Here is a 72,089-nt window from a genome sequence, read left to right on the forward strand (position 1 = left end):
ACCATAGTACTGATCAGAGATGCCTTCCAGATTGTGATTGTGGTCTATAATGTAGTAGCCTCCTCCTGTCCATGTACAGCTCAGTAATGACTGTGGTCCAGTAGACAGGTCCCCTGCCTTTGGAGGAGTGAGTCTTGTAGTTATCTGGGATGCATGATCCATGAGTTCCAGTAGTTGTCCATAGAATGTGCTTGTAAAGTATGTAGTTGTCTGAGCCATAATTAACACTGTCCCAGGGTTATTGAGGGATACCACCTCAGTTTGTACAAGTATGACGTTTGCTCATGAGAAGTATGTCACTGAGATCACATAGGATGTGTGTGTGTATGGGATATGTATGTCTAGCGAGAATAATGTATGTTCCGACCTTAACAAATACAGGTATACCTCTGTTGTGGAACATAGAGTCCCCATGTGTGTGATGATCAGGTACCGCATGTATAACCCCCTGTGGGTGTGGTGACCAGGTCTGCCCTAGCATTTAAGTGTAACAATCTTAGCAACTGTTGTGCGAGGGTGTCACTGCTTGAGTAGTATACCCAGTCAATGTTTGTGCATTTGAAGTCACACAATATAATGGTGTTTGGTGAGACCTTCACATTCCCCAGTGTTCCCAGGAATAACGACTGTTGTGCCCATGTTTGAGACTGTGGTCTGTAACAGTCTACAAACTGAAATGCAGTTTTAACCACTCTCAGTTGCACATGTACATTCCCCAATGCTTTGTGCACTGCTACCAACCTGGAGGTGTGTGTATGAGTGATGTATATGGAATCCCCCCTATTGTTGTTGTCCAGTCCAAGTCTTGTGTCTGAAAACCATGGTATGATGTAAAACATGTTTGTGCTGCTGTGATTTTGTGAGCCTGAACCAGGTGTTTGTTACTGCACATATATCGACAGATTCCATACTGATGTGAGTCCTGAGTGCATGCATTCTGAGGGTTAGACATCAGTTGTTGAGCACCATCACTCTCCGTTTCCTGTACCCTGTAACGTCTATGGCTGTGGTTATGTCATCTGACCCTCGCTTCAAACAGCCACTATGTGTGTGTCAAGAGCCTAAGGCAGTCTGTGAAAGCCTAGGGGTGACAGGTGCATGGCGTCCATAGCGAATGTACATGGCATGTCGAGCATGTAATCCCAGGCTGACAGACACTGGATCCCCTGTTAATGATAACAATATGTTAGGCAACTGTTAAAACTGATCATGTCATCTGTATACTGTGACATAGTACTTGGTGAGGGTAAGATGCTACACAAGGTCAGGGTCATACTGTCCTGGGCTACATGATCAGAGAGCCCCTCTATGTCTGTTGTCATGCAGTCCAGGGTGGAACATCTGAGTGTCTACACACCAGAATGCTCAATGATGGAGCCATATTTGTACATGCAGTGGACTGACAACAGTGCATGTGTCATGTGGCATATCCTGGCACCTGACACACAGCACAAAGTGACTTTCACCTTGTTCAGCCTGGTGAGTGGGATGTCAGTGTGACCAACAATTACACTCACCTAATACAGTTGTATGAGGTGTGTTGTGTAGGCCTAAAGACAGTGACTGTGTGGCAGAATGACTTTGTGAACTATGTGATGATATGTGTGTATGGTTTGTGTTAGCAGTTGTTTGTGTGTCTGCTTTGGATGTCTCAGCTGCTTCGGCACAGTACATTTAGATGCTCCAAGTGTGTCATTGTGTGTCAATGTATATGGTTTGCTGTTGTCATAGGTGCATGTGTGACTGTATTTGTGGTGTGTGTGGTTACCTTCACCACCCGATAGACTGTGCCGGTCATGGCTTGGGAGAGTTCAGCCTCTTGTCCATCTATACAGTTGCACCTCTCACAGATATCTGAGTTTGTTGGTAGGAGGACAGTGTTACCTGTGTACATAAGGCAGTTGTAACAATGCGTCAGAATTCCAATAGGCACCAGCTGGACTGGAGAGTACACACAAAACCGACCTTTGGACATGCCAGGATATGATGATGACATACACTGTCGACTGATCACAAAGGATCAGTAGTGTGTCAAGTGTGTAAAAGTGTATAACAGGGTTTTAGTGTTCAGGTTTGTTGTTGCTGTGGAAAGATAATCTGCAAAGGAGTACAGACAGAAACATTTCACCTCCTTCAGCTATGTCAGAAATATCAATGTACAGTCAAATATGTCCTGAGTCAGGGTCAACTGTACCTGAGTGACAATGTCAACATCCTGTCAGACAGGCCCATACATACATACCCACCTCCCAGTGACAAAAGGCCCTAACATCATACCAGGAGATATCACATGTAGAATGTGTAAACTGGTCCCCACAATGCCAAATGAATCCCATCACGTGGATAACATTGTTTCCCCATATGTGTCATAAGTGAACGACAGGACAGACACTGCACCTGAACAGTCTGTTGAGCCTCACACGCTCTACAGGATCTTACACCGTTGACTGTGTTACAGCAACATGTGGCTCACCCCACAAGTGTTGGTGCACAACACACCATGGGCACTATATTCCTATAAGCCTACGAAGTCTGAAATGCTAATCCAGGGAGCCATCATGATTGCAGTCAGGAACAGAGATATTGTAAACTGACAAATATACAACACAAACGTCTGTGGTATGTTAATGAGCACATCATGTTCCCCAAACCTACTAGATATCTTGCAAGACAGCCACCCAGGACAAACATCACTGACAGGAGCAACACAGGTCCCACATAGACCTTGAATATCCCTTTACCAACATCACAGACACATGTGGTATCCACAAAACCTACAATCCGTGCATGAATATGTATTGTCATATGAAGGAATGGTAATATGTCCACAGATAGGCCACACCAGGTATGAATTGTGTATTCCTGTTCAAGATGTTCACACCTGCTGACCCACAAGGTTCATTCGTGGGATTGCATAACACTACGTGCACACATATGACCATGTCCAGTCTGATGTCAGCAACCTACAAACATAGCATGTGAATCAAAACCACACAGGGAAGCATGTAGTGCGTCGTGTTAATGCATATCTTGCTAGTATCATAACATAACTGGGTAGGGGTTTGAATCCTGCAATTGCTGAGTGTGTGTGAGATTGGCTTTGAGAGAAGTGGAATTTTTGGAGACTGTGGAAACACATATTAAAAGAGGTTCATAGGTTAGTGCTAAGCTAACTGCCCTTGTGAGCCATTTTAAGCCTAGCCAATTATCCCTTGTGAGATTCAAGCCCTGTACCTTGTGTTTGTAAGGCAAACACCTTAACCATTAGGCCACCCTCCCACACCTTAACCATTAGGCCACCCTCCCACCCCCTCTTTTGGAAAGTCTGAAGATGTCAGCATCCTACAAATATTCAAGGAGAACAGAAACCACCCAGTAATGCATATAGCGTTCCGTGTTAATGCAGTGTGGGTTTTGCTTTTACTATGGTATGACATATGTTTAAAACAGTATGTGCATTGCACACATCGTGTATCTGCGTGTCAAATAGATTTGTGTACATGTGACCTCAATCAGTACATATGTGTGAAGCCTGCATACTACAGGAATACATTTGTAACCTTCGACAGATTGTGCCGCTGCTTCTCAGATCATAGGCCACGTATGCATGTCTTCGTCAAGACCGGCCAATGTAGTGACCCATAGCCAAGGACATCCCTGCCACACATACCCATGACACATACTGTAGAGTACTGTGAGTGAGGGTAATTGCTGGGGTATATGTCAGGCATGTTCATACACAACAACGACTGGCAATAATGGACAGTCATGATAGGTGTGCACCAGCCCTGTGGATATGCATGCAGGCCCCTAATGTGTTATGTGAAACACCGAGGGACCCCACAATACCTATGGATTTGTGGATACAAGGGACAGATTACATAACACGTGTTTGTCTGTACACATTGGTACCCAACATACATGTTCAGGGCTACCACCTATGTGGTACTGTCGGGATAGTATGTATAGTAAATGTGGATGACCATGCCATAGATGGCGTACTGCTATACAGCATGTATTGGACAATAGGTATCTGTCTGTATGATACCCTTGTGTAGGATATGCGTCTCATCCAGGGAATGCAGTGTAGACCAATGCATGCATTACCAGATGTGGATGGACATATCCCTAGTATGTTTGCATGTAATGAAGAGGGCTTTATGCCACACAGGTGTGGTGCCAGGAACGTGTGGCGGTCAATACTACTGGTTACTGTTATAGTATAGTACTGGAAGGATCCAGCTGTTACTGAGTTCCCTACAACTGTGAGTCATTTGGCAGGACATCATCTAATGATTGGCTATATTCATGCTGCTGAGGTGGTGTATACTGCCAGACTGCAGATCATTCACAGATATCAATGGTATCACCCACAGCATAGTGCCATCCCATGTCATACACACATGTGTACCCATGTTAGTACATATCTGTAGTAGAATGCATACTGGCCATTGAAAGATACTATGAGATGTTAACAATGTGTAGAACAGGGTATGTCGCACATCCCACGTGTACACTATGCACGTACATGCTGACAGTGCGCACACACCATGTTCACAGATGTACACCTGCTAATTTGTAACGCACACATCACACACATACTGTCCACTCACTATCATATGCTGGCAACACTGTACACTTCAGCCAAGTGGCACATGGGTGGACAATACATACTCAGACCTAACACTGGTGTAAACAAAGCTACAATGACTATCAGAGCTGTGATGCATAATGCCTCCTCAGATATACCTACAAGGATATCAGTACACCTTCCTGTTGGCAATTTGCTACTATTGCTACACTGCTATGATGTCACCCTGTGCATCAGAACCATGTTAGCCTATTACTGCATCAATGTGACAGATGACAGGAGGTGGCACAGGTGTCATCATATGCACAGGGTGTGCTGTAGGTTTGCCAGAGCCTGACATTGACCCATCCAATTGGCATGTGTGTGTGTGTGTGTGTGTGTGTGTGTGTGTGTGTGTGTGTGTGTGTGTGTGTGTGTGTGTGTGTGTGTGTGTGTGTGTGTGTGTGTGTGTGTGTGTGTGTGAGTGTGTGTGAGGGACAACAGTACTGCATGGGCCAATGTTGATGTAATGTGTGTGTGTGTGTGTGAGCCCTAGTTGTATGGTAAATGTGTGTGTGTCTGCATGCACACAACTCCACCATGTGGCTGCCATATACAGGCAGTTGTGGGACAGCCACAGACTGTACTTGCTAGGCTGTACAGATCACTGCCTCTGGCCACTGTACCTGTGCCTAGCAGGGGTGCTATGGGCAGTATCGGGTACCAACCCTGACTGGGTGCTATCATCAGAGGCAGAGGTATGATGACTGGACCCATGTCCCTGCTGGGACTGGCCAGCGCCATGTGAACATGGTCTAGTAGGACGGTCAATGGACAGGCTAGCCCCAGCATTGCTGGGACTGGTACTGCCAATACGGGGGCGGCTGTGATCCGTAGTCCTTCTGTGACAACTGCCAGCTGATGCTGTTGCTTTCATGCATCTGCATTGGCCTCTCATCCTTCCTGCACTGTCTTGGCTCATGGCTAACACATTGTGGAGGACATCTAATGTCTCCCTCCAACGGCTATCAATGACCTCGGTGTAATTCCAGATGGCACTGGCAAGGTCATGAATGCTGTCACAAGGCAAACAGTCACTACACACGTGTCAGCAGGCGGATCATGTGTTGCTCAACACCATGCAGTGCAAGTGTAGACAGCCCTATCTAATGATATTATACATGGCTTTGATGCATGTATGTAGTTGTGCAGTGATTGGCTACACCCTGGAACACAGTGTGTACATGGACACAACATTGCTGTGCAAGTATTATCTGCTCTGCAATGTCATGTGCACCATCACTCAATGGTATACATACCATGGCTGCATGTGTCATCTGTGTGACACATAGATTGACATGTGTGATGACAGTGTCTGTGTCCATATCACATAACAGTGGACACAGGTGTAGCAAATGCATGCAATGTACAGACATGGGATGAGTGGTGCATGTAGATGTGAAGGAATCCCAATGCACGTCATAGACATTGCACAGTGGTTATGGTGTGTGTGGGACATATTGCAGATATGTTGTTGCCAGTCATGACATGGCATGCTACATGACTGCAACATTAAACACCACACATACCCAATGTGTGGCATGTGACCTATACACCCAATAGCATTCCAGGACATATATGTGACTCTTTGTACAGATGGCGGCTGTTGTGCAAAATGTGTATACTAGCATATGTAAGCACACACACAACATGCTATGCATGGTGTGTATAGGTGCATATGTTTGCACACACAGAACAATGAGGTGCACAGCAAAGACTGCTATGTGTAGTACTGTGGTCACTGTAACTGGATGGGGTGTAGTACCATGTGCCATCATCATCATCATCATGCATCTTGTGGTCACTCATGGCTACTACTGTGTGAAAGACCACCACCTAGCATGCTGTACCTGAACTGCAGTGCCGTGAATACGTTCACTATTACACAGACACTTTGTACATGGGTGTATGAGGTGCCCAGTAGGCAGCATTGCCTAACATGACTGTGTTATGTGTTGAAGAGTGTTGCACAGCCCCATGGTAGGCCTCTACTCCTGAGGTACATCATGTGTGTGTGGATGACATTTGGGATACTGACGTGTGATCTTACAGTGGGTGTGTGGTTATGCCATATGTAGCATGACTTTGTGTACTGCATGTGATAAATGTCTTATGTTGTGTACAGGTGTTGCAACTATGCCTATCCAATGTGCAGTACGGGGTTGCCACAACTGTGTGTCATGCTCTGTGTATTGCATGTCATTGAGGAAGCTACTGACATTACAGAGCTGTGCAACATCTCACAGCAAACATGCATGGCATTCATTATGTGTAGGTGTGTTACGTGTACATGGCCTACACCTCACCTATGACATGCATATTTCATTACCAACATTGCAGGTATGACACACTCACCAGCATGGATCGGCTGCCCTGCCGTCACACCAGAGGGACCTACGAGAATATGAGAGGGTTCATCAGTGGCATTGCTACAGTGGGTATGCTAAACTGCAGTACAACAACAGTCAACAGTCACAGGTGTAGGGATATTATACAAACTATCCGTATTGCACAAAAGTAGGCAGCGGAACTGCTAAACACACAGTACACATCTCAAGTACACATAATTTCACAATACAGTTAACTGTAGTCTACAGATAGGGCATATTACCTGCTTGCTCCAGGTGGATGTGCTGGGTGGCTCTGGCCTCCATTACAACACATGTCAGAGGTTGCCGTAGCTGTTGTCCAGGAGCCACCATGCTTAGGAGCAGCTCCTCCGCTCTGATGAGGGGGGATGTATGGCCACCCCACCACCTGTGGCAAACTGCTGTCTTTGGATATCAGACACACACCACTGGACTTGTCTAACTAAATCACTGCAGTGATGGCGTACCTGCTCATATGTCCAGTTATGCATGCCTATGTCATTTACCCGACTAACAAGTTCCTGCCATAGTGCTGTCTGCTCCTGCTGGTGCTGGCTGGTTCTGGAGAACAGCATAGTGTACTTCTGCAAAAGGCTGTTGACTATCACCTCTTCCTCTTCTGCAGAGTAAGCTGGACTATGTTGGTGGGCCATCAGGCTGAAAAAGATATGAACAATATGTGTGAGAGTATCCTGTGGCACACTTTACACCTTTACCCACAGATATCACTTTACTGACATATATACCAATCTATTGTCTGTCAGTGGTTACACACGTTCAGTAACACTTATTGGTTCTCAGGCCACAACTAACTAACACTGCCTGGCAGACTCTATATATCACACATCTATACAACAGTACCCAACACACTGTTTGTGACACATTGCACAACCTCAAGACAGGGGTGTATATCACACCAATGCACAAACAGAGATTTTCATCCATTGCAATGGATGTAAAGTACAGGTACAGTAGTACCAATCAAACACCCTACTCATTGATGCCATAGTCCTGCCTAACAGATGTGTCCAGTTGTTACTATAGGCGGCATACTGCTGTAACAGACTATAGATGTTGCTGGATACACACGTCAACCCTGTTAACACACATATGATTGCAGCCATTGTACAGGCATAATCACATACACATCAGGCAAACATACAACTCCCCACTGTATACCAACACAGATGAGCATTACCTGTGTACCATACTGTGCTGTGTACCACTACTTACACACCCTTATGCCTGCAGTCTGTCCTCTGTGCAGACTACAGGAAACACACATGACAGTGTTTCCAAGCAATGTGAACGCACACCATACTGTGCTGTTTAGCCCTACAGCTTCAGGTAGTACTACAGTTCATATTGTTGATGGATTCACCTGCAGTGCCACTCACTAAGCATACATGTATTGCTTTAGCCTACAATGAGACACCACATTCATCAAGGGAGAACTACGTCACATCATATGCCGTGCTACTATGTCTGCCTAACAGTACATTACACATCAGTTGCTGTCCTCACAGCTAGGTTAGGCACTACTATGTCAGATACAACATCACACTAAGCTATCACACATTTACAGACCTTGCACACATTCAGCGTTACACTCATTCAACCTCACATAGCAGCTATTGCATTAAGTGCATGTGTGAGTGCATAGTGTCATAGGTAGGTAATATGCTATTGGCCCTGGGGCCTATGGCAGCCTTGCCATACACTACCCTGGCCTTTGACACACATGTACTTTGATTTCACTTGCCCCTGCCAACCTGAACCACAGAGGTGTTTCCTGGGGTGTATTACAATCTCCCACACAATCATCAGGGGTATTTATAACAACTACTAAGGAGGAGCCTTGTTTGTTATTGCTATGTGGTCTATTCCGGTGTATGGCATATGTCTGAGATGGGAACCTATCCCTCCAGCATGTGCTGTTTAGTGAGCTGACAAGGTTTAGGGCCCTAGAGCATGTATCCCCAAGGGGTTGTGATATGTTGCCATGCTGGCTGACACCCAGCTATGGGTGTGACATACCTCTGTATGTCCGGCAGAGGTCACCTCTGTGTGGCCAGTATGCAATACAGTGTAGTTGTGGTTTTGTGAGTCAGTCTGCATAGGGTATCTGTTTGCAGACAGTATTACCCTTTGGGAGGTCTGTCTGTGGCCTGTTCACCTGGTGTAGTTGTCATGTGAAGTACATACCACACAGGGCATTGTGATGAGTAGAGGGGAACACTACCCTATACTTCCATAGATGACACACCAGTTGTCATGACGCATACCACACAGACAGATTACAGGTGTAGTGTGGCACTGTCTTCATCACGGTGGAGGCTACTGTTCACCTGTGTCCCATGTTCCCTTATCACACCTTCACTGTTAGGTAGATCTCTGCCTATGTGTTAGTTAATGGGTACACTGTTTTGGGAAGGTGGAATGGCACTGCAGTATCAGCACTCGTCTGCAGTCGATGCCTTGTTCTCCACACATCTGTTGCGGTACATATGACCCAGTGTCTCTGTGTCTCTCTCTCACTCTATATGTATATATATATATATATATATATATATATATATATATATATATATATATATATATGCATATCTATACACATACATGTACACATCCATTGCTGTACACATGGATGTACATATAGGCACATGTACAGTCCACCTTTTATGGTTGGGATCTCACTTATGCGACAGTAGTGGGATGTACAGGTATGTGATCACATTGCACAGTGTTGTGCAGAATGCATGTGGGTGTCCTCAGCCCTTGTAGCATTAGCAGGCCTCACTGTCTGTAACACATCAGATCTGATAAATCTGTCCCACAGCAGTTAACCACCACATGACATATATCAACACTACCATAGCTGGCCTTAGGCATAGGCCTACTGGGCGGCCACCTAGGGGGCGGCTCTAGCAGGGGTGCTTTTCCACTATTTATGTGGACACAAGGATGGGGGCACCAGGAAGTGTGGTAGGGGGCACAGTGGGGCCCTTTTGCCTAGGGCACCAGTTGACCTAAGGCCACTCCAGCGCACTGCATGCTGTCTTCTAGGCCACACACTACAACCTACATGGATATATACACATATCAGCATTCACTGACAGATAGCTGTCCACCCTTCACTAACGGTTGCAGTATGTCCCTTGCCCTATGCACATGTGCAGATACAGATAGATACATACTGCTGCCACACATGGATGATTTGCAGTGTGTAGAGTACTCTTTGGGAACATCTACAACATGCCAACACATACATTTGAGTTACATACCTTACCTTTGTATTTACCTGCTCCTTGTGTTACGGTTTTGTATCTTTTTTTTTGCTGGTTTGATTTGCGTTTTTGCACTCTATTTCACCTTCAGTCTCTGTTTCTGTCTCTCTTTTGTCTCTGTCTTACTCTGTGTGCGTGTCTCTCTCTCTCTCACTCTCTATCTCACGACACCTGCAATGATATAATTGCATGTATGGACTGCAGGTACAGCCTGCTTTTCTAGGTATCTGCACTTGTGATTGTGACAGCCTCTGCACCAATTGCTGCCCACCATTCAGTAATTGCATGCAGCCTGCTGTTTGGTGATTGCATTACTCACTGTGATTGCAGCCCACTGCTATAAAATGTTAGGTTAGGTAGGCATAGCCCTTTCAGATTTCTAAGGTGGGGCCCATTCTTGTTTGCTCTGGACACCGTTATGTCAGTCTGAAGGTTGGTATATGTCTCTTATCTGATGCTAGGGTTGTAGCCAGTTATGTGCATGTTGTACTCATACATGCATGTTGCTGCTTCCAGTACACACATCTCATTGTAGACATGTACGCACCCCTCCAAATGCTAACACAGGATACATGGGAGTATGCACTTTTTTCTCACTTACATAATTAACTGCCATACAAATGTGGTTATTGCACTGTATTCCTGTGGCCAGTGTTTATCCTGGTCTGATACTGTGTGGTGTTTGTAAGGTGCTACTGTAACATTATTCCCTGCTAGAATGGCTGGTTCTCCTTTCACAGTCATGTCATGTCATGCAATTCCACAACCACTGCTGGTAAAGACCCACAGAAAAGGTAAACTGTTTTTGTGTTGATTAACTGTTTTGCACTTTTAAAAAGTTAGTTGTTGCTTAATTTTACCTCTAGGCTAACACACTCAAGCGCTGGCTTAAAAGCATTTATAGCATTTACTGTCTGTTTTTCCTCTGTTTTCTGCAAAAGAAAAAAAAAAAAATCTTGTTTTCCTGCCTTACTGAACTAGAATAGTCCAGTCTTCAGAGTTAGCTGATCTCTGGGCTTTGTCTTGGTTCCTGTGCTATTCCATATCCTTATTTGGATAAAAGGAAGTGTCTTTGTTCACCAGTGGGAGTGGGGAGCACTGAGCCTATTTGTCCCTAGAGGAGTGGTTCCAGCCAGAAACTTGTAGTCTATTGGCCATTTTGGGTCAATTCCTAGCTCTTTTCAGCCCCTGTAATAAAGCCCGCTTTAGCGTTTTTTGTATTCAACTCAGCACAGCTCCTCGTGGTGTACTGCAGAGTTCTACAAGCAGCAGAGAGCAAAAGAGTGACTTTTCCTGATTTAAGTATTTTTCTGGCTTTTTGATTATTTACTGCTTAGCGACTGCTTTTTCGCCTGTTTATACAGTTCTGCATTCTATTTAAACTGTTTTTGTGTTGATTAACTGTTTTGCACTTTTAAAAAGTTATTTGTTGCTTAATTTTACTTGTAGGCTAACACACTCAAGTGCGCTAGCCGTTTAAAAGCATTTATAGCATTTACTGTCTGTTTTTCTTCTGTTTTCTGCAAAAAAAAAAAACAAAAAAAAAAAATCTTGTTTTCCTGCCTTACTGAACTAGAATAGTCCAGTCTTCAGAGTTTGCTGATCTCTGGGCTTTGGCTTGGTTCCTGTGCTATTCCATATCCTTATTTGGATAAAGGGAAGCTTCTTTGTTCACCAGTGGGAGTGGGGAGCACTGAGCAGCCTATTTGTCACTAGAGCAGTGGTTCCAGCCAGAAACTTGTAGTCTATTGGCCATTTTGGGTCAATTCCTAGGTCTTTTCAACCCCTGCTATAAAGCCCACTTTAGCGCTTTTGCGTGATTTAGCGGAGTTGCCCATAGCGCACCATCGGGCAGCGCGGTTAAACAAGGTTAAACTATTTCTGGCTCCGTAAAGTCTGCTCTTCAATTTTCCCTTAGAACTTCTCTACTTGCAATCTAAACAGTCTATTCTCTATCTCAATAGCTCAGCACTTGCTCCTAAAGCATTTTATATAGGTAAAGTACTTGTATACTAAACAAAGTACTACATTAGCCTAGAATCCCTTGAATACCCATTTCCCTATAGGTCCCTTCTGACTCAGTTACACAGCAAACTTTTTCACTTTTTCTAGCATGTGAAGGGTCAGTTGCTAGCGTCCTCTCCTGTTCAGCTGGTGAATCTGGGCATCTTGAGGCAATGTTACAATTGCCTCATGTACACAGACAACCCACTCCTTCTCCCACAAAACACAAATACATGTGAGAGATGCAACTATATAGCCAAACTGGAGGCTGAGCTCTCTCAACTCAGGACTGGCAAGACCAGACAGGAGGAGAAGGAAACCACACACCACAAACCCAGTTTCACATAGAACGATCACAACTGCAAAACAAACACATAAACACACAAAGACATACTGGAGGCACTGATCAAAAATCTACCAAAACTACAGAGGCCTCCAAAGCAGACACCCAAGCAACTGCCACCTCAAGACATAAGACATGCAACACATAGTTCTCAAAGTCAGTGTGCTAAACAGTCACAGCCCTTAAGGCCAAACACAATGCCAGACACACTTGTTATAGGTGACTCCATAGTCAGACACACTGACGTCCCTCACCAGACTGAACAAGGAAAAGATCACAGTTAGCTGCCTGTCAGGCGCTAGAATCCGCCACATAACACAAGCACTCAGGTCACTCCACAGCAAGTACAAGTATGACTCAGTCATTGTCCATGCCAGTGTGAACGACCTGAGACGCACCCTGGACTACATGAAAGAGACATAGAGGAGCTCTCAGATTATGTAGCCCAGGCCGGTATGACCCTGACCCTGAGCAGTATCCTACCCTCACCAAGAATGATGCCACAATACAGAGACAAAATATTCAGCTTTAATAATTGGCTTAATTACTGGTGTCATTCTAAGGGGATCCAATGTCTGTCTGCCTGGGATGACATGCTTGACAAGCCACGCTGCTTCACAAGGGACAGCTTGTACCTGTCACCCCTGGGCTTCGGATATTGGCAAAGGCTGCCACCCCCATAGTGCCTTTTTAGGCAAGGCTCAAATGATAAACCTACCGCCCTAGAAAACAAAATGGAGAAAACTAAGGGTAATACTGCTCAATGCCAGAAGTCTAAACCTCAAGATGCACGCCCTCGCAGCCCTCCTCAGTATGGAGAACATCGATGTTTGTGCTGTGACTGAAACCTGGTTCAAGGCTCCTGAGAGCACCCCAGCACTATCAGGTTATACCTCATATCATGCGTTGCCCCAAAATCCGGACCGAACCACAAAAGGAGGGGGAGTATCCATATTCATAAAGGATACCCACATCTCCAGGTTAGTGGCAACGCACGAAGCATCGGAGACCATCCAGGTGCAATTAACCATAGGTAAAACTGCCCTACAGTTTGTAACATGCTACAGACTACCTTCTCAAACTCAGGAAACCCACACAGCCTTCCTGAAGACACTGGAGAGTATAAATGTCTCTCCAAACACCATCATATTGGGTGACTTCAACTATCCAAACATAGACTGGGAACATTACTCAAGCCCCAACACCCTAGCCCAAAGGTTCCTTGAGTTCATAAACTCAAATGCTATGGAACAGCTAGTCACCATTCCCACAAGAGGAGAAAATATACTAGACCTGATCATCAGAAACATGGGGACAAAATGCTCCACACCGGAAGTATATCCCTCATTGGTGAGATCAGACCATAAATTAATCTCACTGGAGATCAACATCCCGCCCCCACCCCCAGCAAAAAAGACCACACTGAAGAACTTCTCAAAAGCAAACTTCACACTTCTTAAGACTGGAGTGGTATCCTTCAAGGCCCCCGAGCCAGTGGAAACCACAACCCACTGCTGAAACCCTTACAAATGCCTTCTACGAGCACCTCCAGGAATGTATGGATCAAGCAATCCCTAATAAAATCAAGACCCTTTCCACCAAAGGCAGGCGCCCGGTCTGGTGGACTCCAGCTATAAACAAACTCTACAACAAGAGGAGAAAGCTACTACATGACAGAGCAAAATCCTTAAATGGGAAGGCATCTCTGATCAATACTAGCAAAAAACTACGATCACTCATAAAATCATCCAAGGCCAACTTTGAGAGAAAAATCGCTAATGACACAAAAGACAATCATAAAGCCTTCTTTAGCTATGTTAGAAACCTGGGTGTAAACTCCCAGATATGCTCAGAATTAGTCCAAAATGATAAAAAAATCACTGAACCCACAGACATTGGCAACATACTGGCAGACAGGTTCAGTGCAAATTCCCCCCCCCCCCAAAAGGAGAAATATCTATCCCACCAGAGTCTAGCCTCCCAAACATCTCAGATGCCCAGGTGAGAGCTGCTCTCTAAAGCAAAAACACAGCATCAATGGGACGGATGGTGTCCCCGGATGTGTGCTACGAACTCAATGAGGAACTAAACCCACACATAAGGCTGCTGTTTAATCTTAGCCTTACTACAGGATACACCCAAAGAATGGCGACGGCAACTGTGGTCCCACTCCACAAAGGCGGTGCTTCTACGGACCCTGGAAATTACCGCCCATAAGCTTGACGAGCCTTGTCTGCAAAGCTATGGAGAGGATCATAATGGAACTCATAAATAAAGACATTGGGGACCTACAGACACTGGATCCTACCCAATTTGGCTTTGTCAAGGGCAGATCCTGCCTCTTGAACTTGGTCGACTTTTGAAACAGTCACTAAGGCCATTGATGAGGGTAAGGCAGTTCACACAGCCTACCTTGACCTAGCAAAAGCGTTCGACACAATACCCCACTCGGGCATCATAGAAAAGCTCACCAGCTTAGATGTAGACCCATATGTCACAAGATGGGTTGCAAACTGGCTCAAGGACAGAACACACAGGGTTAGAGTTGCTGGTGCCATGTCAGACTCTAAGCCGGTCACGGTGTCCCACAGGGCTCAGTCCTGGGCCCCTCTTGTTCGGCATTTATTTTTCTGAAGTGCAGGCAAACATAGGGGGATTGTGGTTGACAAAATTTGCAGATGACTGCAAACTGGGCACCATAATTGACACTCCATCAGACACAGACATCCTCCAGAAAGGTCTCATAGAAATGGAAAACTGGTGCCAGAGCCATGGCCTTAAGCTAAATGCCAAAAAATGTATAGTCATACCCTTTGGGAAAAACAAGGTAACCCTAATTACCACATAGGTGGTAATCCATTAAACACGGAAGAAGTTATCAGGGACCTGGGGACCCAAGTTTACAGTAACCTCTCTTTTGACACTCACATTGCCAAAGTGGGTAGGAAGACCTTCTACATTGCCCACCTGATCATGAAGGGATTCACATCCAGATCAGGAGAGGTCATTGTACCCCTGTACTCTTCACTTATCAGACCAATGATTGAGTAAAACGCCCCATTCGGAATGTACCTTACCCGACACCTGCAGCAGTTGGAAAGATCCCAAAAGTTCCTCACCAAAAGGATAAAGGGCTCAAACATATGTCATACGATGCCCGACTGAAGAAACTCCAGCTCTATTCAGTCGCATACCGCCTCTGCTCAGAGGTGATCTGTGCCTGACATACAAGGCCATGTCCAACCCGAATTAATGGACATGCTCCACCTCAAAAATCCAAATCCACCAGAGCCACGAGAGCAAGAGACTTAAACCTCAACACGGATATAAATAGGACGTGCTGGAGGGACAGATTCATCACCCAGAGACTCCCTACACTATGGAACAGAATCCCAGTCCATGTGAGGCAGAGCCCCTCACTGACTCTGTTCAAGAGAAATCTTGACGAGTGGATGGGAGATCATAGGTTTACCCCGGGAATCATCTCTGTATCACTGCTGGACAGAGGCACAGCAAATTAATGGGTATAGTATTCTCATCCTAAGGGGTGGTGAAAGCCACACACACTCTGGCTAGGCTTATAAATGCCCTAGGGAAGATAGCCTAGTATGAACCTATGAACCTATGAACCTATGTATGTGTTATACCATTCCTAATTTCCATTTACATTCCGTCATTGTAATGCATGATATATTTATTTCAGAACCAAGTTATTTGTATATCTGCTGGGGCTTAGTGGTAATTCATGCAGTGTATTGTGTCAATGGTCTGGGGTTTGAGAGTGGCAGAGGTTTATTATTTTGCTGCTCAGCAGAACAAGGGCCCTGCCATAGAGTGACTAAGGCACTTTTAAGCAGTAGTAAGTGGGTTTGCGTGGGTTTGCGTGATGCTTAGCTACGCTTAGCTAAGCGCACACATGTGCACACTCACTTAATCCCGCTTACTACTGCTGAAAACTGCTTATTCCTGCTAACCCCCACACTAATTTCTTTGCAAGAAAAGGAAATGGGGAGATAGGAAAGTGGTGAAAAGGGGGACACAGAGAGGAAAAGACAGTAGGAAAACAAGCTCGGGATGTGCAGGACGGGTGTAGGGAAGGTCCATAGCTGCCCATTTCTTTGCCAGCAACAGCTGTGCATATGTTGAAAATTTGGAGTGAAATTTGAAACCTTCCACCTCTGAGAGATGGGTGAGGACAACATAGTTTGTTGTACTGCCAATTAGAATTATCAGTGTACATGTCCAATGGACATGTGTGTGAAATGGAAAGCTATGTATGGGGCGTAATGTTTTTTCGGGTACAGATTGCCCCTTTTTTTCAGGGGAGAGTGGTAAATGAGGTAGAGGAAGTAGGTATATTTGGGGAGGTAGGTTGGGTAGGTAAATAGACAAGACAAACAAGATGCATACAGGGGTGGAGTATGACACATGGGGTGGGTAAACACAATTGACGGGGACGGATGTTTGGAAATTGCAAGCCCATAAGGCCACAGATGGTAACAGTGGGACTGATATCACCACCCATGGGCAGTCACCACTGGACCTTCACATACCCAAGGGTTGCTGTGCTGGGGGCTGCATAGGAGGGGCAGGCTCACCCGTGAGTCGCGCCACTCTCGCCTCAAGCTGGCATAGGGGATCAGCGACTAAACACTGGATCTCCCTACGCACCACAACCTGGACCCTTCAGAGGGTGACAGGAGGCCCTTCTCTGCCCACGCTTGCAGGGGGGGCAAGCCCCATCCCCTGCAGTGCTTCCACCCGAAGGTGGCACAGGACCTATGGAGGGAAGGTGGCCCGGGCTGGGCACCAGACCTGCTGGTGCCAGGTGCAACTGCCAGCTGAGGTGGGACAGGTGGGTCGACTGGGTCCGGCCTTCCCATACGTTCTGTGATTAGGTGTTTTTAATTACAACATAGACCACAGCATTCCAAGTTAGTTGTAACAGCATGCAGTAATTTTCCGATTAACCCAACACACCAGGGTTACAACAGTTGAACAGCAAGCATAACACATGAATGTATTGAACAACAGTGGACATGCCAACAGCATGCAGGGATGACTGGTGGCAACAGGCCACCAAGATTGTGGTGTTTTAACAGGGGACATGCATCAAAGTAGGTGCAGATTTTTTATAACAATAGGACATATGTCCCAACAAATGTTATGAGATTACACATACCCATTGAGGTGTGGAATTGCATTGTTTATGCACATGGAGTAGGGTGTAAAAAGAAACCTCCATTAACATCTTATTAGTACTTTAACTGTACACTACATTCCTATTGACTGCAGGTGTATATCCCCTACATGTATTCTTACACTAAGCAACATGCATTTGATTGCGTTATGGGTTTTGCTACTTCATGATATACCTGGCCTATATCTGACATGGTAACTGTCCAGGATGCAGATGTTACTGCCACATATTTGTATTAAATTTCCTTGTTTATATATGTGCACATCTGGATGTGTTCACATGGCTTTTTCACTTGTTTTCTACACAACCCTACTTTTCAGGTAACACACTTACGTTTCTGGGGAACACCTTGACAGGCTACTCGTGTGCCAGATTTACCTATGCATGTCAGCCATTTCACAACTGTTTAGGACTGTTGCATACTTCACAGCTACTGGCACTTCCTTCATCCACTTTATATGGGACTGCACTACTGGGGGTTGTCAGCACTTACTACAACAGAGTAACATTTCTTCACTGCAAGGGTACAACAACATTTCTGAGTAACTGCCTCATACACACTGCAAGTATTATACCTTTCTTATTTACATTAAAACTTTTTCCTACAGGCTCTCTCCTATATTTGACATTACACTGCATACAGTAGACCTATTCAGGAAATGTTATACCTTTATTGATAGGTTGCAAGACTGTTTTACAGACTCATGCACATTTTATCTATGACAGTGCATGCAGAGATAGTATTCCAGACACGTTTTTGCTTTATTCATGGGTTACTACACTCTATTCCTGTCTATCTGACTTATGATATGTAACAGTACATGCAAATGATTTATTCAGGGAATGAATGTTTTATACTTCACAGCTACTGCCACTTCCTTCATCCACTTCCTATGGGACTGCACAACTGTGGGTTGACAGCTCCTAATACAACAGTACTATTTATTATTGCAAGGGTACAACAACATTTCAAAGTAAGTGACACAGACACACTCCAAGTTTTATACCTTTATTAATTACATTGAACACTCTTTTCTACAGGCTCTCTCCTTTACTTGTTATTACAGTGCATACAGAAGACATATTCAGAACATATTATACCTTTCTTGATGGGTTACAACACTCTTTTTCAGGCCTGCTCACTTATATGTTATGACAATACATGCAGGGATAGTATTCCAGAATTATTTTAGCTTGATTGGTGGGTTAGTACACTCAATTTCTGGCTCACTGACGTTTGTTATATAACAGTACATGCAGAGGATTTAATCAGGACATTTTATTGCTGTATTATTGGGCTTAAACACTTTTATCATGCTCACTCACATATATCCTTTAACAATACATGCAGAATATTTACTAACCTGCCTGGTGGCGCAGCCTTATTAGCCTATCTGCATAGGCTTGCTAATTCATAGCGCGGGCACCTGCAGCTGTGGAGTAAATAAAGGGATATTGAGACATACCTATCCATTATTTAGACTATATTAGCTTATCTTGCATACTGAATTCCATGGCTACCTACTTAGTAGTGTGGCATCTCACATTTGATGGGCCTCCTGGATCCACTGGTTCAGAAGGTCCTGCTTCCACCTCTTCAGGTCTGCATGGTGGTGATGGACCTGCTCACCAGTCCGAGGGTCGCCTGTGGCACTGGTGAGTTCATGAGATAACCGGTTCCAAGCCTCCGCCTTATACTCCATTCCTTGGAACTGGCCCTGCAGGAGTTGAGTCTCATGCCGATGGACTAGGAGCCACACCATATATCTTGACTCCTCGATGCCCCAGCATTGCGCTCAAAAGCGTGTATCCTCTCCAGCACCAGACATTCTAACAGCAGATGGGAGCTACAATCAGTTATGGTGAGTATTCCCACCTATGCGGCTTAAATATGCCGCATTTCCCGCACTTTTCTGTGATTGGCCATTTTTGAATATTCTCGGCTGACTGCAGACATGCTTAGCAATGGTTAAGCAAACAGTTATTACTATATATATGTTAACAGTGGATGTTTTGCCTAATCTGTCGTGGCTTAGTGGTTCAGTACTTTGATTATGGTGCACAGTGTCCTGGGTTCAAACCTTATCATTGTATTTTATTTTACTACTGTCCAGACAAGTTAGGGGGCGTGGCCGTGTGTAAGCAACTTTGCTCTATGTTGCTCCACGTTACCCGATGGGGCGCTGGTTGGCATGGTGCGCACCTCCACACAAATCGATTGCGCTGGGTAAAGCACTATTTAGCTTTGGGCAACTATTTTGCACTGGGTAAAGCATGATTTAGCTATGGGCAACTACATTGCACTGGGTAAAGCGTGAGTTAGCTAGGGGCAACTACATTGTGCTGGGTGAAGCGCTGCTTAACTGCGGGCAATTCTGTATTGGGATCCTTTAAAATATTTATTTTGTTCACTGATACATTGGCCATTTCACTGCTTTTTAGTTGTGTTTAAACATATATATATATATTGGGTATTATTCCATATACTGATTTAAAAAATAAATACGAAAGGGAGTGGTGCAACTCGAATCGTGAATGCCTCTTCTTTGTGCGAACACTCTATCATTACTCCATTGCTATTTGGTGTGATTTGCATAAACATTCTTTCTTATGCTCTTCCATGTGAGAATTGCTAACTGTAGCTAAGCAATGGGCACACCTGCGCACACACGCGCAAATACGAGCAGCTATTTTGGGTATTTAAAAAAATGTTATGGTTATGTGTTTTAGATGTGTGATGGGGGTTTACATTATCGGGCAGTGAGGTGTTGGGTGCAGGGACATTTGAGCGGACTCGCTCTTGTTTATTTCCTTTTTTTTAAACACTTGCAGGGGTGTGGACATTTGGACTGCTTGGCAGTCGGACACGTCCCCTGCTTTCTTACACGGTCCGTATAGGACTTATGGTTGGGTCAGCGTGCCCTCATGCATATTCATGGCACTCTGACGTCATACCATTCAACTGCAGCCTCTGAGTAAGACTTATTAAGTCTTACATGGAGGATTTGTGAATCCGGGGGGTTAACTTTTCTTCCCCACTGCAGGTCTGACACAGCAGAGGTACTGGTTGATTTAAAATTCTATTTCAGAAAATTGAATGTGAAAGTTCTGTACCATGGCAAATCTGATATCACTGAGCAATAAAACTATTGAAGAAACAATAAAAAGACCCAGTAGTTACTTCCCTCCCTTACACCAAACTTTAGCAGCCTTTGAGGTCTAATGTGAAATGGACATCAGGAAAGTAATGCAAAAACCAGCACGGAGAAAGTTCCACAACCTTAACAAAGGTGAGAAAAAAGCATTGTTAGAGATAGGCAGAGATAAGTTTTGACAGGTTATGATGACTGACAAGAGAGGGGGTATTGTTACTGATACCAGCAGCTATAACCATAGGATAGAAGAAATGTTGAGTGACACTAACTATTAAGAATCTTTAATTTTAGAACAGATTAAGGCATCAAACAACAACTGGTTCACAGCCTTCATTGCACTTTATGATGACTTTTTTTTTACAAGGTAACTTGTTTGACTATGTATAGACATCTTTCCCTGCTTGGTTAAATTCTTTGGACTCCGTAAGCTACATAAAAATAAAGAAAACCCTCCTTACAGACCACTGGTTGCAAGCGGGGGAGGGGTCCCTGACCAAAGCTGTTGCCATCTACCTGGATGTTTTGTTACAACCTCTGGCTGAGAAGAACATTTCACACATAAAAGACTCTAATGATATTTTAAGGAAAATAAAAAACATTACAATTGATGCTGACAGCATTTTATTAACAATAGATGTTGAATCATTATATACTGTACTTACACATAATTATTGTATTGAAACAGTGATTGATTCGTACAGGAAAAACAACAATGACACACCAGCACAACATGATAGAAGAGGTAAACTTTAAAATATGCAGCTTAGCTACAATTTTTTTACATTCAATGGAAATTAAACAAAAGACTGGTATATTAATGGGGGCAGCTATGGCCCTTAGCCTTGCAAACATAGTCCTAGGTAAGTGGGAAGAGGATTATGTTTTTAACGATAGAGAATACATGCAACATTTCACAGTATATCTGCACTATATTAATGACATCTTTATTGTATGGAAAGGAAACACTTTTAAATTAGAAGATTTTTCAACTATCTGAATCAAACCACCAGCTTCCTGAATTTCACCTCTTCCCACAGCGTCACATTGGCAGTCTTCATAGATATGCAGATTACTAAAGACTTTGACCAAGGTTAGGTGGATGCAGATCTTTACAGAAAACTACCAGAGAAAATCTCCTGTTACATAATAGGAGTCTCCATCCCACCAGTACAAGGTATAATATTAAGTCCCAAGCGGATCATCTCTTTCCATTTTTCCTATCCTCTGCATCTTGCTCTGTCAAAACCGCCTGGATGTCCTCTCTAAGAACCCATAAACCTTATCTTGGCCTTTCTATTCCTCTTACCTGGCAGCTCCATATAGAATCTTTTCCCAATACCCATCATATGTCCAAACCAAGCATTCTGGGAACCTATAATTGAACTAAAAAGTACAAATTCACCAGCATTTAATAGGCAACAGATCTAAAGACAGTTGTATCTTGACTTTTACTGTTGACTATTACAGCATCATTAATATTATCAGACAGAATTTGGCCATAATTGCTGACAACTTGTATTTAACAGACATCCTTGGAGATGTTTCTTCCTTTGTGTACAGGAAAGCCAGAAACATCATGAGTTGGGTTGAAGGTAGGCCTGGGCAATTGGATACATGCATCAATAAGTGTGGAACCAACTGTAGTTTTTGTCAGCATATACAGGAGAGAGAGATGTTTTTTCTGCCCTTATTTAAAGAAGCTGATTAAAACCAATGCAGGAGGTGATTGTAACTCAATGCAGGTGGTTTACAGGGCAAGCTGCAATGACTGTGAAGCATTTTATGTAGGGAAAATTCTCAACAGACTTAAAAAGGATTTCTGGCCATCTTTCTGAAATTAGAGTGAAGTGCAAGAACAATGCACTGGCTCGGCACCTGCAGCTTCACAAAATAAATACTGCCTTCAAATTTCAAATTATTGATCATGTGGACATTTGGAACTGGAAGGAGACATTCCTAATCTTTTATAAAAATGTGAACTACTGTGGTAGCTGAAAGTTTTAGAAAACTGGGGATTAATTATTATTGCTCCATATAAAGCATCCTATAACTCAGGAAACTTCCCCACTGTTTAAAAGACTATTAAAAGTCTGATATGGGACTGATTAATACTGACATTACACACTAATATTATACATGCTACTATTGTTATAAACAAATATAAAACATTGTAAATATTTTACAATGAAAATAACTAACATTGGTGCTGTTTACTGATACTAACACTCGTTTAAAGTACTTTCTTACACAAATACATACAAATATTTCAAGCACGGGCATTAATGCCCTTCTAGCTTGCAAATATTCCAAAACACTTGTTCCCATAATAGGTGGAGGTGGGGTTACATCAAGGATCAGCTCTGAGCCCTTTCTTATTTGCAATGGTGATGGACAGGTTGACAGACGAGATCAGACAGGAGTCCCCGTGGACTATGATGTTTGCAGATGACATTGTGACCTGTAGTGAGAGTAGGGAACAGGTGGAGGAGACCCTGGAGAGATGGAGATATGCTCTAGAGAGAAGAGGAATGAAGGTCAGCAGGACTAAGACAGAATATATGTGTGTGAATGAGAGGGAGGATAGAGGAATGGTGAGGATGCAAGGAGTAGAGGTGGCGAAGGTGGATGAGTTTAAATACTTGGGGTCAATAGTTCAGAGTAACGGTGAGTGTGTAAGAGAGGTGAAGAAGAGAGTACAGGCAGGATGGAGTGGGTGGAGAAGTGTGTCAGGAGTGATTTGTGATAGACGAGTACCTATAAGAGTGAAAGGGAAGGTCTATAAGAGGGTAGTGAAACCAGCTATGTTATATGGGTTGGAGACAGTGGCATTGTCAAAAAGGCAGGAGTTTGAGCTGGATGTGGCAGAATTAAAGATGTTAAGATTTGCACTGGGTGTAACGAGGATGGACAGGATTAGGAATAAGTATATTAGAGGGTCAGCCCAGGTTGGAAGGTTTGGAGACAAAGCCAGAGAGGCACGATTACATTGGTTTGGACAGGTGCTGAGGAGGAATGCTGAGTATACTGAGAAAAAGATGCTAAGGATGAAGCTACCAGGTAACAGGAAAAGAGGAAGGCCTAAGATAAGGTTTATGGATGTGGTGAGAGAGGACATGCAGGTGGTTGGTGTGACAGAGCAAGATGCAGAGGACAGGAAGAAATGGAAGCAGGTGATCTGCTGTGGCAACCCCTAACGGGAACAGCCAAAAGAAGATGATGATGATGATGATGACTTGTTCCCATAATAAGTGTCCAGGCTGTTCTTAAAAATATCTAAACTGATACTTGCTTTAATGTAATTTGGTAGTCTGCTCAGTGCATTAGCTACTTTGTCAGAGAACCAGTTAGTACACTTCTCATTACTATATAATCTTCTACACAGGTTATCTGATGATTCTCTAGTACTTTTTGATAACCCCAAACATTCCCAGAGGTAGTTGTCTCTAACTGCAATGCCCTATATACCTGAATAAGATATCCTCTTAGATATCTGTAACAGACACTGCACAAGTTCAGATATTTTAGTCTTTCATAATAACTTAAATTTTCAGAACCATGGATGCCCTTGGAATATTTCTGCTGTACTTTTTCCAGTTTACTCATGCTTGTTTTCTTATATGGTTTCCATATTGTTATTCCATAAGCTAGTTTGGGTCTAATGTAACTAACAAACAAGGACCTCGTCATTTTTGATTTCCAAGACTGTATACATTTTTGTATGCAACCTATAGTTCTATAACTATCATCAACCAATTGGTTGATATGATTAGAAAAACTCATAGCTGAATCTACCCGTATACCCAGGTCCTTAAACGAGTCTACAGTTTCAATCACAGTGTGCTGTCTCCCAACTCTCATATGCTTAGTTTTTGATGTATTTATCAGCATATTATTCTCCTGTGCCCAAATGGTGAATTTAGTCAAGTTATTTTGCAGACATGCCTTATCTGTAACACATGTAATCAGTTTACACAATTTCAGATCATCTGCATATAGACTGTAGAACACCTCAGATGAAATAGTTAGGTCTGAAAGATACAATCTAAACAAGTAAGGGCCTAGGACAGAGCCCTGTGGGACACCCTGACTGTAATCAAAGATTTCACCTGTCCAGTTGGTGTATGATGTTTGCCATGTCCTATTCATAGGTTCATAGGTTTGTACTAGATTATCGGCCCTAGAGCCTATACAAGCCTAGCCATAACAATTCCCTGGATATTTCTACCCACAATATTTAATTCCCTGGACCCCTGTCTAGCAGGGCAACTGACGTGATCCCCTGGGTGAATTTCCTATCTCCCATTTAATCGTCAAGGTTTCTTTTGAAGAAGGCCAAGGAGGTGCTCTGCTTGACATGTATGGGCAATCTTTTCCAGAATATGGGGAGTCTCTCAGTCAGGAACCTATCCCTCCAGCATGTTTTGTTCATTGTGATGACAAGGTTTAGATCCCTGGAGCATGCGGCTCTGTGGGATTGGGATTTCTTTAAGTGGAGCATGTCCAACAGCTCAGGGTTTGACATGGCCTTGGATGTTAAGCAGAGATTGCCTCTGAGTAGACGATATGCCACAGAGTATAGCTGGAGTTTTTCTAGACAGTCAGCATAGTGCATCTGCTTTAGGCCTGTGATTCTTTTAGTGAGGTATTTCTGTGGCCTTTACAGCTGTTGCAGATGTCTTGTGAGGTACATACCAAATGGGGCATTGTACTCTCTAATGGGTTTAATGAGGGATGAGTACAGTGGAACAATGACCTCCTTTTTTCTGGATGAGAAGCCCTTAGTGATGAGGTGTGCTACATAGAAGGATTTCCTGACTGTTGTGGTGATGTGGTCATCGAAGGTGAGACCACTGTCCACCTGTGTACCTAAGTCTCTCATCACACTTTCAGTGTTTAGTGTACTGCCACCTATGTAGTAGTTCATGGGTACATGTTTTTTTCCAAAGGGCATAACTATACATTTCTTAGCATTAAGCTTGAGCCCATTGGCTCTGGGACCAGGCATCTGTTTCTGTAAGGCCCTTTTGTAGAATATCCACATAATTTGGGGATTCAATAATGGCTCCCAGTTTTCAGTCATCTGCGAACTTTGTTAGCTAGACTCTCTTATTGTTGGCCTGTCCTTAAGAGAAGTAGATGCCAAGCAAGAGTGGTCCCAGGACTGAACCCTGAGGCACTCCACTTGTCACTTGTCTGGATCTGGATTTGGAGTCAACTAGTTTTACAGTCTGGGTTCTGTCAGTAAGCCAGTTGGCAACCCATAAAGTGACGTAGGAATTTATGCCCAGCTTAGTAAGTTTATCTATGATTCCAGAGTGGGGGATGGTGTTGAAGACCTTGGCAAGGACCAGATAGGCTGTGTGGACCACCTTACCCTTGTCCACAGCTCTAGAGACTGATTCAAAGAAGTCAATCAGGTTCAGGAGACAAGATCGGCCCTTCACGAACCCAAACTGGGTGGGGTCCAGTGTTTGAAGGTTGCCAATGTCTTTGTTTATAAGTTCCATCATAATGCATTCCACGCCCTTGCAGATCAGGCTCATCAGACTGATGGGACAGTAGTTCCTGAGATCCAAGTTGGATCACCCCTTGTGAAGTGGGATAACTGTAGCTGTGCACCACTCAGTGAGCACGAAGCCTGAGGTGAGGCTATGATTAAACATGACACTTAGGTGAGGTGCCAGTTCATTTTGTAGTTCATGTAGTACACAGCCCGGGATGTCATCTGGTCCCATGGATGCTGTATTCTTAGCTTTGGAGAGTGCAGTTTCTACCTGTGTGGCCGCTATTACCAGAATTTGGCAATCTATTGGTATTGAGATGGGCTCTTTAGGGGGTGAGGGGGTTGAAGTTGGCACTAAACTGATCTGCCAGGATATTGGCAATATCCTTGGGATCAGTGTATTTAATGCCATTCTGTTGTAGTTCAGAGCATATCTGAGCATTGCCATTTAGATTCTTAGCATAACTATAGAATGCCTTGTGGTTGTCTTTGGAAGCTTTGGCAATTTTATTTTTGTAACTAGCTTTGGAGGATTTTATGAGGGATCTCAGCTTATTACTGAGGCTGGTAAGGGAGTTTTTTGCATCCTGGGATTTTCCTCTTTTCTGCAACAGTTTTTTTCTTCTGTTGTATAGTTTGTTTATGGCAGGGGACCACCAGATTGGCTTCCTTTTTTTGGAGGAGAGCATCTTGGTTCTATTTGGGATGGCACGATTCATGCATGAGTGGATGTGCTCATACAGTGCCTTAGTGTAGGATTCAGCAGTCAAACTTTCAGCTCCCATCTGCATGGGTGTCATGAGGTTTGTCACTTCAGACTTGAGTAGCATGAAGTTGGCTTTTGAGAAGTCTTTTACAGAGGTTTCCTTACTGGAGGGTGGGGGTGGGATGTGGATGTCAAGGTTGATTTCCTTATGGTCAGACCTGACCAATGAGTGGGTGACCACTGGTGTGGAGCATCTATCTCCCATGTTGGTAATGACCAGGTCTAGGATATTGGAGCCCCTGGTGGTACAATGGATTAGTTGATCCAGGGAGTTGAAATTTATGAATTCCAAGAACCATTGGGAACAAGTGTTGGTACCCAAGTAGTTTTCCCAGTTAATGGCAGGGTAGTTGAAATCACCCAGTATTAGGGTGTTTGGTTGTATCTTAATAGTTTCCAGTATGTTTAGAAAGGTGTAGTGAGAATCTTGGGGCATGGTGGGGGATCTGTACCAAGCTACAATTTGGATTGCATTCTTACTTAGTGTTAGTTGCACCTGGAGAATTTCAGATGCATTGTGTTGGGCATCTAGCCTGGAGGTGTGAATATCCTTGGTGAATATGGACAGTCCTCCACCTTTAGTGTTTTGGTCTTTGTTTGGTGGCTGAAAAGTGTGGTAAGAGTTGTAGCCTGGTGTTGCAGGTATGCTCTCTGGAGCCTTGAACCAGGTCTCAGTTACTGCACAGATATCGATGTTCTCCATTTTTAGGAGTGCCTCGAGAGAGTGAATTTTGACCTTTAGACTTCTAGCAATGAGTAGCATTACTTCCAGATTTTGCATGCTTGTATCTGTTATGCTGGTGGTTTTGTCCTTTGAATCTTGCCTAAAAAAAGCACTATACCTGAATCCCAGGGGTTATAGGTGCAGACCATCTCTGGCAAAGCATCGTGGTTTTTCAATCATGTTGTCCCAGGCAGGCAGATACTGGATCCCCTTTGAATGACACCAGAAGCTTAGCCAATTGTTGAAGTCAATCATTTGTCCTTATACTGTGGTATCATTCTGGGCGAAGGCAGGATGCTACTCAGAGCTAGGGTCATACCTGCCTGGGCCACATGATCTGAGAGCTCTTCCATGTCTCTTTTCATGTAGTCCAGGGTGGTACATTTCAAGTCATTCACTCCAACATGGACAATGACAGAGTCGTATTTGTACTTGTTGTGGAGTGACTTTGAGTGCATGTGTTATGTGGTGGATCCTGGCACCCAACAGGCAGCTGACTGTAATTTTCCTCCTTGTTCAGCCTGGTGAGTGGGACATCAGTATGCCTGACTATAGAGTCACCTATGACTAAAGTGTTGGGCACGTTGTCTTGCCTTAGGAGCTGTTGTTGGGTGGCACACTGGTCTTGTGAGCTCTATGTCACATTGGTTGTGACTGGTGTTTGTTTGCATTTCAGCTTTGGAGGTCCTTGTTGCTTGGGCAGGTTAATGTTAAGGGCCTCTGCATATGTGGGTTTATGTGTGGGTGTTGATGGTGTAGGTTTTGAAGGGCTATGTGTTGCTTGAGGTGTAGTGCAGGTGTCAGCCTCCTCCTCTTGACTGTCTAGCACAATCTTAGGTTCATAGGTTCATAGGTTCATACTAGGCTATCTGCCCAAGGGCATTTATAAGCCTAGCGCATAGTTATGTGGCTTTCGCCACCCCTTTAGTTTGAATAAAAACTATGCCTATCATTTTGCTGTGCCTCTGTCAAGCAGTGACACTGAAGTAATCCCTGGGGTATATCTGCAATCTCCCATCCATTGGTCAAGATTCCTCTTGAACAAGGCCAGAGAGGTGCTCTGCCTCACATGTACGGGATTTTGTTCCACAGCATAGGAGTCTCTGGGTGATGAATCTGTCCCTCCAGCACGTTCTATTTATAACCGTGTCAAGGTTTAAGTCTCCCGCCCTTGTGGTTCTGAGGGATTTAGATTTTTTGAGGTGAAGCATATTCATCAAATCTGGGTTTGACATGGCCTTATATGTCAGGCACAGGTCACCTCTGAGCAAGCGGTATGAGACTGAATAGAGCTGGAGTTCTTTCAGTCGGGCAGCATAAGACATATTTTTGAGACCCTTTATCCTTTTGGTGAGGAACTTTTGGGGCCTTTCAAGCTGCAGCAGGTGTCTGGTGAGATACATTCTGAACGGGGCATTGTACTCAATCATAGGTCTAAAGAGTGATGAGTACAGGGGGACGATGACCTCCCTTGATCTAGATGTGAATCCCTTCATGATCAGGTGGGCGATATAGAAGGTTTTCCTAACTACTTTAGCAACATGAGTGTCAAACGAAAGGCTACTGTCAACCTGGAGAAAACTTTGCTTCCAGTTTGGCTATGTAAGTGCATCTCTCACAGGTTGTAGTGTTGGGTGGTAGGAGGAGAGGTTTGTTTGTACATGAGGCAGTTGCTGAATTGCCTGAGTATGCCCAGATTCACCAGGTGGACAGGAGAAATCACCGGAAGCTGACCCTTGGACATGCCTGTTTAGGTGCTTTTTTGTAAAGTACAAGAGCTGTTTTCCCTTACTTTTGCAAGGTACTTTGCAATTATATGCTGTTTAGTGTCTACAATTAATTTCTCCTTATTAACAAGGAGAGTTGAGTGCTTATATCAGTTTAAGGCTTCTTAGTGCTTTCCAGCAGGTTCTAGAGCAAGTGCTAGTCACAGGTGTTCAGAATTTAGTGCTACTACTGAGAAACCAGCTAGTTCTAAGGGAAAATTTGAAGAGCAGACTTTCTGGCACCTGGAATACTTTAACCGTAGCCACGTGGTGCTGCACGATGTGGAAAATGTGCAAACACACGCGTGTTTAAGCCAGAAAGTTGAAAGGGATAGAAATGAGCCCAAAATTGCTAAAATTACAATTTTAGAGATAGAAGCCACTCCTCTAGTGTCAAACAGGCAGTACAATGCTCACCACTCCCACTGGTAAACAGTAGGACTTTTCTCTACCACAGCAAGGTTTGGATAGCTCTGAACACAGAAAATAAAGTCGTGAGACAAGCAAACCTGGGATCTGGACTATACTAGCTAGGAAGGGTGGGAAATGAACAAGGAAGATAGTTTTTTTTTTTGTTAAAACAGGCTAATCAATGCAATAATACACTAAATAAATGCAGAAAAGGCAAACACACTAGAATGTAGCCCTAAACAGTAAATACTATTAGAACTCTACAAAATTAGCAATTTAAAACTTTCTAAATGAAGCAAGGCAAGTGCACAACTGAAAAATGTTTTAAGAGGCAGTAATACAGTAGAATAAGTAGCTAGTCTACATATACAGAAAAGTATATATATATATATATATATATATATATATATATATATATATATATGTGTGTGTGTGCGTGTGTGTGTGTGTGTGTGTGTGTGTGTGTGTGTGTGTGTGTGTGTGTGTGTGTGTATACAGAAAAGCAGCTAAAACACACCAAAACAATTCAGATGCAGTGCAACCTAGAAAACTTGAGTTGTAGCAATATTAAGGCAAATACAGTTTTAATAAATGCACTAAAATATACTCTATATTTCCAAAATGTTTGAGAAGCACAGTCAGAACACAAGGATATTCAGACATTTTTTTTTAAGAAAGGGAGAAAGGTGGAACAGAAGGAAAGAAACTAAGTGAGTTGGCCTTCTCAGATGTTCTCTCTGCATTACGTAGAATGAGCTAATGACACTAGACTAGGAGGAGTGTTCATGATCAAATTTAGAGTAGGGGCGGGCAACTGCAAGGCCAGCAGGTATAAAGACAAGATGCCAATAGGGAGAATGGGTGGGAGAACACTACAGAAATGTTTATCACAAGTAAGCCAATAGCTATGAAATACAGTACAGGTATGCAGTATAAAATAAAATTACTATAAATATCTAGAATGAGCAATAACTACTACAAACAAGTAAAAAAAAAAAACAGACTACTTATTGCTATATATCACAGATCAGCTGCTCCTCCTCCGATAGCTCTGTGTGTAATGGCTGAAACACTCCTTCTTAAAGGAAAGTTGAAACCTGAAACAACTTTAAAAAATGCTCAAAAGAACCAGTGAGGTGTTTTCTCCAAGCCATAGCCCTGACAACCCAACTAGACAATGACCATAAACATTAAACTCTCACTGAAGTGGGGGATGGTCTTTGCTAACTAAGATGGCCTGGACAATGAGCTCAGGAAACAGCCTTTAACAAACAACTAGGCCCACAACACAATTAGGAATATGGAGAATAGTACAGCTACTATCTAAACTATTTTAGGCTGAACACACTGCAGAAATGTTTATCACAAATACAATCAGGAATATGGACAATATTACAGCTATGACCTAAACTATTTTAGGGAGAAAATACTACAGAAATGTTTATCACAAGTGCGCCAATAGCTATGAAATACAGTACAAGTATGCAGTATGCAATAAAATTGCTATAACTATCTAGAATAAGCAATAACTACTATAAATAAGCAAAAAAAAAAAAAAAAAAAAAACAGGCTACTTATTGCTATATATCACAGATCAGCTGCTCCTCTTCAGATAGCTGTGCGTATAATGGCTGAAACACTCGTTAACTTCTTAAAGGAAAGTTGAAACCTGAAACAACTTAAAAAAAAGATCAAAAGAACCAGTGAGGTGCGTTCTCCAAACTGTAGCCCTGGCAACCCAACTAGACTATGACCATAAACACTAAACTCTCACTGAAGTGGGGGATGGTCTTTGCTTACTAAGATGGCCTGGACAATGAGCTCAGAAAACAGCCTCTAACAAACAACTAGGCCCACAACACAATCAGGAATATGGAGAATATTACAGCTACTATATTTTAGGCAGAACACACTGCATAAATGTTTATCACAAACACAGTCAGGAATATGGACAATATTACAGCTATGACCTAAACTATTTTAGGCAGAAAACACTACAGAAATGTTTATCACAAGTGAGCCAATAGCTATGAAATACAGCACAAGTATGCAGTATACAATAAAATTGCTATAACTATCTAGAATAAGCAATAACTACTATAAATAAGCAAAAAAAAAAAAAAAAAAAAACAGGCTACTTATTGCTATATATCACAGATCAGCTGCTCCTCCTCAGATAGCTCTGTGTGTAATGGCTGAAACACTCAACTTAACTTCTTAAAGGAAAGTTGAAACCTGAAACAACTTTAAAAAAAGCTCCAAAGAACCAGTGAGGTGCTTTCTCTAAGCCATAGCCCTGGCAACCCAACTAGACAATGACCATAAACACTAAACTCTCACTGAAGTGGGGGATGTTTTTTGCTAACCAAGATGGGCTGGACGATAAGCTCAGAACACAGCCTCTAACAGACAACTAGGCCCACAACACAATCAGGAATATGAAGAATATTACAGCTGCTACCTAAACTATTTTAGGCAGAACACACTGCAGAAATATTTATCACAAGCACAATCAGGAATATGGATAATATTACAGCTATGACCTAAACTATTTTAGGCAGAAAACACTACAGAAATGTTTATCACAAGTGAGCCAATAGCTATGAAATACAGTACAAGTATGCACTATACAATAAAATTGCTATAACTATCTAAAATAAACAATAACTACTATAAATAAGCAAAAAAAAAGGCTACTTATTGCTATATATCACAGATCAGCTGCTCCTCCTCAGATAGCTCTGTGTGTAATGGCTGAAACACTCAACTTAACTTCTTAAAGGAAAGTTGAAACCTGAAACAACTTTAAAAAAGCTCCAAAGAACCAGTGAGGTGCTTTCTCCAAGCCATAGCCCTGGCAACCCAATTAGACAATGACCATAAACACTAAACTCTCACAGAAGTGGGGGATTGTTTTTGCTAACCAAGATGGGCTGGACAATAAGCTCAGAATACAGCCTCTAACAAACAACTAGGCCCACAACACAATCAGGAATATGGAGAATATTACAGCTACTACCTAAACTATTTTAGGCAGAACGCACTGCAGAAATGTTTATCACAAACACAATTAGGAATATGGACAATATTACAGCTATGACTTAAACTATTTTAGTCAGAACACACTGCAGAAATGTTTATCACAAGCACAATCAGGAATATGGACAATATTACAGCTATGACCTAAACTATTTTATTTATTTATTTATTTATTTATTGATTTATATTTGTTGACCGGGAGTGTCCAACTGGACATAGGTCCATTTTCAGGAGGCCGGAGAGAAAAGCTCCACGGTTAAAATAAAGAGACAGTAGTTACATTGGATTACATAGCGATTAACAATTTACATAGCAGTTACTTACAACATATTTACAGATGAAGAACATAGTACATCAGTAGACAACTAGAATCTTTATCTGTGAAGTACATAACAGACATTAACAAATGTTACAAGAAGAAGTTCCTGCTGTATAGTAAGTACTAGGCGTATGAGCATCTGCACTTGCTATAATCAAGTTAGTTAGTGGAGTGGAAAGAAAGGTAGTGATTGGATGGGGAGGGTGATATTAGAGTGGGAGTTGCTAGGGCATAGCCAGCAAGTTTTTAGGTGCTTTTAGTAATGTTTTGAAGTGGGTACATGATGGTATGGAGGTAATTGTGGGTGGGAGGGAGTTCCAATAATTTGGCTATGGTGCAAGAGAATAGTGCTTCACCAGCAGAGTTATTGGCTTTAGTGATCTGCAAGTGATTTTTGTTGCTGGATCTTAGTGGTCTGGTGGTGTTATACTGTTGGAGTAGATTCTGGAGGGATTTTAGGCAGAAAACACTATAGAAATGTTTTTCACAAGTGAGCCAGTAGCTATGAAATACTGTGCAAGTATGCAGTATACAATAAAATTGCTATAAATATCTAGAATAAGCAATAACTACTACAAACAAGCAAAAAAAAAAAAAGGCTACTTTTTGCTATATCACAGATCAGCTGCTCCTCTTCAGATAGCTGTGCGTATAATGGCTGAAACACTCAAGTTAACTTCTTAAAGGAAAGTTGAAATCTGAAACAACTTAAAAAAAAGCTCAAAAGAACCAGTGAAGTGTTTTCTCCAAGCCGTAGCCCTGACAACCCAACTAGACTATGACCATAAACACTAAACTCTCACTGAAGTGGGGGATGGTCTTTGCTAACTAAGTTGGCCTGGACAATGAGCTCAGGAAACAGCCTTTAACAAACAACTAGGCCCACAACACAATCAGGAATATGGAGAATATTACAGCTACTATATTTTAGGCAGAACACACTGCATAAATGTTTATCACAAACACAGTCAGGAATATGGACAATATTACAGCTATGACCTAAACTATTTTAGGCAGAAAACACTACAGAAATGTTTATCACAAGTGAGCCAATAGCTATGAAATACAGCACAAGTATGCAGTATACAATAAAATTGCTATAACTATCTAGAATAAGCAATAACTACTATAAATAAGCAAAAAAAAAAAAAAACAGGCTACTTATTGCTATATATCACAGATCAGCTGCTCCTCCTCAGATAGCTCTGTGTGTAATGGCTGAAACACTCAACTTAACTTCTTAAAGGAAAGTTGAAACCTGAAACAACTTTAAAAAAGCTCCAAAGAACCAGTGAGGTGCTTTCTCCAAGCCATAGCCCTGGCAACCCAATTAGACAATGACCATAAACACTAAACTCTCACAGAAGTGGGGGATTGTTTTTGCTAACCAAGATGGGCTGGACAATAAGCTCAGAATACAGCCTCTAACAAACAACTAGGCCCACAACACAATCAGGAATATGGAGAATATTACAGCTACTACCTAAACTATTTTAGGCAGAACGCACTGCAGAAATGTTTATCACAAACACAATTAGGAATATGGACAATATTACAGCTATGACTTAAACTATTTTAGTCAGAACACACTGCAGAAATGTTTATCACAAGCACAATCAGGAATATGGACAATATTACAGCTATGACCTAAACTATTTTATTTATTTATTTATTTATTTATTGATTTATATTTGTTGACCGGGAGTGTCCAACTGGACATAGGTCCATTTTCAGCGGAGGCCCGGAGAGAAAAGCTCCACGGTTAAAATAAAGAGACAGTAGTTACATTGGATTACATAGCGATTAACAATTTACATAGCAGTTACTTACAACATATTTACAGATGAAGAACATAGTACATCAGTAGACAACTAGAATCTTTATCTGTGAAGTACATAACAGACATTAACAAATGTTACAAGAAGAAGTTCCTGCTGTATAGTAAGTACTAGGCGTATGAGCATCTGCACTTGCTATAATCAAGTTAGTTAGTGGAGTGGAAAGAAAGGTAGTGATTGGATGGGGAGGGTGATATTAGAGTGGGAGTTGCTAGGGCATAGCCAGCAAGTTTTTAGGTGCGCTTTTAGTAATGTTTTGAAGTGGGTACATGATGGTATGGAGGTAATTGTGGGTGGGAGGGAGTTCCAATAATTTGGCTATGGTGCAAGAGAATAGTGCTTCACCAGCAGAGTTATTGGCTTTAGTGATCTGCAAGTGATTTTTGTTGCTGGATCTTAGTGGTCTGGTGGTGTTATACTGTTGGAGTAGATTCTGGAGGGATTTTAGGCAGAAAAAACTATAGAAATGTTTTTCACAAGTGAGCCAGCAGCTATGAAATAGTGTGCAAGTATGCAGTATACAATAAAATTGCTATAAATATCTAGAATAAGCAATAACTACTACAAACAAGCAAAAAAAAAAAAAAGGCTACTTTTTGCTATATCACAGATCAGCTGCTCCTCTTCAGATAGCTGTGCGTATAATGGCTGAAACACTCAAGTTAACTTCTTAAAGGAAAGTTGAAATCTGAAACAACTTAAAAAAAAGCTCAAAAGAACCAGTGAAGTGTTTTCTCCAAGCCGTAGACCTGGCAACCCAACTAGACTATGACCATAAACACTAAACTCTCACTGAAGTGGGGGATGGTCTTTGCTAACTAAGTTGGCCTGGACAATGAGCTCAGAAAACAGCCTCTAACAAACAACTAGGCCCACAACACAATCAGGAATATGAAGAATATTACAGCTACTATCTAAACTATTTTAGGCAGAACACACTGCAGAAATGTTCATCACAAACACAATTAGGAATATGGACAATATTACAGCTATGACCTAAACTATTTTAGGCAGAAAACACTACAGAAATGTTTATCACAAGTGAGCCAATAGCTATGAAATACATTACAAGTATGCAGTATACAATAACACTGCTATAAATATCCAGAATAAGCAATCACTACTACAAACTAGCAAACAAAAAAAAAACAGGCTTATTTCTATATATCACAGATCAGCTGCTCCTCCTCAGATAGCTCTGTGTGTAATGTCCATTGGACATTGCTATTTGTAAGCCATGCAGCTATCCATCTTAAGAGTACATCAGAATCTAGTTGTACTAATTTATTGATCAGTGTTTTGTTTATGACCCTGTCAAATGCTGAAGTTAAATCTATATAAGTTACATCTCAGCACATTTTTTTCATTCATAGCTGTTATTACATTTTTATAGAACATCATGTATTTTCATTGGAATCATGGATGTTTTTTCATGTTGTGTAATACCATCATTCTTCAATAGTATTACATAAATGTAAATGCATTGTCTTCATATTATATTGTTGTTCATGGAGCTTTTCTCCCCAGGACTCCATTGAAAATGGACTCTTCTTGGTCCAATGGACTATCCTGATAAACAAACTATAAAATAAAATAAATAAATGTTGCTGGTGGTAATAGATCCATTTTCAACATATACATGCTGGTATATGGTTTCACATCCCAGCCAGTCCAGTTCTGACAAAAAGTTATCCAATATTACCTTCTCCATTATTTTTCCACAACAAGAGAGTAGATGTAAGGGTTTATATGACTGAATTTGTCCTACTCCCTTTCCCTTACAAACAGGCTTAATAAGCATGTCTCCTATCTTGAAGAATCTCCCCATATTTATATGACCTAGTGAATAATAGATATAATGGTACAATAAGTTCTTGCTGAAGTGTTCTCAGGTCATTGTTACTAATTCCATCTCCTCCCTGTGCTTTGTTTGGATACAGTTTGCCCAGTTCTTTTTTCAGTATAATCTAATTTGATTCTAGTATCCGGGGTTACCTGGATGTTACTAGGATGACTTATCAACTATTTTGTGGAGCCAAACTGTTTTGCATAAGATTTTGTAAATGTATCTATAATCTATTGTGTCTGAGAATAAATTTTAGAATCTACACAGTTTATCAATATGTGTGTCTTTACTCCTTCCACATCTTATGTATCTATAAAATGGTTTTCTATTATGCTCAATATCTTTATAAAAAATGTCTTGTTCTTGTCTCACACTATGCTTAATCTGTTTGTCCAGATTGTTTATTTCAGTTTTCAAAGTTGTAGTTTCACCTCTATTCCATTTCTTATATTTTTTGTCTCTTACCTTAATCAGATATCTTGTTCTTATGGAAATATATCCCTCTGGTGTTGTATGCCTAGATCCTGATGTCAAACATTTTTTGCATTCAAACAATTTCTTTTTCAAAACCTTCCACATTCCATCTGCAGTTGTTCCACTGAACACCTCACTCTAGTTAGTTTTATACAGTGACTGTTTTGCTTCCATATAATCTGTAATTAACCTTCTATGCATTGGTTTATATTTCAGTTTGGCAGAATTATCTAGCAACAAATTAACCTTTGTAACCCCATGATCATTCCATATCAATGGTGGTAAAACTTGACTTGAAGTAACAATAATTTCTTTAGGAACACAATGTCTAGTATGTTCTGTCCCATGGTTAATTTTTTTACAGCCTGAAGCAATTGTTGCTCCTGAATATACATTGTGAATAATATCCTTACTAATTGCGTTGAATCAATATTATTCCAGTGTGTTTCTGGGAAATTTAAGTCCCCATCTAATATTATTCTTCCCTCCTGTGTTTCATGCAAGAAATCTATGAATTCCTCTAGGTCATCTGCACTTGACTTTGGTGGTCTATACACACCAACAATTGTTATATGTTCCAGGGATGTCTTTATTGTCACAGTTACACAGTCTATAGTATTGATGTTATCATTAAACATGTAATAATCACAGGTCTCATAACTATCTTTAATCCCTATCATAACACCTCCACCTGATTTTTTTGTTAGAATGTCTGTTACAGTAAAAACATTTATACCATGACAGAACTGGTTTCCCATCATTGTTCTTTAACTATGTTTCACAAACAATAACAAGATCTATCTTGTGGGAATGTAGCAAAATTTCCAGTAAGAAAACTTTATTATTAGTGCTCCTACCATCAACAATCATCAGAGATGCATCAACTGTTGCTATCTGTGAGCTGTTAAATTTTCAACATGGGAAAAATTGTACCTAGTGTTTGCCAAATATTGCAAAATATCTGCTGCAAAAATTCTCTTCCCTGATCTTGACAAATGCATGCCATCTTGTCTGAACACGTGTGCCCAAAACTAGGCTTGGATGCTCTATACATTTCTATTTTTTAAAACAGGACATTTTTCCATGTAGGCATTTACCCCAAAAATCTTTTCATTCAGTGACCTGACTATCCTTTCTATATGTGATTTGTGAAAAATATGTCCTAACACAATCTATACTAGTTAAGAGGGATGTCAATTCACTACAACATTCAGAGAATCCTTGTGGAGGACATCATTTGTACCGATATGAATAAAAACGGATCCATACTTCCTTACATTAAGGTATTCCAAGGCTTGTCTCACATCTTCTATTTTTGCTCCTGGCAAGCATAACACTGTTCAGTGTTCATTATCTTCTCTGCAGATATAAGTTTCTGTTCCTCTAATAAATGAATCTCCAATTACAAGAAAATGCTTGCTGGCCAGGTCTGAAGAATCTTCAGCTTCTAATACAGTAATATCTGCTCTATCAGTTGTTATGAAGGATAGAGCTTCATCACCAACAGTCTTATTAATCCCACTGTTTTCATTTTGTAATAAATTCTCAACCAGCTGGCATTGTAAATATACAGCTTGAGCCATGTAGTCAACATCTATTTCTTCTTTTTTTCTTACAGTAATGTTCTTCAATCCTTCCATGTTCAAATTAGATTTATTCCTTCTCACCTGCCCCTTGCCTCTTTTTTCTACATTTTCTTTTGGAAACATTATGCCTTTTTCTGTGGACTGAAGGTTTTCTGATAGAAAAATATAATCATTCCTGTAACCTGTGTGTTACATAACAAAACAGTGTCTTTTTTAGTACGTATTCTCTTTCCTTTACAGTCGTCAATCAGTTTATTTTTCTTACTTGTTATTTGTTGTGAACTTCTTACTTTCTTTTTGTTTTTGTTTCCTTCTAAACAAGACAGATCTTCAGATTGCTAAATACTTCACCCAGAATTCCATAGTTGTCAGGGGCATCATCTTGTTTCTAGGGGTTGAATGACCTTTGCAGACAACAGATGTATCATTTCCTAAATGTGTTCTATTTCTTCTTTGCCTAACATTATTTATTTTACCAGTCCAGTCATTAATATCTGACACAACAGTTCTCCAAGTTGTGCCAACTGCACAAGTGCAATCATCATTATTAAGTCTAGATTTACTTCTAACAATGGTAAGCAAATCATCCAACCTTTGACATGAGGAACACAGATCACCAGTGTTCATAGGATCATAGGATCATAGAAAGTTACTAGGCTAATGGCCTTGGGGCCCTTACAAGCCTAACCAAGAGTTTATCCCCAAAAAGAAACCTCAGTCAGCATCTGTCACCCCTGTCAGTGAAGGAGATAGGTGGAAACCCTGGGACAAATTTGTGGTTTCTCATCCACTCATCAAGGTTGTGCTTGAAGAGGGTCAGCGAGCTACTCTGTTTGATGTTTATGGGAAGTCTATTCCAGAAACTGGGCAGCCTCTGGGAGATAAACCTGTCTCTCCATCATTTTTTGCTGATGTCGCATATTAGAGTCAGGCCTTTCAAGTGGGTAATGTGCTAGGAGTTAGATTTATGGATATGGAGCAGCTCTAGTAGGGCAGGGTCCAAGATTACCTTGTAGGTGAGACACAGATTACCTCTGAGCAACCTGTACGACACTGAGTAGAGTTATAGTGTTATCAGCTGTTACCTTTAAATATGCATAGCATTTACTACACTGTACAAGATATATGTAAATTGGCAAATCATTAATTGCATACTTGTTTAAGGAATCCATATTCAGCTTCAAATTAATAAAATATTGTAAAAGAAAAGAATAATTAAAATAAGTAACCACAGAATTCAAAGAGAACTTAAATCAACTTATATGACAAAAATATTACACGAGCAATATACAAGTAAATACTAAAGTAAGTATAGTAAAGTTGTTCTGACCATATACGTTCTGCAACTAGACAAAAGTTGTAATTCCTTTTCATGCAGTATCTTTTGCTCACTATCACTCACAGCCACACTTCTTTTTAACAATAAAGATCAATAAATCACAAACCAAGACAGGACAGTTTAGATATGCTCAAGATTCTTAGTTAGATGCCACACTTGAACAGATCCCCAGGGCCTTAATGCTTTATTTCTAACATTTTTCACTGTATTTCCACCTGAGCAATTATAGGTGTTTTTCAGCCTACTTAGGTGTTCACCTGTAGATTTATACCCATTTATTAATATTATGTTATGTTTTTACACACAAACCTGATGAAGTATTTGGTACAAAAGTGATCTTTGTCAAAAGTGTTTCAGTTTATAAGTTACCAATATTTATTCTGATAGCTGTTTAGTGATAGATCTTTTGGTAGTTTAATTAGTTATTTTGTTAATGAGCTGGTTTTTTAATTAATAAAGTTTGGATTAGTAGGTTAACCTTAATAAGCTGTTCTTATATTATATATTTTAATTTGTCTCTAGCTTTTACGTTTCTGTTTTAAGGTAGCACAGTCTCAGTTTACGCTATGGTGTTAAGGGGGAAGGGGTGAGTTTAATGCTTTCATTGCTCTTAGACCCACGCTCTGCAACCACTCCCCTGCTCCAAATAACCTGATTATATATAAATTAATGAATGTCTTTAATGCTCTCCTTTACTCAGCTAGGATCACTTATTCTGTTTCAATAAAGGATATGAGATTTTTTAACTCAACAGTGAACTACCTACTATTTTATTATTTTGTACTATATATTTTAAAGTTTGAATTTTATTAGTGAACTACACCCTCCACATTGTGAAGTTTCTGGTTGTTTTTGACACAGTATAGGTTGCATACTAAGTTTTCTGAGACTTCAAGGGTTACCATGGATTTTTCTTTTTGAAACTGACACTCTTTTATGCCTGGTTAACATACTCAATAACCCAGACATCCTTGCTTTTATAGAGACTTGGCTAAAACCATAAATAAATGATACTGAAATTCTTCTCCATAGTTACAGAATTATCAGAGTAGATAGAGCTCATAAAAAAGGTGGTGAAATAGCCATAATTTTCCCTAACAACTTTCACTATACTCAAATACTATACCAAAATTCTGCACAGCCAAAATCCTTATAACATTTTAAAACTTAACTCATTTAAGAATATATGCATAGTTGTTTTATACATCCCTCCTTGGCAAAACATTCCCATTCTAGAACATATTTTAGCCTGGATATCTGAAACAATACTGAATAAAATCATTATCTTAGGGGATGTTGACACTGACTGGCAGACACTAACCTCACACCACTCAACAAACAGTGTAAACCTCTGTGGCTTTACTCAGCTTACACATACTTCTACTAGACATAGCAAAAATAACATCCAACACTCCACCCTGAACCGGATACTAGTCTCAAACTCTTATAACTTTATATCTTCAGGCACACTCAGCAACACCTTAAGGGACAGACCACCAACCAACCTACAAGACTATCACTCAACTCACAAAACAATACAGGTTCAAAACTATATGCAACTTAGAAAGATTCAGCAAAGAGGTATTTAATGAATCTCTAAAAGCTATTAACTGGTCCATCCTAAAAAGACCTCCCCTTAATGATGCTGTTGAACATTTCAACAGCATTCTCAACTCCCTAGCCCCTCAGAAAACAAAAAGAATAAAAAATAACCATGCCCCATGGCTCACCAAATCATGTAAAATTCTAACGAAAGACAGGGACAAAGCACGGACTGCCTGGCTAAAGAATACAAATTACATCATTCTTAAGTTATACAGACAACTCCTCAATCAAACAAAAATACAAATGTCGCATGACATAATATCATACTATTCCTACATTCAAGATAACCACAAAAACAACCCTAAGAAATTCTGGTCCTCTGTAACATCACTACTCAACCCAGGAAATAATAATAATCCCAGTCCCAATCCATACCCCAATATACCACCTCTTCAAACAGCCACCACATTCAACACATGCTTTATAGAGTTCATATCCACCCTAAAAGTAAACCCAACTTGCTACTTCTACTAATACCTCAAATACTAACCTCTACACACCCCACACATTGCACGCACACAACCAATGCCTCACTCATAACCAAAAACCAAACCATCCCCAGCTTACTTTTCAGCCCATCCTCTTATCGCAAATAAAAAATAAATTGCTACAGAAACTGAAACCTTGCTCAACTGCAGTAGACAAACTCCCACCAGAATACCTAAAGTTTGCTGCAGAGGCAATAGCATTCCCTATTAGCATCTTTAATTACTAGATCCATAGTTGAATCACATATTCCTAACCTATGGAAAAGTTCACACATTATCACTTTACATATGGGAGGCAACTCCATTGACATCACAAACTTTTGTCCTATTGCAATCTTTTCCTCCTCTCAAAGATTCTAGAAAAATGTGTGTAGCTACAACTTCTCTCTTACGCAGAACAATATAATTTTCTACACTCATCATGGCTTTAGGCAAAACTATGGAACTCCCTTCCTTTAACTATCAAAACTGCTATTAATCCACACTCCTTCAAAACCCCTATAAAACAATACTTCAACAAAGCTTGGATCTGCTCCTGTATGAGCCCAGGGTGAGGTACTCTTATACCTTTTTCTATCTCTACTCTCTATATCCCCGTTATTAACTTACCGTACCCTACCTTCCTCTAAAATACTCCCCTGAGGTTACACTCATGCATTTTCCACATCTATTCCTACTATCTCTTCTATCAGACCCTACCCTTCTCTACTCGTACTATCCTACGCCTTCACCAAAATAATCTGTTTCCATATTTGTTTGTTTGTGTCTTTCGGCTTTTCCTGGTTAGGGGTCACCACAGCGGAACTCCAGTCCGCTAATGATTGGTAGTGGATTTTTACATACAGGGTTACCAGCCCTGATGCACAACCTTCAACGAAGGCACGCCCCATTCACGTATGCCTCCACACAGAAGACGCTCTAGCTGAGAATCGAACGGGACAACGTCTTGCTATGAGGTGACAACACTACTGCAACACTACCACAGCTATTTCATGACCTCTATAATATTAATTATCATTATGATAATTATATATTATGCAAATAGTGCTGCATGCTCCTGTTATCAGGCTTTCCATATAATTTGTGCTTGAACACTATGACTTTATTATGTATGTTGAGTTTTTATTCTGACAAACTTGTGTATTTTTTTCAAATTTTGTGTTTGACTATTGTAACTTTATTATGTCTGTTAAGTTCTCATTCTGACAAACTAATGTGCCATTTTCATATTTGTGCCTGAATGTTATGACTTTATTATGTCTGTCTAGTTTTTCATTCTGTTAACCATTATGTATCTGGAGCGTTTCACCACAGGCCTCCATTGAAAATGGATACTTCATGACCCAGTCAGACTTTCCTGGTAAACAAATGCCAACTAAATAAATAAATAAATCAGCATATACAAGCACACAACTGGACCTGTCTTTTAATTTGTCAGTAAAATACAGATCATAGTAATATGCACATTGAATAACCAGAGAAATAAAATCTCAAAATAAACTATTACACACATTATGTTTGTAAGCAACCAGAAATTTAAATATTATAAATAACATTTAACATATTGGACTAAATGCATGGTATTCTATCATATTATAACAAAAATATCCACTGAGTATAAAAATACAAGTGTAAAATGCATTTGTTGTATACTTCTGGTTCACAACCATACCAGTTTATGGCATCCAGAATTTTTTTGGTTTGGCTTCTTTAAATAAGTGACTTGCCAGCTAATAATAGAGTGTATTAGAAAGGGCAAAGAGTTCTTAACAATATGACAAAAGATTGCTAGTCTAGGAAGTCCTGCACTGGAGAAATTAATTTTTGTTCCTGTCATCCTGGGATGACATGGTTGATAGACCACATTGCTTTGCCAGAGATGGTCTTCACCTGTCACATTTAGGATTTTGGTTACTGGCTAAAGCACTTGCCTCCTCTCATAATGCCTTTTTTTTAGGCAAGGTCTCAAGAACAAAATTTCCAATGTGAAAATGTCACTCACAAATAGATTAAAGGATATGCTGCTAAATGCTAGGAGTTTAAATCAGAAACTGCACTCCCTAGAAGCACACCTCTTTCTGGTGGATGTTTACATCTATACAGTCACAGGAATATGGTTCTGGGCCACAGATACTACCCCAGTCTTGCTAGGCTACAATGCCTTCCACACTTTCATATTGCAAAGTGAACATGTCAGAACCTAAGGAGGAGGAGTATCTATCTTCATCAAAGATAAACACACCTCTAGACTGGTTAGACAGGAAAACTGCATGGAGTTACTCCAAGTTCAACTAACTGTGGGTAAGACACCCCTTCAATTTATCATTAGCTATAGGCCTCATTCAATGAACCAAGGTACCAGCACTGTTTATTTGGACCTACTTAAGTCAATCTAATTACAACCGAGCACTCTAATCATGAGCAATTTCAACTATCCTTCCATTGACTGGGAAACTTAAACAAGTAACCAGATAAAGCAAACGAACCAAACCAAATACAGATAAGATTGGTTAAGCTTATGGGTCTGTAGTTCCCAGGGTCTGTTGTTGCATCCCCTTTATGAAGGGGGATGACTGCTGCTGTTTTCCATTCAGAAGGGACAAAACCAGTACTCAGACTGTGGTTGATGATAGTACTTAATAGAGTTGCTAACTCATGTTTTAGATAATGTAAAACACAACCTGGGATGCCATCCAGTCCCGTAGAGGCTGCGTTTTTGTCCTTGGAGAGAACATTAATGACTTTCTCTTTGGAGATGCAAGATGAGGAAGATATAGAGGGAATGCTTTGTGGAGTGTTTGGAGGGGTCAGGAGGGTGATATTTTCACCAAACCTGTCAGCTAATAGGTTAGTTATTTTCACAGAATCAGTGTGTGTGTGATGCCATCCACAGTTAGTTCAGCACAAGTCTGGGTCCTACCTTTTAGGTTAAGGATATAGATGAAGAATGTCTTTTGGTTATCCTTAGCTATGGTTGTTAAATTATTTTGAAGTCACCCTTAGAGGATTTTATAAGTTGCCTTATTTGTTTATTCAAGCAGAGGAGGGTGTTCTTCCAGTGCTGAGACCTCTCTTTTTCATTCTTAGACAGCAACATCTTCCTCTTGTTGTATAACTTATTAATGCTAGATGTCCACCAGGGAGGCTTGTTTTTTTTCTTGAGGATCTTGTTTTGATCCTATCAGGTACAGCTATGTCAATGCATTTGCATAAGCACTTGAACAGGACATTCCTACCTTGACTTAGCCAAGGCCTTTGACACAATCCCACATTTGGGCATCATTGATAAACTCTCCTAGTTTAATATCAACCCTTATGTCATCAGGTGGGCTGCTAACTGGCTTACACACAGATCACACACATTCAAAGCTAGGGACTTTACCTCAACCAGCAGACCTGTCACCAGTGGGATTCCACAAGGGTCAGTGCTTGGCCCCCTGTTGTTTGGAATATACTTTTCAGAAGTTCAGGTCAAAACAGAGGGACCATGGCTGACTAAGCTTACTGATGACTGCAAATTAGGTGAAATCACTGAATCCCCAAACAATGTCAATATACTTCAATAGGGACTTACACAAACCAATGACTGGTGCCAAAGCCATAAACTCAAACTCAATGCAAAAAATGCATTATCACCCCCTTCAGTAAAAATGATATCCCTGTAGACTATCATATAAATAATAATACCCTAAGTAACAACTCAGTAGTGAGAGACTTGGGAATGCAAGATGACTGTAGCCTAATCGTTGACCACCACGTGTCTACTGTGGTAAGAAAGACATTCTACATCGCACACCTCATAAACAAAGGCATAACACCCCTGTACTCGACCCTCATCAGGCCAGTAATCAGGGCTGGCCTTAGCTGAAAGGGTATCCTAGGCGAAGTAGTGTTTCAGCGCCCCTTATGTCCCACCCAAACCTTACTCATGAGACACCCACAGGAAGATCATTCCCCATAAAAGCCACTCCAGTTATTTCCTTCAATTATTTTAATGCATGAAAATCAGTAAACAGTTTGTCATACTATAGGAAAAAAGAGACCTTGTAATGTAGTTAAACTATTACACATTGCATAAAGTACTACATACCCTGATGTGTGTTTTATGCTCCTGACAGGTCAATCATCAAGTCAGCCTACTTCAGTGTCAGTGACACATTGTGAACTGGTGCTCCAGTTGAAATTCTGTGCTGATTCTGAGGCCAAAACGGAAAGCTGTATTACTACTAGTGACTGCTGTCTTGAGCTTTGCATATAATGATAAAGTATGATAAACTTACCAACAGTGTCAGCTGATTTATTAGAATTGTCTTGGCAGTCTGTGTGACAATACAGTGTTTCTCATCCATTATGGATTAAAGATGTGCTATCTTGAAACTCAACTGATTACAGTACCGTTCTTTTCTGTAAAACTGTCAGGTCCACTTGAATAATTTGAATAAATTAGTTTTCATTTGGCACAGTTCATGTTAAAGAAAGACATTGTAATATTTTCAGATGATTTTATTCCATTGCTGGCTACTAGATGTACATTTCTTTATGCAATGTTTTGACAGTAAAATGTTTAACTTGTGCAAACTGTCAGGTCTACTTGAGTAATTTGAATACATTAGTTTTCAGTTGGCACAGTTCATGTTAACGACAGACTTTGTAATATTTTCAGATGATTTTATTCCATTGCTGGTTACTAGATGTACATCTATATACTATGTTTTGACAGTTAAATGTTTATCTTGGACACTTTTGCTGACAGTCATTCTCAAGCTTTTATGTAAACAAACTTCAATACTTGAAGACTTATGAAATGTTGAATTGCTGAATGCCAGTTGTTATGTTGCCATATGCAATTTTGACAGTAACTTTCAAGACACATTGGCTGAAAAAATTATACAGTGAGTTTTCCATTTGTTCATTATACTTTAGTTTAAATTACAAATACTGTTTTAGTTCCTGATAATTAAAACAATGATTAAAAACTGGCAATGTCCCTGCTGGCATTATTTCACTACACATGCTGAAATACATTAGCAGATGCAAGTTAAGAAGAGGGTTATCATTTGCTTCATAACCAAAATGCCTCCTTCTTTCTTCTGGGCCTCACCTCATTAACATCAGGAAACCTCAATTCTACATCCAGTTCTTCAGGTAGCTGAATAGCCATCACCTTTGCCTTTTCATACCCAGTAGCCTTGTATTTAGTTAAAAACCTTTTCAGTTTATCAAGCAGAATCACTGTCTGATCAATCTGCATGGAAGAGGTTTGCAAAAGTTTACCGACTTGCTCAACGTTTACCAGTATATCATACCAGACCACCAGTGATATTAAAAACTTGGATTTTTCATAGTACTACTCAATGATGCTGCTTCAGAATGTCTTAGGATCCTTGCCTTTTGTACTTTCTGCTACCGAAACTAAGGTGTCATAAACTACACCCACTTGATATCGCACTGCCTTCAGACTTTCTACCGTACACTCCCACCTAGTCTCATACAATGATTTTATAGTTAACCTGACACGATTGCGAAATATTTTGTACCTCTGAGTAGATTATGTAAATCGAGTGTACATTTATTGAAAATTATCAAAAAAAGAAACTGCAACTACTGAACATTTTTCAGTATCACCAGTTACTAAATTGAGATTGTGACAGCAACACGGTACAAAAAATGCATGTGGATTTAAAGAAATATTCTTGACTGAACACCGGAATGTTTTCCCTTCATATTAGAACCATTGTCATATCCATGCCTTCTGCAGGTTTCTAGTGTAAGTCCCAAACTTCTAAGTTCATTTATGACAATGTTAGTCAGAAACACACCAGTTGTCTCACTAACCGGGAGGAAGGACATAACGTACTCCTTTACTTTCACACTTTCAGTGCATTCAGCAATATGGACAGCAGGGACATTTGTTCTTCATGACTGCAGTCAGGTGTACAATCCAATATAATTGAGTAGTACTTAGCATCTCTTATCTTTTGCAAAATACTCTCTTGGACAGATGTAGACATTAACATTATCAACTCATTCTGAATAGTTTTCCCCAAATAGTGGTCATGAAACTCAGCATTACAGATATGATGAAGATGTTCTTGTATTACTGGCTCAAACTTGCCCAACAGCTGCAGTAACCCAAGGAAATTACCATTACTACTTGTAAAAAGACAATCTTCACTATCTTTAAATGCCAAGTTATGTTGCAACAAGTACTAGCAGTTTGCAAGCAATCTTTCTAGAACATTTCTTCATTATTTTTTTTCAGCCTTTATCATGTTCTCACAGTAATGATCAATAGTGGAGCTATTCTTAAGCCTTAACTTCAGGTCAATTGACGTTGCAGTGGCTTCTTTATGTTTCACTGACCATTAGTGTTCTATTAGCTTTTGTCCTAAATTTTTACAATCACATGTTCCTGTACTAGATAAGGCAAATACATGTGAACTGCTGAACAGCTTACAACAAAAACAGAATACTAAGTTACTACTTTTCAAATACGGGCCTATATTAGAATGACGAAACCTCACTTACACGAATCGTGAAAGGCTGACACATAAACAGTGAACCATATGAACACCGAATGTCCTTAAGCACAAAATTCAAAATACTGAATAGCCATAGTTGTCCACACCATGTTTAGTGAGGTAAAACATCAGTAGGAGATTCTCTTATCTGGTATAGCTCCCTAACGTAAATGTGCAATAGTTACTTACCTTAGGGTTAGGGTGCGGGTTAAGGTACGAGCATATATAGTAATGCATTCATATTTATTCTGTTTGGGTAGGCAGTACGTAGCGGGCGGTGGAGTTGGCCAACTATGGGAATTCGATATTTTGAATTTCGCACTTAAGGACGTTTGGTGTTCTTGCGATTCGCTGTGTATGTGTCAGCCTTTCGGGATTCACGTAAGTGAGGTTTCAGCATTCTAATATAGACCCTTTAAATACAGCAACCAAGGCCTTCTGACTGTCTCACCATTTGTAAGTCTTTTATTATAAAATATGGGGTTGAATCTTTTATGGTGATCATCATAGGGGAAACTATTTCTCATTATTTGAATAGGCCCTGCAGCAATTAACAAAGAGAAAACTTTTTCATCCATGTGATATGGCCATTTAGCAAGGTCACTATCTATTTTTAGATCCATTTCCTTATATGTTATTGTTTTTACTTCTTTATCATAGTCTTCCTTATTACACCTTGTCTCTACTTCTTGGTCAGATACATGATTTGCTTCTAGCTCTGAACACCCAGGAATATCACAGTTCTGACACTGAATGATCAAGTTTCACACTCACTGTGACACTTAGCATTACCACAAGCAAGATCAGAGCCATTACCATACACCTCATATTCAATATCATCTGTACATCCAGTACCAGTATTCCCAATGTCTACTACACAATAAGCATCTCGAGGACTCTGGCAGGAACTATCACTCTCACCTTGTCTGGAAGGACTGCTTAGCAACTCAGTGAAATTTGACTCTTGAAGCATTTTACTGTCCCTATCTTGTAGCTGACTGCTGTCTAATGTCTGACTAGACTGCATAAACTGCATCATTGAAGCATGTAAACTAGCCACTTGCAATTCTCTCTGAGCCTTCCCTTTTTATTTGCTGCATCAGAAACTTTGGACCTTTTCCAGGCTATCTTTTAAAAATACATTTGTAAAGATATATTGGGATTGGAAATTGCAGTCTTTATAAACTTCCTCTAAAATCTTACTTTAGAACTGCTGCCCACCCAAGTCTTGCAATTACAATGGACCACACAACAGTTTGCCCAACTAGGCCAACTGCTTGTATAAGTGTAAAGTACATGTATTAGAGCCAGCTTATTACTACACAAAGTTAGAAGACAAATAGAATAGTTTGCACAGCTTTGGCTTTTCTTAATTTCTGGCACTAGAAGCTAATTCAAATCAAGTACCAGTCACCTGGAAGTAGACCTTGAATACCTATATTGGACACTCACTTTTACTTTCCCCTGTATCAAATCTAGCATTTTAAATATTTACAACTAAAAGAATGGAAAACTCTAGCCATCAAGTCAGTTTTTGAGACAGTAATTTTTCAGTTCACAGTCCATAGTGATCATGCCTAGAATGTAAACTTCAGGAATTAAAGCTATTCAGTTTTCATATAAATGCTTACCGATTCACAGATGGAAAATATGTATTCACTGGAGAGGATGTTGTACTCATTGGGGAAGATGTTTTATTCATTGCAGTACTGGAAGGTTCAAAATATATGAACAGGTAGTGTTTTCTAGCAACAGTAGTTTCTTCAACTTCAAGGTAACCTATCAGGTGTTTTATGAAGATCTATGGATGACCAAAAATTAAAGTAAGCAATACTCAATGGTGCAAAAAATAAATAAGTCAACAGCATTGAAGCCCCCCCCACACACAGATAACCCTAAGTTACTTTAAACCCACTTGTATGACTGCACCTCCTAATTTCACAGTAATCATATGAACGTACTTATAAAGTTGATAGACATTATTTTATTTATTTTACATTTGTTAACTGGGAAAGTCCGACACACACACACACGCACACACACACACACACACACACACACACACACACACACACACACACACACACACACACACACAATGCACAATGCAGCAATTAAAGACACTGGTAATTCTGTACATCTCAAATGTATGCTTGAGAGAGCAAATAAATTTGTTTAAGTTAAAAATTAGTCTTAATTTTTTATTATAGTTGTCTCTACAGCACTTGTGTCCTCCAATCTCCTTACCTGCAGCAGACAGTCTTACATTTCAGGAATAATTAAGCATTGTGTTTTGGTACTTAAAGCTCAGAATAGGAATCAGTCCAGTTTTATGTTTCCCGTCTTCTCCTTCACAAGCAATACAGTATTTAGTAGAGTGAAAAAAAAACATTTTTTTTTGAGGTACGGATCAAAATTATGAGGCAAAACTTTACATATACTTCCCAAAAGTCATTGACAGTTAATTTGGATACCACAAAAGACTATTTTGTTAAGTTTTCCACCTAATATGCAATGAATGAAATTTCATTCCTGTGTGCTGATGGAGGGCATCAGCTGAAGCACTCTTTTTCAAATGATAAATATTCTTTACACATGCTTTACTCACAAGCATAGCAATTTAAATCAAATGTCACATGAACACCACTCCAAAAAATAAAAAAAACTGAAAGTTCATAAAGATTTACTTACAATGCTACACATTCTGACCACCCAGAACCTAACATAATGAGTTCTTGAAAAGTGTATGAGCTGAAAATGCAAAACTTATCTAATTAATCTCAGAAAAAAACTGTGAAATGAAGACAAAATGATGACTGTCCACACAGATAAAAAGTTAAGCGCTTTCTTTTGGTTTAATCACGATGAACTTCTTCAGAACTGACCAGTAAATCAATTAGTCAAGTTTAAATACATTTGATTAATACATCAACCAATCAAATGTCTATTCATCTTATTGTTCATTAAAAAATACCATTTTCTTAAAGGCAAAAATATCAAATGTGAAATATACCATTTGACATATATACAAAAAACATATAGCACATACAAATGTGTGCCTACTGTAAAAATGCTTGTCAAATAAACTGTTTAATAATACAGTAGGTTGTTTAAAACACATTTAACATTTAAAGTCTCAGTCAGACCAGGAATGCGATCTGCCCTAAGGAAAACCTGCAATCAAACAGTTCAATCAATCACAGACTTTTGATAGTATACCTCATGCAATGATAATACCATGGTAAAACATAAGATAAATCCTTATATTATTGAATGGGTTAGGTGCTGGCTTAGACACAGATGTCAACAACTAAAAGTTCAGATCCAGTTTCCGAACTTGTCAGAGATTGCTACTTGTGTCCCACAGGGGTTCATTTTAGGGCCTATACTGTTCATAGGTTCATAGGTTCATAGGTTCATACTAGGCTATCTGCCCTGGGGCATTTATAAGCCTAGCCCGATTGTGTTTGGCTTATGCCACCCCTTGATTTGAGTATACTGTGCCCTTTTTAAAGTTTAGTTTACTGTGCCTCTGTCTAATAGTGACACGGAAGTAATCCCCGGGACAAACTTATGATCCCCCATCCACTCATCAAGATTCTTCTTGAAGAGAGTCAGTGAGGTGCTCTGCCTAACATGAATTGGAATTCTATTCCAGAGCGAAGGGAGCCTCTGGTTTATGAATCTGTCCCTCCAGCATATTCTATTTATTTCTGTGATGAGGTTCAAGTCCCCCGAGTGCGTGGCTCTAAGGGATTTAGATTTACTGAGGTGGAGCATGTCCATTAATTCTGGGGTGGACATAGCTTTATATGTCGGACATAGATCACCTCGAAGTAGGCGATATGCAACTGAGTAGATGAAGGGAAGGTAGTTTTTTTAACCGAGCAGCATATGGCATCTATTTGAGTCCCTTGATCCTCCTGGTGAGGTACTTTTGGGGTCTTTCTAATTGCTGCAGGTGTCGGGTAAGGTACATCCCAAAGGGGGCATTGTATTCTATGATGGGCCTGATGAGGGATGAATAAAGGGGCACGATTACCTCTCTTGATCTAGATGTGAATCCTTTCATGATGAGGTGGGCTATGTAGAAGGTCTTTCTAACCACTTTGGCAATGTGGTTGTCAAAGGAGAGATTGCTATCAACTTGGGTCCCCAGATCCCTAATTACTTTCTCTGTACTTAATGGGTTACCACCTATGTGGTAATTTGTGGGCAAATTGTTTTTGCCAAAGGGTATGACTATACACTTTTTGGCATTTAGCTTTAGACCATGACTCTGGCACCAGTTATCCATCTCTGCGAGACCTTTTTGAAGGATGTTTGTGTCAGCTGGAGAGTCGATTATGGCACCCAGTTTGCAGTCATCTGTGAACTTGGTGAGCCATAGTCCTCCCACGTTGGCCTGTAACTCAGAAAAGTAAATACTGAACAAGAGAGGTCCCAGGACAGAACCTTGTGGGACGCCACTTGTGACCGGTTTCGAGTCTGACATGGCTCCAGCAACTCTGACTCTGTGGGTTCTGTCTTTGAGCCAGTTTGCGACCCATCTTGTGACATAGGGGTTTATATTTAGGCTGGATAGCTTATCTATGATGCCCAAGTGGGGTATTGTGTCAAATGCCTTTGTGAGGTCCAGATAGGCTGTGTGGACTACCTTCCCTTCATCTATGGCCTTGGTGACTGTTTCGAAGAAGTCGACCAGATTCAAAAGGCAGGATCTGCCCTTGACAAAGCCATATTGGGTAGGATCTAGTGTCTTTAGGTCTCCAATGTCTTTGTTTATGAGTTCCATGATGATCCTCTCCAGAACCTTGCAGACTAGGCTAGTCAGGCTTATGGGGCGATAGTTTCCTGGGTCCACAGAGGCGCCACCATTGTGGAGTGGGACCACTGTTGCTGTACGCCATTCTTTGGGCACATATCCTGTAGTGAGGCAGAGATTGTACAGCAGTTTTACTTGAGGGATTAGTTCTTCTTGGAGTTCATGTAGGACGCAACCCGGGACACCATCTGGTCCCATGGAAGCAGTGTTTTTTGCTTTGGAGAGGGCGGCCTTCACCTGAGCATCAGAGATGTTTGGGAGGCTGCACTCTGCCGGGATAGATACTTGTTCTTTTGGGGGGGGGGGTGGAGAAGTTTGCACTGAACCTGTCTGCCAGGTTATTGGCGATGTCTGTGGGTTCAGTGTATTTTTTGTCGTTTAGAATAAACTCAGAACAAGTCTGGGAGTTGCATCCCAGGTTCCTAACATAACTGAAAAAGTCTTATGATTGTCTTTAGTGTCCTGTGTAATTTTTCTCTCGAAGCTGGCCTTGGAGGATTTTATGAGGGATCGTAATTTTTTGCTAGTACTGATCAGAGATGCCTTCCCTTTTAGGGATTTTGCTCTATCATGTAGTAGCTTCCTCCATCTGTTGTACAGTTTATTTATGGCTGGGGTCCACCAGACTGGATGCCTGCCTTTGGATGATTGGGTCTTGATTTTGTTTGGGATAGCATGATCCATGCATTCCTGGAGATGTCCATAGAATGCATTTATATAGGATTCTGCTGTTTGGGCTGTAGTTTCCACTGGCTCTGGGGCCTTGAAGGATTCCACTTCGGTTTTGAAAAGTGTGAAGTTCGCTTTTGAGAAGTTTTTCACTGTGGTTTTCTGGGCTGGGGGTGGGGTCGGGATGTGGATATCCAGTGAAATTAATTTATGGTCTGATCTTACCAATGAGGGATATACTTCTGGTATGGAGCATAGAGTCCCCATGTTGGTAATGATTAGGTCTAGTATGTTTCCCCCTCTTGTGGGAGTGGTGACTAGTTGTTCCATAGCATTTGAGTTTATAAATTCCAGGAACCTTTGGGCTAAGGTGCTGGGGCTTGAGTAATGCTCCCAGTCTATGTTTGGGTAGTTGAAGTCACCCAATATAATGGTGTTCGGAGAGATCTTCATGTTCTCCAATGTTTTCAGGAAAGCTGAGTGGGATTCCTGACTTTGAGAGTGTGGTCTGTAGGATGCTATAAACTGAAAAGCAGTCTTGCCCACTGTCAGTTGCACATGGATGGTCTCCGATACTTCATGCAATGCCACTAACCTGGAGGTGTGGATATCCTTGATAAATATGGAAACTCCCCCTCCTTTTGTGGTTTGGTCCGGGTTTTGGGGCCGAAAAGCATGATATGAGGTATAACCTGGTAGTGCTGCGGTGCTCTCTGGAGCCTTGATCCAGGTTTCTGTCACTGCACAGATATTGATGTTCTCCATACTGAGGAGAGCTTCGAGTGCATGCATCTTGAGGTTAAGACTTCTGGCGTTTAGCAGCATTACCTTTAGTTTCTTGTTCCTTGTGCTGTCTATGGAGGTGGGTTTGACTTTTGAGCCTTGCCTAAAAAAGGCACTATGGGGGTGGCAAGAGCCTTTGCCAATATCCGAAAGCCCAGGGGTGACAGGTGCAAGCCATCCCTAGCGAAGCAACGTGGCTTGTCGAGCATGTCATCCCAGGCTGACAGACACTGGATCCCCTTTGAATGACACCAAAATTTTAGCCAATTGTTAAAATCGATCATTTTGCCTTTATACTGTGGCATCATTCTAGGTGAGGGTAAGATGCTGCTCAAGGTCAGGGTCATACCAGCCTGGGCTACATGATCAGAGAGCTCCTCTATGTCTCTTTTCATGTAGTCAAGGGAGGTACGTCTCAGGTCATTCATGCCAGCATGTACAATGACTGAGTCATATTTGTATTTGCTTTGGAGTGCCCTGAGTGCTTGCGTTATGTGGTGGATCCTAGCGCCCAACAGGCAGCTCACTGTGACCTTCTCTGTATTCAGCCTGGTGAGCGGGACTTCAGTGTGTCTGATAATAGAGTCACCTATTACAAGAGTATTTTCATTTTTGCCTATTACTAATACATTTCAGCTGTCTAAATATGCTGATGACATCAGAGCTGGAACATTGTTAACATCATTATCAGATTATTTAGCTTTCAGTTCATATGTGTCCGGAATATCTGAATGGTGAAATAAAACAGTCTTGCTATCAATCCATCTAAGAGTGATATTATGTATTTTGTTCAGTTCAGACCAGAACAACCTTGTATTTTGGGAAATCATGTTATACAGGAAGTGAATGAATATAGAAAACTTGGTTTGTGCTTGTGTGTGTGCGTGGATCTGCTTCACATGACTGAAAACTCAAAATACTGAAATGTATTTTACTGAGACCACAATACCTACATTTCAAAATACTGAAAACTAATTTGACTGAGTATTATACAGAAAGCTTATAATGCTGAATTTCAAAATACTAAATTTTAAGCCATAGACATGGTGTTTTCAGTCACCTGTGACTTGCTTGTGATAAGAAAAATTACTGTAACTTAAAGTGCTGACTGTCAGAATACTGACAGCAGCATAAAAAGTTGTGTTATAGTGTTTCTAAATGTGGGTAGATCTCTTTACATTTTTATGGGAAGTATCTAAAGTAATATGGCAGCTATTTTGTGCACTCCCAGCAGTAGTGGTAGTGTGTACAGTACTGTAAGGTAAATAAAAGGTATATGCTCTTTTCCCCACTGTAGTGTGAGCCTGGAGTTAGTATATATAGTTGTGGGGTGTGGGGATGTAGACCCCACCTAGTTTGGTGTTATATCATCTGGTTTCTATTAAGAGGGTAAGTAAGTTGTTTTTAAGTTTTGGAAAGAGTTAGTTATTGGTGTTGTAAATGTGCATGTCTATGACTTAAAAGTCAGTATTTTGAAATTCAGTATTGTAAGCTTACAGTATAATAATACTCAGTCAAATGAGTTTTCAGTATTTTGAAATGAAGGTACTGTGGTCTCGGTAAAATGAATTTCAGTATTTGGAGTTTTCAGTTATGTGAAGTAGATCTGTGTGCATGTGTGTGTGTGTGTGTGTGTGTGTGTGTGTGTGTGTGTGTGTGTATGTGTGTGTGTGTGTGTGTGTATATATATATACATATATATATATATATATATATATATATATATATATATATATATATATATATATATATATATATATATATATATATATATATATATATATATAGCTATGTGGTTTACCTTTAAAACCTCTAATCACACTTGTGCGAGTGGTCATATCCTCGCATCGTAAAAATGAAACTAGAAAAAGCGACAGTTTCTAATGTTCGAAAAGCAGCAAATCGAACAGCTGATTCGCTGTTTTTCGAACATGAATGTCGACAACAAAAGTATATGCCATGTAATGCAGGAGGGCGAGCCCCGCTGCACTCCCCATGTGGGGGGCTGCACACCCCACACCCCCCCTTCCTTATTATTCTAACTCCGAGATCGCACTACAGCGGGGAATGGAACCATTTCCAACTCCCCACTATAGTGCGCTCGGCCCCTAAATGTCGAATGTGCAATGAGCGACTCTCACTGTGCATTCACTCATTGCACATTCAAACCTTCTTCCGTTCGAAGTTTTCAGAACATGAAAACTGTCTTTCGAACATTTGACGGTCGCCCGTGTGCAATACGCACATGTAAAGGTAAACCATATATATATATATATATATATATATATATATATATATATATATATATATATATATATATATATATATATATATATATATATATATATATATATATACACACATAAATATTATATGTATGTATGTAGTTGAGGTCACTCATCTTTTACCCCAGATCCCTTTGGTGTAACCCTACAACCACTAAAGTCCAGGGCTTAACCACATCCTCAGCAGCTGTTGGGGTTCCCTCAGCGGGCAAGGGGAAGCCATTATTGTCAGTCCTGGGAGAGGGAACAGGGAAGGCTTCTCTGTTTTGTCATAATGTTGTACCTATCTTCAAGGAAGCTGCTGTTGCCATTAATAACACCATTGGTCTCAGTTTTCCTGTCAAAATGAATAAAACAACTAAGCATGTATCTACTCACCAAATTATCTTAGACAGAAGTGGCTTATGTGGTCTGGCTCAGGGTTTAATTCAGGCAATGAATCCTTCTTATACAGTAGCTTCTGATAAAAGTAAGTGGGATACCTCCTTTTCTGAAGAGATTCAAGTGTCTTAATCTACCCAGAAGGATGAAAAGACAGATATTGGATTTTCTCTTCATATTTCTGATTCAAACTTTTTTCCTGACTCTCCCTGTGGGGATGGGGGTGGGGTTCTCTTTATCTGAGACTGTTTTTATAATGTGCCAGTGTTTTAAGTGGGAGAACACCAAGATTTCTCAGTCCCTCAGAAAACATTATGAGCTATTACAGGAGGAATTTCCAGAACCTGCCCCGTTTCCTCCTGTTCTGCAACTCTACAAGATGTGCATATTACTGCCTGCAATTTCATGCACATCTTGTAGAGTTGCAGAACCTGCCCCGTTTCCTCCTGTTCTGCAACTCTGCAAGATGTGCATGTTACTGCCTGCAATTTTCCAGACAGCCAACCAGCTGCCTCTAAAAAGGCTTATAGGACATATAAAGTTCTTCAGTCTTTTAAGTTTTATAAACTCTTCCCAAACCTGATCCAGCATCTATAGCTTTAGCTATTCCCTTTGATGCTAAACACCTAGTTAATTCTAACTCTACTCTTTCTGCTAAGGATGCGAAGATTATTGATTGATATGGGCAAAAGTGCATGCTTCAGCTACCTTGATTTTTCAGAATTTTGAGTTGTTAGACTCATTTTTTTAATGTTTCCTCTGCCTAATTCTGAAAGTATAAGGAATCCTTTACCTGCACTTTTGTCTTGTCAGAAAAAATATGCTTTAAATTATTAATTTATTCTGTTGTTCAAGACACTGCTCATTGTTTACAGTGTGTATGTGACTCTGTTGATACTTTTTCCAGGGCTATGGCCACTGGTATTTTTCTGAGGAGGTTTGCATGGTTGCATTCTCAAAACCTCCCAGAGGACGTTAAAAATTGTATTTTAAATTCTCCTTTGGATAGAGATTTAGTTTTTGGCCCCTTTGCTGCAGAGGTAATCAAAAAGTGGGATGAAAGGTATAAGCTCATACAGGGAATCTTTAAGATTTTTCAGCACTGCTTTTACAAATTTTCCAAGGGATTCTGTAACTATTCATTCAGTTTTGAAAAGAAACAAAGTAAATAGTCTCACCAAAATTCAGGTAAACAGATGTTTAAGAAGAACTGTCAAGGGGGGGTCTAAAAAGAATTGAGGAACCCCTCAAAACCAAGGACAGTCCAACAAGTCAGAATGACTATGTACATTAATTGTCTACTCCACCACCCTAGCATCCCCCTTTTTTATTCCAGAAAGTCTGAATCTCCACCATTCTCTTTGGTAACAGATAGTTTCAGACTATTGAGTTTTGAAGATCATTCATCAAAATTACAGATGGCAGTGGGAAAAAAAATCCTCCTTTCCGGTTATAATTCTTCATCCTTGTATTGTCCTCTCAGGTCTCAGTCACTTTCTGTGTCACTCTCTCATTGCTGACAGATCAGTCAAGATGCCATACTGTTTGGGCAAGTGGAATGTGCCCTGAAGCTATGGAAGCCAGACACATGTTATATCCCTGCAGGATATAACCCATGTAACTTAGGCTAATGCAGCAGTGAGCATTCAAACATCTACTGTTATGGTACATTGATGGGTCTATATTAAAAGACGGAAGAGGTGTTTCAGCGAACACCTGCTGGTCGACACGTAATGAACAAATGCACTAAAGTGAGAATGCTCAAAACAGCTGTTTCTTTCCCTGGGAAAAAAAACACACACACACACACACACACACACACACACACACACACACACACACACACACACACACACACACACACTTTAAAACATAACAATGTGTGGGGCTTCATGCCCCCCATCCCCAACATGGGGAGCTGTGCCCCCCACATCCCCCCTAACTAAATATACCAACTCTGAGATTGCACTACAGTGAGGAAAGGGGCAAACACATGGGGATGGTGAAGCGATTTCTTTCTCAGGGAAATAAATCACTGTTTTGATCGTTCTCGCTTTAGTGTGTTCTCTCAGTATGTGTTGACCAAGATGTGTTCGCTGAAACACCTCTTCTGTCTTTTAATATAGACCTGTTTATTTGCACAACTGTACTTTCCCTGATGCTGTTGCCCAATTTTCCCTAGTTATATAAACACTACCTTGGGCCAATGGCAAAACCAGGCTGAGAGCTTAATGGGCCTTTTCCAGTAAACAAAGTATAAATTGATTGCTTGGGGGAGGGGGTGGAGCCAAGATGTCACAGCTCTTCTTAGAGCTCTGAAGTATATTACAACTTCTGACAGGAAAAATTTGAAATTCATCATATTTTTCCATTATATTCTAAAGTTTGTAGCTTTTTTGTAGAAAACTTCCTGTCAAATTATTCAAGGGAACTTTTTCTCATATCCTGGAAAATGAGTAACTCAAAGAACAACCATTCTGATTTTGCTATTAAGAAGGAATGACATTTGCGAACAACAGCACTTCAAGAATTAACTATAAAAATAGATGGATTCCAAGAAAATCTTTAAGAGGTGAAATAAAACAGTCTTAAACAAATCAATATTTTAAAGACTTATTTCAACAACTTCAATCAAAAACTTTAGATATTGAGTGTACACTAAGTGATACTGATAAGGGACTTCACTTCAAGAAAATGAACTTGAAACAGCAACACTAAATCAGAATTCTTTGCGGATGGAGAAACTGGATGACTTAGAAAACCATGAGAGAAGGAACAATGTAAGAATATTTTGTTTGCTAGAAAAGTCTGAATGGGATGATATGGTCTCTTTTTTAACTATTTGGATTCCTAAGATATTAAACTTGCAAGAACATTTTTCTTATGGAATAGAAAGAGCTCACAGATCAATTGAGAAAACATATAATATTACAGCTAAACCCAGATCTATCATAGTCAAGCTTTGATCCTGTTTAGACAAAGAACTAGTAATTAGGTCTGTTTGGTCAAAAGCGCCAATAAAATTTGATCAGTCAATTATTAGATTTGAGAATGATTATTCATTAAAACTATGAAACTTAGGAGGAAAAGTTGGCCATTAATTAAACATCTTAAACAAGATAACATCAAAGCACAACTTGTCTTTCCTGCAAAGATAAGACAATTGTCTACTGGCACTAGGATGTTTCTACTACTGAAGAGGCACTTTCATTTATTAAAAATGACAGCATGGTTTCTCTTTCAGAGGACATGAACTGAATATCTTCTACTTTAAAAGGTCACCAGAAAAAGACACTTGGTCAGATATTAAGAAAAAAGAAACAAAAAACAGATTCTTCTAAAGATATAACTATCAAAAAATTATATGAACTGAGCAGCATAATTCATTTTATATCATTATTAAAAATATCATTTCTTACATTATAAATCTTCTTCAGCTAAATATCAGGTGAAGTTTTTACTACTTGCTCACTCTTTCTATCTTTTCTTAATGTAATGTTACCAGCATTTTTTATAAACTATACATTTATTTTTATTTCCTTTACTACTGCTATATTCTTATTACACCTTCTCTTCAGCAAACACATCCATTCCTATCGTCCTTACATCTATTTTCCACTCGTAAGTATCTGTATGACTATTGTATATATTTTCTTTAAAAGATAAAAAGAAAGGGATACTTGTGAAGAAGTCAAATTACAGATAGACTTGTTTTATTCTAAATGACTTTAAATATTACTTTTCTCTTGCTTTGCTTTGATAAAATCACCTTTAGTAACGATTGTTCTTAAACAGGAAGTAGGAGGGCATTACTTTAAACTAATATTATTACTTCCTTGTAATTTTTCTTTTAAATCTGAGTAAAGACAAAAAGATTGTTTTTATATCTAGTATTCAATTTTGGGGTGCTATGCTCTGATTCAAGAATTAGAACAAATAGCTTTTTATGTGTCTTTGACAGGTTTTGTGATATGTGTGAGAGATTTGTGTGAGCCTGCTGGTGACTGAATGTTTTCAAACATGCTTGCAAGGTACGTGGTAACTGTGGAGTTGTGTTTTTATTCTTCCCTTTTTATTTATTTATTCAATTAATCAATCAATTAATTAATTTATTTATTTATGTATTTATTTATTTTTGTCCTCTTTCTTCTAATGGTAGTGTCTTGCTTTGGTGATTGTATCGATTTTGATGGGTAATGAGACGAGCAGATGAAAGGAATTAATGGCTGATATTGTGTGTGACAGGTGGATTTGAAAGATGCTTTTGAAGACTGAGGACTTGAGCTTATGGGTAGGTTTTCCCACTATTTAATTGTCTCTGAGATGTTACATCTTGTTAGTCAGGAATTGCGCAATGTACTTATGTACTTATGAACAGTGTGGTTCACTATGTGCTAATGATCAGAGACATTGATAGTTGTTAACTTATGTGATTTAGGGTAGAGGGTGTACGGAGGTGTGGGAAAGTTATGTATGTGAGTATGGTAGTGGCAGGTTACGCATTTCTTGCGTATAGCTCACAGCTTTGCAGGTAAATGGAAAACATCTTCATGGTAGAAAAACAAATGGTAAAAGTATATTAAATTCCTTGGCTGGAAAAGGGTCTTATGACTAGCCATTATGCCCAGTTACCAAGTAACAATTTAACAAATAAATCACCTTTAAATGATGAGTTTTCTCACCTTACAGTTTTACTAGTGTCCAACACAGATATTGATGGAACTTATATCATAAGAACTTAAAAAAAAAATGGATACTCATGAGGGAACAAAGATGGTCACCATTCTGTAAGCACTGCTAATCCTTAGCTCCTCTAAATAACTTGAATAAAACTAACCCAGAAGATTATTCAGAAACAATTTAGACGAAATATCTTGAAATACCAACTGTATTTAACTCTGAAATAAAGTAACTAAGGAAAAGTGACTGGTCCAGCTTGTAATCAAGTAAGATTGGTAAGGATACAGAGAGATTAACTTAAGCCGTGTGCTCCTTCAGTCCCGCTTACTGAAAAATACATCCAAAACTGAAGACAATAAACATCACAGGATGTCGAAAGAAGATAAAAACATGGACACTACCACAACTAAAACCAAACTTTCAGATTTACTATCTCCTGAAAAGGACTTGAACTCAAAAAGGCAGAAGATAATAAAACAAACAGATTCATCCAAAACTGGAAACAAAAATAAATTTGATCAACCAGCAAATCTGGAGGATATTAAAACAGCCTTACTTCCCATCCAAGAGGCAATAAAAGAATTAACTATACAACTACAATCATTTGGAAATACCTTCAACCAAATAATGGACAGACTGGATAAATCTGAAGCCAAAACCATGGAAAATGAGGAGAAAATATAATAACCAAAGAAACTGACACCCATGACAAAGAAATTCAAAACATCCAAGACAAGATCACAGACCTAGAAGCAAGATCCAGAAGGAATAATATTATCATAAGAGGCATCCCAGAATGTGTAAACCACAATGAGCTGATTCCCTCTATAACACAAATTTTCAACATACTGCTCAAAGAACCTGAAATAGTAAAACAAGTAATAATAGAAAGAGCACACAGAGCACTAAGAGAAACCCAAGGAACCTACAAACCCCAGACCTGTTTATGCAAAACTGTTAACATTTCAAGATGCCAATATAATCTTGCTAACTACTAGAAAAATGGAGGAACTGTGAACTGGAACAGTAATATAATATCACTGGCCCAAGATCTTCCCCTCCAAATAAGGCAAGCAAGACAGCTTCTTTCCCCTTATTGTAAGTTCCTAATTGAAAGAAAAATAACATTTCAAATGCAATACCCTAACACACAAATTTTTCACTCAGAAGGATCTAAATATATGATTGCTAACCAAAAGGAAGCCAGAGAAACCTTCCTAGCTGTTTTTAAGAAAATTCCAACAATAGATCGATACATATACTCACTGGAGTGATGTATGACCTTTGGATAAACGAATGAATGCCTTTAGGCCCTCTGAGACTGTTTTCTGTTTTCTACTGTGTTGCAGGACTTTTGTAGGCCTATGTCAACAGGTTGGTAGTTCTGTGTTGTCAGAAGGCCGACTGAGAACAATTAGACACACACACACACACACACACACACACACACACACACACACGCGCGTTTGCATTTTCACTCTTTTGCATTCTCTGTTGTGAGAATTGTAATAACGAGTCTCACAATATCAAATGGCTACCAATGAAACTCTCCTAATAATGGCAGAACCTGTTGTAAATAGTCCTACTTCTTCTTGTTTCACAATCATACCACCTCAAGTAGATTTGCTATGGCTGTAATTGTCTTCTGCCTGCCCCATTAGAATGGTCTTGCATATATGCTGAGGGCTGTCTATAAAGACATTCAGCTCAGGAGACAGTCCTCATGGGCTCAGGTAGTGGTTTACCTGACATTGCTGGGCACTGGTATGCTGCCTCTCACTTGCTGATTGAAGTGGGCAACAATCAAACATGGCTCAACAGCTGACTTTTTAAACAAAATCCTTTTTATGTGTGGCTCTTGGGACTGAGATATGGGTTAAACTGGCACAGGAGCTGTGCCCATGGAAGGGGAAGGGATATAGGTGTCATGTACATTATTCATGACTGCTGTCACCACTGTGACTCCCAACTGTGCTGGGATGTGGCAGCAAACATCAACATCATCGGGTTCGGATATCCTGTTGACATCAAACATGCTTATATACATGGTGGAGGACCATGACTGCAAATCACCTGAGAAAGCACATGAATGAACTTAAGTATATAAATATATACTTTATCAATACCTGCAACTCAGTGAAAGTGTACCTCTATAACAGAGTGCCATGCAAAATCTAATGTTAGCATACATTATGCAGACTGAAAGTGTTGTTGTAGCCCATGAGTCAGGCAGGTTGTAAAATTTGTCTTATATGTTTGGTAATACCCTCCTGTGGCATTGCAACACAATAGACAGAACCCTCCCCTAAGAATAAATGAGCTGTCATTCCTCCCAAGGAGAAATGTCAACAACTCCTCAGTGTCGGTTTTGAGTGACTCTGTCAGCAATCCCACCAACCCATGTTCCTTTGTTCATTTGCCAGGTGGTATGTCTTCATGCATGCATGGAAAAACATATTGGTGATCCTTTTCTACACCTGCTTATGTGTTCTGTTGTGGTCACTGACTATGTTCACTTGCTCTACAAGGCTCTGACAGACATAGTCCTAAAGGTTTCTGTCTGTTCTACAATTTTAAAGGTTCTGCACAGTATGCTCATGGGTAACCTGCAGGAAAGTGTTATTCTCTTCCTGGGAGAACTTGTTTTTCCTCTTTCTCTGTCTGTCAGGCATGTCTACCTCTAAACTGAAAGATGTTTACATATATGCTGTTGGCATGTTATATACATTTCAACAATATATAAGCACTACACAAAATAACTAGTGTTATGTCACACAAAATGAGGTAGACGTCACCTGTATAGTCACCAACCTTTCTGTGGCAGTTAGTATAAGATGGCACCAGGTGTTGTATTGACATACATCAGGAAGAAGCATGAGGTGTGCCACATGTCTGTGTGTTTATGGTCTATAGTGTCTCACATACTGCCTATAGTTAAAGTGTGGATGAGTAGATGTGTACGTCCATTTAGTCCACCTGTCCCCCAACTGATTGCCATCATATTTTAACCTCCTTGTCAGTGAAATACACTGTAAATGTCAGCCACAGTGCATCCATCCCAAAGTAGACCCAAATGATATGTGACTGCTGCTCTCAGTATGTGTGAATACAACAGTAGGCTGTGGTCTACAGCAAGACATCCAGCAGTTTGCCAGTGTGATCCCTTAGTAAAATACACAAGGGCTTCCTATATGAGCAGGTGTGGACACTCAACACCTCTCTAGAGTCTCAAGTCAGGAATACTGCACCATGGTATGGATTTAGTAAGAGATAGCCAATACTACTTTAGTCTCTGAAACAAAAAAATACATTTTATTTGCTGCATACCACAGCTGAACATCAACAGGTTGTGGAACTGACTCAGTCATATTTTAGGCCCCCAGTGCTGGATTATAATTCTCCTATGGCCCACATCCCCATGGGGGCCCATTGCCAACAAAGAAAGTAATTTAATTTCCAAACTTTTGTTGCTTTCAACACACTGCTATGTTGTTTTAGTTTGATGATGTGTTGTACATAATAATTGATCACTAAGCAGTGTTTTTGGTCAAAAAAGGTATTCAATGATGGACACTAGCTCAACTATTTATCTTTATATACTCATAATGTTTGTCATAATTGATCACTAAGCAGTGTTTTTGGTCAAAAAAGGTATTCAATGATGGACACTAGCTCAACTATTTATCTTTATATACTCATAATGTTTGTCATTTATGTGTGTGCAGACCTGTGCTGATCCTTAGTTCAGGGGCCATATTGTATAGAGATGTTTCTTTACTTATAGAATAGATAAATAAACACACACACACAGTGACCCTATCTAAAGCTGTCTGTATATTGCTTCCTAATGATTCATTGAGATGGCAACAAGAAAGCTAGTGAATAGTAAATACTGTGGTATGGATAGTTGCGGATTGCCATTTTTGTGGTTGCGGCAATGTGAGTTTTCTTTTTAGTAATTACGCTGGATGACAACGAGATAAGAGGAGATACATGTGCAGTGGATGGAAGCAACTTACCTTTTTTATTTAGTAAAATATAAAGTCTGGCATTAAGGTATAATGTGTATTTATATGAAAATGGAATATTTAATCTGTGGCTACATTTTATATCTAGCAAGGCTGAAACTGTCATTATACAGAAGGCCCCTGTCTTTGTCTAACACTTTCAGTCTCTGTTTCATAAAATTTGTAGTTTTCTGCCAAATTATTGAAGACTGTAGTCATTAAACTGAAGGGGGAAGATAGATGTGAATGAAAGCAGCTAATCATTTTGTCATTTGCCTGTTTACAGTCCGGCTTTACATGACTGGTGTGCTTGTGTGTGCAGTAAGATCTCTGCTTGGCTACTATTTTATGAGACAAAGTAACTTGAAGCTGTCCCTGAGTTCACAAAATGTCCATGACTTTGATTTATATTTTTGGTGTGTGCCTTATAACATTTGTGGATATCTGCTAAACCATTGAGTGAAGATTGCAGTGAGTACATGTAGGGAGGGTTGGTTGTGAATGAGTGAAGCTTGTCCTCTTGTTTACTTTCTGTACAGTTTGGCTTTACAGGACTAGTGTGCATTTACAAGGAATGTGCTGTAATATTTACTATTTGTGTAAAACCAAGTTGAAACTGTCCCTGATTTTAGAGAATGCCACTGATGTTGCTTCATATTTTGATCTATTCCTAATGACATTTGTGGTTTTCTTAAAAAAAAAAAAAAAAAAAAAAAAAAAAAATTACTGAGGACAAGTATTTCAATTTCAGAATTTGCATCCCAGAAAATGCTTGACACACCTGATTCCATGGCAGAGAGGAATGGAGCCCTTACTACATCCCAGATGAGCCAATATGGAATGGAGCCCTTACTACATCCCAGATGAGCCAATATGGAATGGAGTCCTTATTACATCCCAGATGACCCAGTATGGAATGGAACCCTTACTACATCCCATATGACCCAGTATGGAATGGAGCCCTTACTACATCGCAGATGACCTAATATGGATTGGAGCCCTTACTATATCCCAGATGACCCAATATGGAATGGAGCCCCTACTACATCCCGGTTGACCTAATATTGACTAGCAGCTCAGATACTGGAGTAGCATGGGAGTATGGGAGGGGTGAAAAAGACTGTCTTTGTTGGCTCACTCACTCTGAAAGGGAGGGAGCAGTTTCTGTTTCTGATGAACAGACACAGCCCAGTGATTAGTATAATGCCCTTCAGTAGGTACTATTCCAAACACTTGTCACAGCTGGAATGACTGTAACACTTCCTCTCTAAGAAAGTCAAGGGCCTAAATCATAAAAGTTATGAGGACTATCTCAAAACCTTGACCCTCTTCTTGGTATCATACAGGTTACTAATAGGCGACCTCTCTCTAGTTAATAGAACATCAACCGATCATACCCTGTCAAATCTATTCTACAGTCACAAGTCCAAATGAGGCATAAATACATACTCAAGGATCTCAGTCTCTTCTGTGACATGGAAAATGTTGGGGGCATAGGTATGCCTCACAGTGAACTTTGCTTCTATGGAGCCATCTTCACCTCTGCATAAAGCAAAATACTTCTCTTACTTTATTCCAATGTAATTTGGATGAATGGATGGGTATCCACAAACTCACCATCGGTTTAGCACCCTAGTCCCTCACAGATTAGGGTAACATGTACAAGTCTCAACATAACCTTGGCCTGACCATCTCTGTGTTATTTGCACACAAAATATAAGGGCTAACTATTATTATTAGAAGGTTTCTTAAAATCCTCACAGCTCAGTAGCCTAGTAACTACCTACAAACTTATAAACGTATGTGCTACAATCGTGGGACAGATTGTCTGTCAAACTGTGGTATCTGGAGGAGAGAAGCTAGCTGGCATTCTTTGCAGTGATGCACGTATGTGCTACAATCGTGGGACAGATTGTCTGTCAAACTGTGGTATCTGGAGGAGAGAAGCTAGCTGGCATTCTTTGCAGTGATGCACGTATGTGCTACAATCGTGGGACAGATTGTCTGTCAAACTGTGGTATCTGGAGGAGAGAAGCTAGCTGGCATTCTTTGCAGTGATGCACATATGTGCTACAATCGTGGGACAGATTGTCTGTCAAACTGTGGTATCTGGAGGAGAGAAGCTAGCTGGCATTCTTTGCAGTGATGCACGTATGTGCTACAATTGTGGGACAGATTGTCTGTCAAACTGTGGTATCTGGAGGAGAGAAGCTAGCTGGCATTCATTGCAGTGATGCTTGTGATGTTACTATCTCTGTCTAATCAGGGCATAAAAAACTCTGTGGAGTAAGGGGCCAGCATATATGTCACTATAATTTAGCTATATCTCTTGGGTGTTGTTGGGGGGTTGTTTGTGAATGAAAGTAACTTACCTCTTGTTGTTTGCCTAGTTTAAAACAATATGGCTTTGTAGGACTAGTTTGCATTTGTGTAAAATAAGTTGGAATACTTTGATTACTATGTGTTTGCATGAAGCAAGACAGAAATACATCATTGTTTCCATAATTATTATAATTTTTACTACAACCAGGCATCTCTAGTGTATACAGTCAACAATTCGACTCTGATTTTGGGTATGGAATCTGTCTGGTGGATGAGAATAGCAGATCCTGCTGTTGTGATCAGCTTAAACAGTCTTTAGTCTGTCTTTGAACCACAGGTGTGCATTTGTGTAAAGCAGGTTAGAATATTTTACTATAGGCATTTTTTATCACAATCAAACATTTGAGGCATACATTGGAATAGTACATCAACATTAAGTTGTTGTAATTGATGGGTATAGACACTGCTACCTTACAGTAACAGCAATTCAAATGGTCTAAACCAGGAAGGTAAAGCCACAAGTTGTCTCCTCCAAAAAGTGCTTAAGGATCTGGGGGCCCTTTGAAAACCACTCAAGGTCAAATTTGTTCTTAATCTGCTAATGAGCTCTTTCTGTTTCCACCTACTAATACACACACACACACACACACACACACACACACACACACACACACACACACACACACACACACACACACACACACATTCTCTCCCACAGCTACGGTTCTACCATAGGAGGTGATTTAAGAAGGTGAGTGGAATCGCAATCACACTGCTGCTGATACAGGTTACAAGTTCTCCCCCTTAAGAAAAATACTGATATTGTGTGACTGCCCCCTCATCAGACAAACGTGTACTATGCAAAAGTCTCACACTGAGTACTGTCCTATGTAGAGTCATATACCTCTCTTAAAATATACTGCAGAGATATATGGTAATATATGGCAGTTCTGTACAATCATACAGAGCCTATAATAACTAAAGAAGTTAAACAGTATAACACAGTCCTCAGTCTAAACACAATGACTATGCATGCACTTACTATAACACACATCACACCTTCCCATGTGGCACCTAAAGTCATTAATTAAAACACTGGCAATTGTCTTACCATATAAAAAATATGTTCATTTACAGAGCCACCTTCCCTAAAGCAGTATTATGTAATGAAAAACAATATACACCTAAGGTATGTGTACAAAGGAGTAACATTTCCAGGTAGTGGACCACATTTACTTACATTATGTAATTGTTAATAAGGGAAAAAACTGGAAGGTTGCTCCAGTATAAGTCATTCTACAAACCTTCTTTGCTCAGTGTAGCATTTCACAGGATAATAGAAGGTTACTAGGCTAATGGCTTCAGGGCCCTTATAAGCCTAGACGATTTCAACCTGTGTTCCCAAGAGTGTCTGGTTCAAGCAGACACTGAAATCAGCACCTATTGTTCCTATCCAAGAGGGACACCAGTGGAACCCCCAGGGTGAATTTCAGGTTTCCTATCCAATTGTCCAAATTATACTTAAATTGCAGTTAAAAGCATTCTCTAGAGTCTCCTTGTCACTTTTTCTGTTTAAAACTTTCATTTAGTGTCTCACTGCTGTTCTTCTGCTGTGATAAACATTTCTGGCTTCTGCCTAAAATAATGCAGCTAGTAGCTGTAGCATAGTTTCCTACTCTCCTTCCCTATTGTTGTCTTGTTCTTAAACTTGGTGATTTTGCAGTTGCCCACCCCTACTGTAAATTTGACCTGGGACACTCCTCCCAGTCCAGCCTCATATGATCTTTCTACCTAATACAGAGAGACCATTTGGGAAGGCCAATCCCCTTAGTTTCTTAACCTTGCATTATCTTCTTTTCCTCCTTTCTCCCTTTCCACTTTTCTAAAAAAAAACAAAAGAAAAAAACACTCTATTCAGCTGTTTTTACAGTATTTGTGTTTCCATACTCTATTACTTAACCTCACTTTTTCTGCTACTTGTTATCTAAAGTGTTCAACTGCATCTTTTCTGTTGCATTTATTACTCCTTGTTTTTAACCTGTTTAAACTGTAAGTGCTATTCTAATCCTCTTAGTTTTGGTTTAAGCACTTGGGCTTTAGGCCATCCCCTTAGCTTTCATTGGCCTCTCTCCCACAAATTCTGACAAATATGCATGAACAATTTCCTATAGTTTCTCCTGCCAGTCTGGTTGATATGGGCATCCTGAGACAGTGTAGCAACTGCCTCATGTACATGGACAACCATCTACTACTACCACCTAGAGATACAATTTGTGAGGGATGCAATTACATTAAGAACCTAGAGTATATGCTCTCTCCCTCACAAGCCAGTATATCTGGCACTGAAAAGGTTGTCAACACAATCACTACACCTCAAACATCACCCACAACTACACAACACACACCCACATATGTGGAGGTTCGCAACAAAAACAAACCCAAAACCTCAGAGGCAAAAACACACGCAAACTCCACAAACCTGCACACTACATACCATGCATAGCCCACACATCTGTGTCTCGGAACCACTAAGGCCTAACCATAACCATAATGTTAGCAGGACAGATTTGTGTCCCAGAGACTCCCCCATCTGTGGAATACACTCCATCTCCATGTCAAGCAGAGTACCTCACTATCCCCTTTTAAGCTCAACCTGGATAACTAGATAGGAAACAGAAAATACACCCTGGGATTCCACCTGTGTCCGTGCTAGGCAGGGGCTTTGGGTGCTGACTTGTCCAAACATGGGATAAACTCTTGACAAGGTAGCTTAGTAACTTCCTATGATCCTATGAGGGGTTGTGTTTAACATGAATAGGAAGCTTGTTCCAAAGGTGGGGTAATCTCTGTGAGAGAAATCTATCTCTTGAGCAAGTTCTGTTGATGTCGCATACCAGGTTAAATCCTTTAAGCGAGTGACCTGT

This window comes from Protopterus annectens, chromosome 2.part1 (assembly GCF_019279795.1).
Source record: "Protopterus annectens isolate FY-2018-M chromosome 2.part1, PAN1.0, whole genome shotgun sequence".
NCBI lineage: Eukaryota > Metazoa > Chordata > Ceratodontiformes > Protopteridae > Protopterus > Protopterus annectens.